Source organism: Temnothorax americanus, unplaced genomic scaffold (assembly GCF_048541705.1).
Source record: "Temnothorax americanus isolate GAGA-0224 unplaced genomic scaffold, ASM4854170v1 Scaffold162, whole genome shotgun sequence".
Classification (NCBI taxonomy): domain Eukaryota; kingdom Metazoa; phylum Arthropoda; class Insecta; order Hymenoptera; family Formicidae; genus Temnothorax; species Temnothorax americanus.
This window is the reverse complement of record NW_027509299.1, coordinates 47716-119804: the sequence shown is the minus strand read 5'-3', so window position 1 is coordinate 119804 and position 72089 is coordinate 47716. Positions and strand designations below refer to the sequence as shown.

Genomic DNA, 72089 nt, shown 5'->3' with positions numbered 1-72089 from the left:
GCGTGCGTGCGTGCGTGCGTGCGTGCGTGCGTGCGTGCGTGCGTGCGTGCGTGCGTGCGTGCGTGCGTGCGTGCGTGCGTGCGTGCGTGCGTGCGTGCGTGCGTGCGTGCGTGCGTGCGTGCGTGCGTGCGTGCGTGCGTGCGTGCGTGCGTGCGTGCGTGCGTGCGTGCGTGCGTGCGTGCGTGCGTGCGTGCGTGCGTGCGTGCGTGCGTGCGTGCGTGCGTGCGTGCGTGCGTGCGTGCGTGCGTGCGTGCGTGCGTGCGTGCGTGCGTGCGTGCGTGCGTGCGTGCGTGCGTGCGTGCGTGCGTGCGTGCGTGCGTGCGTGCGTGCGTGCGTGCGTGCGTGCGTGCGTGCGTGCGTGCGTGCGTGCGTGCGTGCGTGCGTGCGTGCGTGCGTGCGTGCGTGCGTGCGTGCGTGCGTGTGTGTGTACATCTTCCATCGCATAAATTCTGCAAATGCACTTTGCTTGAAAAATACATATGATATAAAGGCACAAAATAAAAATTTATGCAGAATTATTTTTATTGTTAGTACAAAGTAATAGGAGCATGATCCTGGAGAAGTCCCATATCCGTGATATCGTCATCGTGGACGGGGCCTGGGGCCCACAGAAAAAATAATAAAAATAATATATTTATGTGCGTATGCGTATCGTGCTCGTGCGATTGCGTATGCGTGTGCGTGTGTATGAATACGTATGTTCAATTGCATTACGGTTTTGTACGTAATATTATTTACTTTCGACAGTAACAATAAAAAAAATAACATATATTTCATTTATATATGTATTTTCGTTTATATTTCTCAACATTTTATCAACAAAATAATAAACAGAGTTTTTTGTCCTAAATAACATTACTGTTTTTTTTTCTTCAAATATACCCTAGAATTCCAAAAAATCCTGATTTTACCATACTAAGTGTACCTAGTGTACTAAGAGAGAGAGGAACAGCAATGAGAGAGGGAAAGAGGGAGAAAGAGAGAGAAAGAGAGAGAGAGAGAGAGAGAGAGAGAGAGAGAGGAATAAATGGGTGCATGCAAATTATATACATAGAGAAAGGAATAATAATACGAGAGATATCTGTCCTTGTCTAACGAGGCATCTGTACGACATATCTGTCAAAGCTCGTTCTTTGAAACGGCTTCATAGATCGCAAAATCCTTTTACAGGAGTAAAGTTTAGGTACAAATGAAGGGTGGGATTGTAAAATAATTGGTAATAATTGAAAAAAATGTAAAATTGCCTAACGAGATATCTGTACCACATGGGCCCGATTCTCTAACGAGAAATAACATATGCGCAAACACTGCTCTAACAGAAAAGCTGCAAATTGATTTGCTGTCGCACAGTTTTTAGCCAATAAGCTTGCAGCTTTTCTGTTAGAGCAGAGTTTACGCATACGTTTGTAGATAAAAAATCGGGCCTCATCATATCTGTCAAAGCTCGTTCTTTGAGACGGCTTCATAGATCGCAAAATCCTTTTACAGGAGTAAAGTTTAGGTACTAATGAAGGGTGGGATTGTAAAATAATTAATAATAACTGAAAAAAATGTAAAAATGCCTAACGCGATATCTGTACCACATATCTTTCAAAGCTCGTTCTCTGAAACGGCTTCATAAATCGCAAAATCATTTTACAGGAGTAAAGTTTAGATACTGATGAAGGCTGGGATTGTAAAATAATTAGTAATAATTGAAAAAAATGTAAAAATGTCTAACGCGATATCTGTACTACATATCTTTCAAAGCTCGTTCTTTGAAATGGCTTCATAGATCGCAAAATCCTTTTACAGGAGTAAAGTTTAGGTACTAATGAAGGGTGGGATTGTAAAATAATTAGTAATAATTGCAAAAAATGTAAAAATGCCTAACGAGATATCTGTATCATATATCTGTCCTGGTTCGATTGCTATATAGGAACCAGACAATGTAGCCAACCCCGAAACTGCCCACAGCTGCGTGCGCCATCGCGCCATCTCTCGCAAGATCCGTGAACTACTGCTGTGACATAATTGCTGCTCTGCGTGAATATTTTTGTGAAAAATATACACGATCGTTTCAAAGCTCTCATTTTTATTCCAGGCTTTCAATCTCAATTTCAAAGGTACGTTATTGTTTGTGCACGTCTTCTGAAGGGTGGGAAAGTTTAATTTCGTACATATTACGTATACAACTGTTTATATTAGTAAATAAGGTTATGAGGTGACAGAATTTTAAAATTATTTTCAATTATTACTAATTATTTGGGTAAATCTGAAGAATAGTGGCCTCCTCACCGATTTCGTTCAACTTGGGCTTAATCGACGCGTTTTTGCACGAAACGACCGAATCTGGCAGAAAAAAGTGTCGCTCTGCCCCGCGAAGCGAGATATTAACGGTTAAAGTTGACAGGAATCAGGTTATGATTCCTGTCATACCTACGAGATGCAGGTTGAACGAAATCGGTGAGGAGGCCACTATTCTTCAGATTTACCATTATTTGACAATCCCACCCTTCATTAGTACCTCTACTTTACTCCTGTAAAAGGATTTTGCGATCTGTAAAGCCGTTTCAAAATGAGAGCTTTGAAATGAATTGTCGGTAATTTGGACGGCTTTAGCATCCCCTTAACTGAAAAGCACCCATTCTGTAATACTCCTTAAATTCCATATCCTTCATAATTTTTATTTGTAACATGCTCTGCCACTGCACTGCACTGTGACAACATAATATTACGTGCTTATATGTATTTAAAATGAATGTTTTCCAGCAAGGTATATACATATGTATACTATGAGCGTTGCTATATACTTTTATATTTATCGGTTATCTATACCTTATTCTAACTTATCCGCTAATGCGTGAGTAGGAGTTAGCCCATGGATTGTGAATCGCAAAGGGGTAGAAAAGAAGGTGACACATGTTTGCATTTTAAACAATTAACTTATATTTACACTATATACATGTGTTAGTGTGTCAGTGTCTTTAATGCCATTTTGCTTGGAAATGATTCTGCCTCCTCTTCGTTTGGTCTGCGTGGCCGCGTTTATTCCTTCCTTCCTTGGGCTAGGAAGTCGGCGAGCGTCCACGCGCTACTGCCAGAGGCGTCTGTACGCCGAGGAAGTCGGCATGCGGCTGTACGCCACTGCCGAGGGCGACCGAGCGCCTAGGTGTCGGCGAGCGTCTACGCGCTATTGCCGGAGGCGTCTGTGCGCCGAGGAATCGGCGAGCGTCTAAGCGCTACTGCTGAGGGTGGCCGTGTGCCCAGGTTGGCAAGCGATCGTGTGCTACTGCCGAGGGCGTCCGAGCACCTAAGTGTCGGTGAGCATTCATGCGCCTCTGCCGAAGGCGACTGGCGCCGAAAAGTTGGCGGGCGTCTATGCGCCACTGCCGGAGGCGTCCGTGCGCCACTGCCGAAGGCGACCGAGCGCCTAGGAAAGGCGGCAAGCGATCGTGTGCTACTGCCGAGGGCGTCCAAGCGTTTCGAGTCGATGAGCATTCACGCGTCGCCGTAGGCGTCTAGCACCTAAGAAGATCTGTCAGGCAGTTTTTTTTTAGGATTCTTTCTTTCTCTTGCAGTACCCAGGAACAAACCTATTACCTGCATAAAACATACATGTATTAGTATTTTACATATAGAATGCATTATGGAAAAGCAGTTTATTTTCCGAGTGTAAATATTGGGAAAAAATTTCTAAAAAACCTATGACACACGACCTGTAAAGCTGGCTTGAGGAGAGGAAAAGGGGAAAAGGAAAAGGATATATTTACATTAAATCTAAATAATGTTTAGGTAGCTTGCATCTAATAGTCATTGGAATTTTATCTGTGCTATAATTTCCGATATTGCTGATGAAAGGATTTTCGTGATCAAGTTTATAGACTTTAGTGATTATCTCATAAATAACTTTATTAACACACTCTACTTGTGTTTGTGTATGCAAATCGAAGATGCGCGTTATAGGAATATTAATGATGACGCGAAGAAATTTGTTCTGCATGATTTGAATTCTTTTGATATGCGATTTGTGAGCTGCCGCCCAGACTGGAGCTACATATAGTAAAACGGTTCTGGCACAAGTCTTATATAACATAATTTTATATTCTAATTTGAGATCGCTCTTCCCTTTAATAAGAAGGTATAATTTTCTAAGGGCACCCTGTGTTTTACAGATTCTGTCGTCTATGGCCGGTTCCATTTCAGTTGCGCATCAATATTGACTCCAAGATATTTAACTTTATTAGCCCAAGGGACTTTAAAATTTGACATCCTTATAGAAGGAGGTTTAGGAAATTTTTTACGAGTTATGATTATCGCCTCGGTATTCTCATTATTGATTGTCATCCTCCAATCCCGAAAGAATTGGACGAGCATCAACATGCTTTTGCAATCTGCTGACGAGCAAATCCGGGCTCCAAGAGGAAGTAGTATACACGGCAGTGTCGTCCGCATAGATTGCCAATTCTGTTTTAGGGTCTTTAGGAATATCGTTGATGAATATGTTGAAGAGAATTGGCCCCAATATGGAGTCCTGAGGAACACCAGACATAGCTTTGCAAACAAAGGAAAATTCTTCCTCAAAAGTGATTGTAAAATAGCGATCCCTTAGATAAGAGCGTAAGATTTTAATTATGTATTCCGGCATGCAAAGAGTGTTTAATTTATATAACAAAGTCTTGTGCCAGACTGAGTCAAATGCTTTTTGGATGTCAAGTAATAGCATTGCTGGGTTTCTTTTCTTGTTAATTTCCATTGCAAAGAATTCCGTGACTCTAAGCAATTGTTGAATTGTAGAATGACGAAACCTAAAACCGAACTGCTCGTTAATTATGATATTATTTGTTAACAGGAAGGCATCATCTGGGTAAGCAAAACTCTTTCATACACTTTACTCAAAGAGCTTAGGAGACTAATGGGTCTGTAATTTATTGGTGATGTTTGTGCCTTGCCCGGCTTGGGGAAAGCGAGAATTGCGGTTTTCCAACATGATGGAAAGTAATACAAACGAAATGAACTTAAAATAATATAATAGATCTGAAGAACCATTTTAAAGTATGATTTTTTAAGCATAACAATTGTGATCTTGTCTGAGCCTGGGGCTTTGTTGTTAGGAAAAAGGATTTAATAATATTAAAGATCAGGCGAGGAGTTGTGAATTTCAAATCGCATTGCGAAGTCTTTTCGTCTAAATGTTCAACGTATTCATTTACGATGTTTTCATGTGGAGATACCAGGCTATCTGCTTTAGCGCCAGTAATTCAGCTTTTTCCTTTGGATCGAACGCGTATGTGTTGTTACCGAGATCAAACGGTGGCGCGGGTGTTTTATTTCTCTGTAGAGCCTTCTACAGTCCCCAAATGCTATTATCGCTGACTTTCGCCTTTTTTAAGGAGGTTCGATCATTACTTGTGAGTCAAAAATGCGACTGAAATAAATATCATTATAGTGATCCCGAATTATATGCAATATTAGTATAATAAATTGTGGATGTTACTTACGTGATATATTCTTCGTCAATTATTAATGTATAGAATATTAATAAATATATGTCGGGGGTATGAGAGCGTCAACGACTCGGGAATCGCTTATTCTACGCCGGAACCTGAACTTTGTGACAATAAAGCCTTCAAGCCACATAGTAAAGTTCGATTTTTAAAGTCTTTACACAATCCTTGATGTTTCATCTATCAAATGTTAGTTTTTCAAAGTCCTAACGTAGCTAAGTGTGTACTAAACTAATGATAATCTACCTTGGAGCGACTTTCTCCATGAGTGTATAGGCTAAAAGTGGTCAACTTCTGAATAATATTGCAAAAAAACTGTATAGTCAATATTGCTCAAGTTTTGCGATTATTTGTGTAAAGTGTTTATGTAAATCATATAAAAAATTAAGGCTCTACCGTGGCTTTCGAGTATAGAAAGCTTATTGTCACAAAGTAACCGATTCTAACCTATAATGTTGGCCAAATAAGCAATTCCCGAGTCGTTGACGCTCTCATACCCCAGTATATGTTTGTTAATATTCTATACACTAATAATTGACGAAGAATATAGCACGTAAGTAGCATCCACAATTCATTATACTAATATTGCATATAATTCGGGATCGCTGTAATGACATTTATTTTAATCGCATTTTTGACTCACAAGTAATGATCGAACCTTCTTAAGCGCTATGCCCATTTTTTATTTTTTACTTTGCTTAATTTATTTTGTATGATGGTATTAAGTATATTTCGATAATGCTTATGCTTATTGAGACCAGCATGCTGGTATTTCCTTCTGTAATAATTACGAAGTTTGATGAACTTATTAATTTCAGAGGCTGTAAATGAGGGATCAGACGTTATAAGACTGAAATTGAAATTTTGCACTTCGGAGGCCTTTTTGAAGGCTCCACAGAGAAACTGTTGCAAATCACGAATGCAAATATCAATCTCTTCCTGGATCTGCAGACTATGCCTTAATCTCCACTTGTTCGTAGCAGAATTGAAAGCTTCCCAATTAACTTTACGAGATATTGGTTAAATTTTCTCTCTATTAGCGATTTCTCAAGATTTAGAAGTACAGGAAGGTGATTAGAGGAAAGTTCGTCCGCTGTTACACAAGTATAATCGTAATTCAGATTTTTAGCTACAAAAAGATCAATGTTAGAAGGACGCCTGTGGGGCATCTTATGCGAATATGTTGAACTGTGCATAATGCTAATATTGTTTTTATTTGTATAATTCAGCAGTTTGATTATGCCTTTACTGTCATTACTGAAATTGTTCCAGCAGCGGTGCTTAGCATTAAAATCACCACCTGAGGTAAATATGTATAATAGCGGACCCAGCCCCAATGACCTTGACCTTGACATATGTTGTCAAGGTCACTCTCCTGAATGACCTTCGGAAGGTTTTAGCCGTCGCTCGTTACTCGTTAAAAAGTTATAAACAAAAAAAATTTGGAAAATATAGCAGCTATTTTGAGTATTGAAAGGCATAAATAACTAATATATATGTCAAAATAGTTCACGCATACACTTCCACGCGAAACTAGGTCCACCCCCACCTCCCCCCTGCTTTCGGGGGATGTGCGGTAGCCCGTTCCTTGTTTACGTGTATACTGTTTATGCATACACTATATATATGTCGAAATAGTTCACGCATACACTTTCCACGCGAACCTAGGTCCACCCCCACCCTCCCCCTGCTTTCGGGGGATGTGCGGTAGCCTGTTCCTTGTTTACGTGTATACTGTTTATGCATACACAATATATATGTCGAAATAGTTCACGCATACACTTCCACGCGAAACTAGGTCCACCCCCACCTCCCCCCTGCTTTCGGGGGATGTGCGGTAGCCCGTTCCTTGTTTACGTGTATACTGTTTATGCATACACAATATATATGTCAAAATAGTTCACGCATACACTTCCACGCGAACCTAGGTCTACCCCCACCCTCCCCCTGCTTTCGGGGGATGTGCGGTAGCCCGTTCCTTGTTTACGTGTATACTGTTTATGCATACACAATATATATGTCGAAATAGTTCACGCATACACTTCCACGCGAAACTAGGTCCACCCCCACCTCCCCCCTGCTTTCGGGGGATGTGCGGTAGCCCGTTCCTTGTTTACGTGTATACTGTTTATGCATACACTATATATATGTCGAAATAATTCACGCATACACTTTTCACGCGAACCTAGGTCTACCCCCACCCTCCCCCTGCTTTCGGGGGATGTGCGGTAGCCCGTTCCTTGTTTACGTGTATACTGTTTATGCATACACAATATATATGTCGAAATAGTTCACGCATACACTTTCCACGCGAACTTAGGTCCACCCCCACCCTCCCCCTGCTTTCGGGGGATGTGCGGTAGCCCGTTCCTTGTTTACGTGTATACTGTTGGAAAGTGTATGCGTGAACTATTTCGACATATATATTGTGTATGCATAAACAGTACACACGTAAGCAAGAAAGGGGCTACCGCACCTCCCCCGAAAGCAGGGGGAGGGTGGGGGTGAACCTAGGTTCGCGTGGAAAGTGTATGCGTGAACTATTTCGACATATATATTGTGTATGCATAAACAGTATACACGTAAACAAGGAACGGGCTACCGCACATCCCCCGAAAGCAGGGGGAGGGTGGGGGTGGACCTAGGTTCGCGTGGAAAGTGTATACTTTTTTGTTTATAACTTTTTAACGAGTAACGAGCGACGGCTAAAACCTTCCGAAGGTCATTCAGGAGGGTGACCTTGACAACATATGTCAAGGTCAAAGTCATTGGGGCTGGGTCCGCTATTATACATATTTACCGAAATCATTTTTAGTTTATAAAATCGGCTGCCTCAACAAACATCTGTAATTTGCTGAGTCCATCAGTGCATGCTGCTAGTTTTTTATTAAGCTCACGTACAATATTAAATATCGATTTTACGTTTATTAATTGGCTTAGCTTTTTTATTTCAAAGATTAATCCGTTAAAATCGGCTATATCGTCTGTGTGTGTAAAGTTACTTGGTATATTGCTTGGTACGTTTACATCTTTCAAGGCCTCAGTATATGTTTTTGGTGGCGAGTAAACATATTTGCTCGTTGAGGCAGTCGATCCGCCCGACAGAGGAAAATCGTGACCAATTAAGTTTAAAAGCATATATTTACGCCGCGTGCCAGAAGTTTCTTTGTCATGCAAATTTTTATTTATATAGTTCATGCAGCGACAAGCCAGACGGGCGAGTAGTCGTTCGTCTTTCTAAGAACTTTAGATAAGACGGGCATTTTGAATAGCTAGCTGGGTGCTCCCCCGAACAATTACAGCATTTGGCCGGAGTATTTAAATCTTTTTTACAATCCGATGTTAGATGATTTTCCGCACATTTAACATACCTTAGTTTTTTGAAACAGTGTGCTGACGTATAGCTAAACGCTTGGCAACGAAAGCATTAAAGAATTATTTTGCGGTTAATAAACTTGTCCCAGTAGACTCTCGAATAGAATAAATATCGGATTTTTCTAAGTTGAGTGAGTGAGAATTTAGCGCTTAAGGTATTCCTTTCACGGAGGAGCGTATTTTGTAGGCGCTTAAGCAGAGCCTCAGCAAACTCTTGTATATTGCATTAAACTTATATAAAATCAAGTTATAATTGATTATTATGTTTAATTATAAGAAAAAAGTGAAAATATTATGTGTATTTAGAAATTTTTCATTTTTCGGTAAATTTTACTGTCAGAACAATATGGCAACGCTGCGCTTTTTAGGGCGCCGATTGTAAAATGTGAAATTGATAACAAAAGTGTCAATGTAAGTGTCAATTTCATCAATCAAAGAATATTGTGACATTTTTTTTATCAAAGAGATATTTTATAATAATAATGTGTGATAAGAAATATAACAAGTGAAGAGTAATGTGGGCAAAAATAAGGGACAATTTGTGAAAATAAAAGTCGATAATAAACCGTACATTATGAACTGAAGTGTGACATGAGCGCACAGCTTGCAGCGCCAGCGTTGCCAAATAATTCCTTGAAAGTCGCCATAAAAAATATTCATCTATAAACCACATTTCAAGTCAACTTTTAACATAAATATTTTGTTTAAATATTCGGTGACTCTGTATTTTTATCGGCACTAACAAAAGTATAGGGTTTAGCGAATATTGTAGCGCAGTTAATATTTAATATCTTAAATCTTAAGATAAACAAATTATTACATTGAAATGTAGAAAATAGACTTTTTCGATAACGTTACATATAAAATATCAAATTTTCAAAGTCATAATTCTTCTTTATATGTTCGGTAATGTGGTTTAATTTTTTTCTGGCGTAAAGATATGCATTTTAACTTTCTCGTACCAAAAAATCAGTTAATTCTTAAGATTTTGGTGTCATGAAATGAATACCTTAAAATATTGGATATGGACCGCCATTTTTACTAGAAAATAGCGAATCATAAACGACGTCCTCCTCCTTCTTTTTTTCGCTGAGCGCGCCACATAAGTTCCGCATGTGATAAGGTTGCCCTTCTACCTTTTTAGTAGTAGTAGTAGTACGATTACTCATGTAATTAGCCTCTGTATGGCCGAGTCTGCGTCAACCAGGCAATACTCTGTATTTTGAGCTGATTAATAAACTAAAAGACATAACAGTGGTGTCAGAAGTGGGGTTGTCGATAATCCAACAAAGTCGCGCAGTGAAACGGTGAAGGAAAAGACCGCGGACAACATGGAAGTACCGGCGGAACTAATGCAAGCTTTGACGAGTATGCTCGCTAATGCGATTCGGACATCTGCATCAAATGCGGCAGCGGCCACGAGTGATGCAACGAATGCAGCGGGTGTATCCACGAGTCAGCCAAGACCACCGCATTTCGTCATGCCTGAATACCGATCATCGGAATCAACGACGGTTGCCGATTATTTCAAGCGCTTTGACTGGGCGTTGCAGCTAAGTAACATACCGACAGTACAACATGCTAATTGCGCTCGCGTGCATATAGGCATAGAATTAAATAATGCCCTCAAATTCCTGATCAGCCCGCGTTTGCCAGAACAACTCGATTACGACGATATTAAAACGACGTTGATCAGCCATTTTGACCGCGTAAAAAATAAGTACGCCGAGAGTGTAAAATTCCGCCATATCACGCAACATAAAGGCGAACTCGTAGCTAACTTCGCTTTGCGTCTTAAACAAGGAGCCGTATACTGCGATTACGGCAATTTTCTCGATCGAATGCTGATCGAACAAATGCTGCACGGGTTGCAATCCCGCGAAATGTGCGATGAGATAATTGCAAAGAAACCGATCACATTCTCAGAGGCGTACGAGATCGCGCATGCGCTCGAAGCGACACGTAATACTGCCGATGAGGTTAAAACGAGTACACAACCTGCGACCGTAGAATTTACTAACGTACTAAGACATGCGGGACAGCCGCAAATTAAAAAACCTAAAGATCTTTTTCATCGTAGGGCGTCTTCACGTAACCGGGAACATCAACGCACGCAGAGTAAAGGCAGAAAAGAGGAGCAACCCAATCGCAACACACGCTCATCCTGCAGCGGTTGTGGAGGTCACCATGCTCGTAAAGATTGCAAATTTCTTGACTCGGAATGCCACAATTGCGGGAAAAAAGGACACATCGCAAAGGTTTGCAAATCAAAAAAACAGGCCACGGACCAAATCGCCATAGCAGATCAACCAGCGGAACAGATCGCGATAGTACAACGATTGAACAAACTCAACGAATTAAATGCACACAAACCGTGTGAACGACGTATGCTTACTTTAGAGATCGACGGATGCAATCTGGAAATGGAATTGGATAGCGGAACTCCATGCAGTATAATTAGTATAAAAGCGCTACGCAAAATTAAACCACATTTCTCCTTACAACCGACTAATCGACAGTTCGCAAGTTGCACGCATCACCGTCTTAAATGTATTGGACGTTTACCAGTCAATGTGACGCTGGGTAATACAACGAGGAAAGCAAATCTATACGTTGTCAACGGCGACTATGACACTCTGATGGGACGAGAGTGGATCACATAATTTGCCCATGAGATTGATTTTGTTAAACTTTTTGCAGTTGAACGAGTTCACGGTCTGACAATCATGCCGCCGCATTTAACAGTAGAACAGTCCAACCGCCTCAACACAATATTACAACGATACAATGATGTATTTAGTGAGACACCAGGGAAACTGATTGGACCACCGGTATCCGTACATCTCAAACCAGGCGCCACCCCAATCTTTGCACGAGCAAGAGAGATACCGCTAGCCTTACGTGAGACGTACGCCAGAGAAATAGATGCCAAACTCGCCCAAGGATTTTATAAAAGGGTCGAACACTCGGAATTGTCCTCGACTACACATATCGTTATGAAAAAGAACGGAAAAATGAGGATAACAAGAAATTACAAACCGACGCTCAATCCACGTATGGTTATAGATGAGCACCCAATCCCTAAAATCGAACATATGTTTCAGAAGATGAAAGGAGCAAAAGTATATTTTGTCATCTCGACATAACGGACGCTTATACCCACTTAACCGTCGACGAGACGTTTAGCCATGCGCTAACATTAAATACACCAACGCACGGGTTAATCCGCCCAACACGTGCCGTCTATGGCGCAGCTAATATCCCCGCGAAGTGGCAGCGGCGTATAGAAGTTGCTTTAGAAGGCATAGAAAATGCCCTTAATTTTTTCGATGATGTTATCGTGTTCGCAGACGATTTTGATAAACTCCTTTCAATATTGGATACCATTCTAGAACGATTTAGAGCACAAGGACTCAAATTTAACCGCGCGAAGTGCACATTTGCAGCCCTTTCAGTAGAATTTTTGGGACACAGAATAAACGGAGGACTACACAAATCCAACAAACACATTGCGACAATACGCGATGCACCAAAGCCATCAACGCCTGAACAATTACAATTATTCCTGGGCAAAGCAACGTACTACAGATCGTTCATTCCGGATCTTGCTACAAAAGAGCGGCCTTTAAGAGACATGCTACTAACAGAAACGTTCAAATGGACGCCAACCGCTGAAGCAGCATATTCAGAGATCAAGAATCTTCTCATCTCACCACAGGTTCTCATACTGTATGATTTAGCGCTTCCTCTATTGTTAGCAACCGATGCCAGTAAGACAGGCCTGGGTGCCGTGTTTTCCCATCGCCTCAGTAACGGGGAAGACCGACCAATTGCATACGCGAGTCGCACTTTAAGCGCTACTGAACAACGCTATACTCAGATAGACAAGGAGGCGTTAGCCATCGTTTGGGCAGTACGCAAATTTTTCTATTATCTGTACGCACGTCATTTTACTTTGATTACAGATCATAAACCGCTAACGCAAATCTTCCACCCAGAAAAATCACTTCTGATTTTGTGCATAAGTCGTATGGCTAACTATGCTGACTATCTAGCACACTTCGACTACAACATTGTGTTCAAACCAACCAAGGCGAACGCCAACGCAGATTATTGTTCCAGAGTACCACTTCCTACAATGGGAGATCCAGTAAACAAGATCACTTTCGACGAAGAGGAAGAAGTGGAACAATACGATGATTTCGATCAATTTGTGCTACACCAAGTAAGACAACTGCCAGTACGCGCAGACCACATAGCACGCGAGACTCGCAAAGATCCTCACCTCGGCAAGATCGTGCAATCGCTACAAGCCGGCCAGAACTTAGCACATGTTGGCTACAAGGCTCCAGAGGCAAATTATACGCTAACCGCTGACTGTCTATTGTTCGAACATCGGGTCGTCGTGCCACCTACCCTTAGGCAGCCGATCCTCGAGGACTTGCATGCCGCACATCTTGGCATCGTAAAGATGAAGGGCATGGCGCGTTCATTTGTTTATTGGCCAATAATTGACTCCGACATCGAACGAATTGCAAAATCGTGTATCGAATGCGCCAAACATGCACATGCCCCGCCTCAGTTTCACAGCCATCATTGGGAATACCCGAGAGGACCCTGGGAACGCATCCATATAGATTATGCTGGTCCAGTCATGGGCGTAATGTTACTGATAATCGTCGATGCGTATAGTAAATGGATAGAGGTCAAACCTACTAGTTCTACAACAAGCGCAGCAACAATTGCGATTCTGGACGAGCTGTTTGCAACCTATGGAATTCCGACAACTGTGGTATCGGACAACGGCACTCAGTTCACATCAGCTGAATTTAAAGCATATTTACAAGCAAGTTAAATATCATAAACGAACTGCTCCATACCATCCGGCCACCAACGGACAAGTCGAACGCTATGTTCAGACAACGAAGGATAAACTGAATAAAATGGCAACTACTCGGAACACATTACAGCGAGACTTAAATGAATTCCTGCGACAGTATCGAAGAGCTCTACATTCCACTACAGGACAGCCTCCAGCATTACTCTTCTTGGGACGAAATTTACGCACCCGTCTTGACCTCGTCCGACCTGAAGACACACGCACAAGAGTCATGGAAAAACAACAAGCCGAGAATGAAACGCCATTCCGTACCTTTAAACCTGCTCAAAAGGTTTATTTTCTTTCCGGAAATCCGCGGATGGACAAATGGGTGCCAGGCACAATCGTAACCCGCCTCGGTGACCTGCATTATGAGATTGACTACAAAAGAAGACGTTTCAAACGACACGTTAACCAGATCCGGGCTTTTCTGGAAACGAAGCCCCCGGATCTATTCTCTGTTACAGATTCATCAGTTCCAGAAGCGGAGCCCTCGGCTCCATTCTCTGTTACAGATTCATCAGTTCCAGAAGCGAAGGGACCTGAACGATCCCGACGAGTCCGGTTTTATGGGACAGACCCAAAACCTGATGCTGCACCCGCAGCACCTCCTATAGCTGCAGCACCTCCTATAGTTGCAGCACCTAGGGATTCCCCGCGACGAGAACAGGCAGTGATTGCACGTACGGATCCTCCACGAGACCGAGCACCTGTCGGGGACTTACGGCGATCTTCACGTCCTCGCCGCCCAACGCAACGTTACTCACCATAGAGGGTACTGACCCAGCGGAAGGCGAATCTCTTAAAGAGGGGAGGAAATATTGGATATGGACCGCCATTTTTACTAGAAGATAGCAAATCACAAACGACGTCCTCCTCCTTCCTTTTTCCGTTGAGTGCGTCACATAAGTTCCGCATGTGATAAGGTTGCCCTTCTACCTTTTTAGTAGTAGTAGTACGATTACTCATGTAAGCCTCTGTATGGCCGAGTCTGCGTCAACCAGGCAATACTCTGTATTTTGAGCTGATTAATAAACTAAAAAACATAACAGTTAATTTTATATGTAGCGTATGTGCTACTTTCGTCATTAAGTTGTGTACACGAGTTGATTTCAATTCCATATTTTTTTAGTTTATTGGAGACCGTTAAATTAGGAATATTTGGAAGGCTTTTTAAGGTTACGGTAATTGTCTTGTCCTGTGGGAGTGAATAAGTATGGAACGCATACTTTTTGCAAATTTTTTAAACCCGACAAAATAATTTAATTTAAAAAACTGTATTTTAATTTGATTGCCAAGCCAAGGTATTTTAAATAAAATTTTTTACCGACGTTTTGTTTCAATTGATTCGCGAATTCTGCGTAGTCATGAATTCTTGTTGCAAGATAGATCGGGGGGAGGGGGTTCTAGTTGCCTTGTGTTTGTTTGAATTTTTTACCGATTTTTCGTCGCGATTAGTTAATCTACTCACATGCTCATTTTTTGTCTGAACTACGCAATCCTCCTTATATTATCTCTCTAAAGTAAATCTATCTCTGCCAGGCATTGGAAGCAATTGGATGTATTAAATTTACCTTGTAAAAGAGAGTCGGTTTCGACGCGGGGTAATTTTTCCAAGCCGGAATGGCTGGAAAAGTCCTCTTCAGCCTGTCGCTTAAGCGGCAGGCTTGTTGTCTTCTTGGCCCTCCAATTTGGAGGGGTGTCCAGGCACCTGCTTTTCCGGAGACACCGCGCCGGTTTCACCGTCCAGCCGTTCGCTCCTCCAGGAGGACCAAGGTAACCCTCGTCGGCACAGCAGCACTCACAAGACTCAGAATTCGCAGAGTCGAATACAAGTCTGAATAATGCGATAACCGAATATGCTCCACGTCAGCATTCCGATCTGTCAGGCCCCGTAGGGGGTCCTCTTATATACAGGTCGAGGCTGAATTTGAAATGGCGCAATGTGGCGCCTAGCGGCATTGATGCGAAGTAGCCGCCGGTAATACAGGGCCGCAGAGTTATCGCGCGGGCGTGTATTATGAGTGGCGTAGACCGCTACATATACAGATGATTGAATATAACTAGAGGATGAAGTTCAATATGTAGAAGAAGTTGGGGTAAGAAGTTAGGGTAATTTCAACCATGTGGGCAAGTTGAACCATATCTAGATTATTAAGTGTTACAACCTAGCGGACAGCAGTGGAATTACTAGCTGCTGACCCCATAATCTAACGTACAAAGCGACAGCGTGTGAAAATTTGATGTGTATCACTTCCCAGATAGCCAAATGCTGTGAGTTTGCTACCATATGTTGCCAACAAGCAGCTTGTCGTTAATGCAACTAATTTTGACAAACTTGGGACAAGGTGAAACAGCATTATGCTTGTCGGGTTCAACTTTATAAAATATATGAAAACACATGCAATGCATTAGTTTGCTCAATTATATGCTCTATCACGCTTGGCTATCTGGGTTACAGCGTAAGGTTAATATATACATTTTTATTTTGCAGTTAATCTTTTACACAGATTCTCTTAATCGCTTTTTGTAGCATTTAAAACTAAGATGGAACTTTAATGTAGTCTATTTAACAAATATCAACTGTCATCGTCATATAATGTACATTTCTATTGTGTACAATGTACGATAAAAAGGTAAAAATAGCGATATTGAATAATTTTGAGATAGTTTGTGTTAGGAGTATGTCGAAAATCTCGCGTGCAATTATACAATTAAAGTAGCGATTTATTATAACACAACGTGTAAGCATTCATTAATGAGAAGTAGGCGCTGCATTGAACGACGTTACTATGATAAACATGTTACGTCTTTGTCTTCTATGTACAAATAAATGTATGGAGTGCTTTCTCGTTCAATTCCGCTAAATTCTTTCAAACTGCTTTAATTATCGCCTGCCGAATCAACAAAATCTTAAAAAATTAAAACATTTACTTACTTGTAGAATACTACAATTATTTATAAATGACTATAGAAATCTACCATAATTTACATATCGTAAAACTATGCAAATTAGAATCTAATCCAATTTTTAGTTTCTCATCTATATATATAAAATAGAATGTCTGTATGTATGTATGTATGTTCTTTATACACTCTTAAACTATTCGACCGAATTTTTACCAAAAGTATATAAAATAGGGGTAGAATTTTCCGGGGAGTGTTATAGAGCGTATAGTTTTTCGTTACTGATCTTTTTGGGAACCGGTATCCGAAATTTTTCCAGTTTTTCAGGAAATAATTGACCAAATCTTAAAGAATTGTATATAAAACAAGTGTAGAATTTCCCGGGGAGTGCCATAAAATGTATAATTTTTCGTTACCGATCTTTTTGGAAATTGGTGTAAAAAATTTTTCCAATTTTTTGGGAAATAATTGACCGAATCTTAAAGAATTGTATATAAAACAGGTGTAGAATTTCCCGGGGAGTGCCATAAAATGTATAATTTTTCGTTACCGATCTATTGGGAAATCAATGTCAAAAATTTTTCCAATTTTTTGGGAAATAATTGACCGACTCTTAAAGAATTGTATATAAAACAGGGGTAGAATTTCCCGGGGAGTGCTATAAACTGTATAGTTTTTCGTTACCGATCTTTTTGGGAACCGGTATCCAAAATTTTTCTAATATTTCGGGAAATAATTGACCGAATCTTAAAGTATTGTATATAAAACAGGAGTAGAATTTCCCGGGGAATGCCATAAAGTATATAATTTTTTGTTATCAATCTTTTTAGAAACCGGTATCAAAAATTTTTTCAATTTTTCTGGAAATAATTGACCAAGTAGAAAAAGATTGGTTACGACATGTTTAACCCATAGTCCAGTCAATATAAGAAAACACTTGGATTTTTCCTCGAAGAGTAAACTTTTTTGGAAAATGTTCTTTCGGGTTTCAGAAAACATGTCCCAAAAGTTTACCAACGTAAACCCTGTGCTAAATGTTTTATTTAACAAAAAAGACCGAAAAAATCGGTTTTTTGAGTATAACTAAAAAAACATTAATTTTATGAAAAAATAAACCATGCCAATCGAAAGAAGAGAAAATTTTACTAAAGAAACATATCTAAAGTTTTCTTAATATTAATATGTGTAGGAGTAATAATTTTTTAATTAGCGCTTCAAAGTACGTCGATGCCGTCCCGTGTGAAGCCGCCTGCAGAGTACACGGGCGCGCGCGCACTTTTTAAAAAGAGTTGTAACTTTTGATTGGATCAATAGAATCAAATTTTACAAAAAGCATTCGAAAGTAGACGTAATTTACTAATTTTCAAGTGGTTTAGAAAAATTGAGAAAGCATTTTGAGTATATTTAAATTGAATTTGAAGAGAGGCGATGTGAAATTTTTGACTTATTTTACTAATATCATTGCCATTTATTTAAATTTGCAGATTTTCACTTCTAAATTGAAGCATTATATTCTTAAAATATGTGCTGATAACATGCAATAAGTAAAAAAAATTACAAAAATTTATTTTTTTAAAGTTGAGACCCCAAAGTTGATAGTTTTCTTGAAATTTTGTTATTTCAAAATTGATCAACAAGTTTGACTGCAGATATTATTGCTTAGAAAATAGATATTAAAATTTAATAATAAGGTTTTTTAAAGCTGAAAATATGTACTTTAAGATGATACATGTTTTACTTGAAAAACAAAATATTAAGCAAGTGTATTTTTCAAAAAAGTATATAAAAATAAATGTCAAACTAGAAAATATGAAAATTTCTCTATTTTTAAAGTCGAAAAAGTAATAAAAAAAAATTTTTTTTGAGAAAATAATTTATGGAATGATGTAGCTTGGGTCTTAAACTTTAAGACTGTATATCGGAAATATTTTTTTAAACTTTTATTTTAGTGGCTACACGCAATTTAGTAAAAAAACTCGTATTTACTGTCGTTTGTACTGTTATTCGGAGTAATCTTAGAAACTATTCGCTCCGTGCGTTTCAGCGCCATCTACCGCTATCGCCATGCAATTAAAGTGGAAACAACGATGAGATATGATATTGTTACGCGCCGACGAACGTTCGCCACACAATCACTCACTTTCACACTCGCGGCGCGTGTCACGACACTCTCGCACAAATAAGATGACTCGTTTAGAAAATCAGTAGCTCTTTATTACGACTCTCGGTATAATAGAGGAGCTCGGGACGACACGTCCGAACGAGACGCGTCCCAGAGTAAATCTGAACATCAGGTATAACAGGAAAATCAATAGTTAATTGAGCATCACGCAATCAATATTAGTAAACAAGCATCCGTCACTAAGGACGGTTCGCGACGCGACATCAAATGACGGGCGACTCGCATATACGCGCGACACGAGGACAGCACGGGCGTAACAATATGTTTATTATTATATGTTGATTATTACCAAAGCTTCTTGTGCAATAAATGCAGTGCATTTTTGTTTTCTCATAGAGGAAGCTTTGTTTTCGTAAAAAAAAATTTTCTTAAATGTTTGTTTATGCTTTAATTTCCGCAAATTTGGAGATATCGATCTATTTCTAATTTTATTATATTTTTCAGTCTTTTCTACCCCTATTTCATATATAATTCGTTAAGATTTGGTTGATTAGTTCTGGTGTTATAGAAATTTCGGTAAATTTGCTTTAACTTCCGCAAATATTGAGATATCGGGCTTTGTTTGGATCCGTCCTCCGAACGGCGCGCCTGCGAGTGCGGCAACCCGGCCCGCGCGCTCAAGCCCGCCTGGCCAGGCGCAAGTAGCACCACCCCACTCGCGCGCCACTAGCGCGAGTAACACCTGTCGCCGCGGGGCGGCTGTCGTTACTCGCAATCAAAATTCGGCAAGAAAGATACATAAGGGCGAGCCGGCCCAGAACGAGCAAGTTCTCTTCTCTCACGTTGAGGCCATATACCGGGCGTTAAATATACCGGCCGTAGCCACCGTGATTGAGACGAACTTTGCATATTCCGTTCCAACCTGGAGCGAGCGGAATCCTCGCACCGTTCCTCGGAATAACGTGCCACCGACTTGCGCCTGCTATTAAGCAAGGGAGAGTCTGCCCCTCCCACCCTCCGAACCGGACAAGTTCGGTCCGTGGTGGTAGTAGCACAGGGCCACTCTGCCCGCTCTAGCAGAGGCCGCCGACGACCTCGACCAAGAAGAAGAGCCAGGAGGCCCTCGCCACCACAACGACCAACCGCTGCCAGACCAGCCCCATCCACAAGTCACGCACTGACGCGCTAAGTCATCATGTATATGTATTAAGGAAATAAAGCTCACTTTTACCAGAGCTTCAACTCGTTTGATTCACTCGCCTCAGACTTCCTCACTCCCGACCGTTTTGAAACAGGCTTCTTTATAGTTTTTAGTGTGTTTTAAGTGTGCAAGTAGAACCCTTTGCTCACAAAGCTTCCTCTATGAGGAAGCCAAAAAAATAAATACTAATAATTATACATTAAATAAAATAAAAGCTTCCTCATATACATTAAATTTATACATTAAATAAAATAAGCTTCCTGTAATAATGAGGAAACAATGTGCAAGTTTGTAATTTGCACCCTTTTTTACATTTTACTGTTAATAATTTCGGTAAGTAAAAATTGCTATACGCGCATAATCTATGATTGTTACTATTGTTACGTCCTGCAGACTCCACGATATCCCTTTTTCGCGGGAATCCTTATGCGCCTAAGATAGCCCTAAGATTAGAATAAACAAGCCGAGTACGGACGGTTATCGATCGGGGTGAGGTTAGATCTCCTCGCATTTTTTTTTTATGATCAAACTACCTATTTGCTTGGGCAACTAAAAGCAACCTCTCAGATGATAAATTACTAACAGACGGGGGATATGGTGACCAGATTCTCGTCAACCTCGTCTGGGCCATAACTATAAATCCGGCGACACAACGCGCAAAAAGGAGCCTTAACTTCAGACGAGGGATGATGAGGATCTGTATTATATCGCGCGACTCACTCAAAACTGGCCGTGCGATGTTCCGACAAACAGAAACGAAACCTAATACGTGCTTTTAGAAATCTTAAGAGCACGTGGCGGAAGTTTCTGTTTGGAACAAAACTGCACTTAAAATTGAGAAGTATGGATCGTCTGTCAACATAGAAACAAGGTCGCGAGATAAGTAAGGAACCGTCACTGGAATGAACCGATGGGTTACACCCCCAATAAGACAGTGGGGCCTTAAGAGGGGGCTCACCAATGGAAAACCGGAAAAATCGATAACCGTCTCTAGCTTTTTAGGATAGGCGTAAACTCAAATCTACCTCTTGGGCAAGAAACATCTCGCCCAATAAGAATTCCCTTAAATAATAATTAGAAACATCCCGCCAACCAAAAATCCTTTAAACGAAAACCAGACACATCCCACACGAAATCCACCTCTTCCATCCTTCGAACCTTCCTATTTAAATCGCGACGTCGCAGGACTAGGGGCAGAAAAATTTTCTCAGTTCGAGTCTGCATTGCTCGGTATTTCTGAACCTCATTCGTTTCGAGTCTCGACTCCGCGTTTAAAGTCAGTGCAGCAGATCCGACGGACCATCAGTCGCCCCGACTCACCCACCGACGAGTCCAACGTTTATTTCTGAGAGAAGGCCACTCGTTTGAACTCAAGTCATCAAGTAGTAAGTCCCGTAATTTTCTTGATCCTTCTTTTTCCGCGTTATCGCCCCCCTTCTTAAACGGTCTATCGATTGTCGGACCCCCGGAAGTTTATTATATATTTGGGGTCGGTCAGTGTAGACATCAGGTTCCCAGCGGTCGTTGGCGTTGTCGTGGGCCTGACTTGCCTCCCGGCGTCTCGTCGCTGTCGTGGACTCAGCTGGTCCACTGACCTCCCTGAGCTTATGCTCGTGGGTCGGTTAGTGTAGGCATCGAGTTCCCAGCGGTCGTTGGCGTTGTGGCAGACCTGACTTGGCTCCCGGCGTCTCGTCGTTGTCGTGGGCCCAGACTGTCCACTGACCTCCCCCCCCTTAAGCTCGACGATTTAAATAAGTACATATTTTTAGTGGACCCGAAAGTCCTAGCCCCTCAAGGACCGACGATCCGCACGATCAGGCGACATAGAAATCGCCAGAACAAGCGGGCGCGACGGGAGGTCAAACTCCCCCGGGAGCAGCTCAACGCCGGTCCTCCGCGACTCGCCACCCCACCGCCCCTACTAGCTTCTACGGAAGAACCCGGTTGTTCGAACCAGAATCGTCCCGCTACCATCCTGCCCTATCGCCCAGTCGTCCTGCCCTCTTGCCCAATTGTCGGACATCGCCCTATTTGCCGCGTGGCTCCGTTTCGCGTGGTCCCGCCTCGCGTGGTCCCCGTTACCCCGATCCAGTCCGCTTCTTAGAACCTCCCGATTCCACCTCCTCTTCCCGAAGTCCGTCCCCAACCTCCTCGACTGCCTCGACCCTCGATCTCGAGGACATAGCCGATCCCGAGACCATGACATTAGATTAATAACTATAGAAATTAACCTTTATTTTTTCATATGTTTTAACTTCATAATTTAAATACACTTTAATTTTAAGGCGGACTTAAATTAATTTACACACATACACAACACTTCACTAAATTCATGTAATCTTACTACTGATTCCGATTGTAATAATAGCGGGCAGGATGTTCATTATCAAGTAGGTTTTTTCCTTAAAGATCTTGCCCGATCACCCCGCACCTATGTATTACCCGCGAGAAATACACACACATGTTACATCTACATTTAATACATTTACCCTTTATCTGGATTTATTTATTATTTGTACTATCGCCTGATTTTTTCTTTACTCAATGTCATTAGTAAATTTTATGTTAATTCGTAATAAATGTTCTATTTATTTCTAAGATAAACTCAAATGTTTCTTTCATTAAATTGAGACCTCATCCTACCATCCACCTCTCGAAATTGCACGAGGTCCAATCCTGAGTTAAAGGGATTAAATTCTCTGACTTGAAAAGGGACCGACGATCGCACCGCTCACGAAAGGCGTCCTAAAGTCTTTACAGACGTTGACCCTTTCTGAGTCATAAAAGTGCGTTCAGCTCGCGCCACGCGTCTCCGAGCGCGTACCTGCGAGCGACATTTGTAAGTATCTAGCTACGCCCTCCTTTCCCCTGACCCCTCTGGCTAGCCTTTTCCTTGCTTCCCAAATTTTCATATCCTAATCCCGGGGTTGGACGTAACACTATATAATTGGAGGTTGACTGCACAGCGGTATTTATGTCACTTTAATTACTGGAACTCCTATTTTTTATATCAGAAAACAATAAATAATACCTACTGCTAATTAAATATTGCTTTTAAAAATGTCAGTAATAAAAAATAAAAAATGACGCAACAACTACGATGACCCATTTTTAATAATAATACGTCTAGTTGAATAGGAAAATATTCCACCCTGAGTTCACTATTCTCTCACCCGAGCGCTTTCGTAGCTCGTGCTATCCCCTCCAACCAAACGCACAGAGCGAATTGGACCGATTTTGAAAGTATTGTATATGAAGTAGAGGTAGAATTTCCCGGGGAGTGCTATGGGGTGTATAGTTTTTCGTTACCAATCTTCTGGAAACCGGTTTTTCTAATTTCTTCAATTTTTTGGGAAATAATTGACGGAATCTCAAAGAATTATATATGAAACAGGGGTAGAATTTTCCGGGGAGTGATATAAAGTGTATAATTTTTTGTTACCGATCTTTTTTGGAACCGGTATCCGAATTTTTCCAACTTTTCGGGAAATAATTGACCGAATCTTAAAGAATTATATATGAAACAGGGGTAGAATTTCTCGGGGAGTGCTATGAACTGTATAGGATTTCTCGGCTTGCGCGCGGAGAAACGCAGCGTGCGAGTAAGCGGATGTTCGCTGCAAACAAATGTTACGTTGTCTCCATCCTTTTTCTAACATTCTTTTGTTTTAAGAATCGTTCACATATATTTTTGAGGTTTAACAAAAGGAAATCAGTTTGCGAAGCGCCTCCGCCACAGAACAGTCTCCGTAATTGTTGGAAGTGCTTTTTACCCGCCCTTTTGAGTCGCCATTTTATAATGTTGAAAATTTTACTTCAGATTCGTATTCAGCAACCTTGAAAACACATTACCTATGAATTTCATGATTATACATTTAACATTTTTTTAATTATAATCACTTTTTTACATTTTTCTTAAAAAAATCGGTTATTTCGTTTTTTTTCCAAAAATAGATAAGAGCACATAAAATAAATAAGTAAACTTTTCCATTTAAGGGTAGAAAAACACTTTCTAAAAGGTTTCAAGTGAATTTATTCTTCGAGAACAAATTTTCAAATAACGCATGTTTTTCGTCTACATTGCCTGGACTAATACCATGAACACTCCTTATGTTTGTTCACAATAAGGATATTGAAACATAAATGAAATCGTTTTAAGAAAAACGACTCCCGGGCGAAGCCCGGGTAACCAACTAGTATATAATAAAAATTATGATTTATTTTCACTGTTAATATTTATTTTTAATAAAATATTATATATATAGCATATCATACACAACTTCTATCAACTAATATCGAGAATTTAAATAATTTATGTATTTTATGAAGGTTCGTACGTCATCAATAGTAACTTAACTTTTTTTAATTAGAATCGTAAATCAGATATTAAATAAAATTGTAAAATAAAATAAAAATAAAATAATAAAATAAAATATCAAATAAAATTGTAAAATAAAAATATCAAAAAATTAACATTGTTTAAAATAATTCATCTATTAGAGTTTGTACTTCTAAGACTTTTTTGTTTTATTAGCAGTTTGTAATTTTTTAGCAATTATTTCATTCTACTTTCTTTCTTTTTTTTGTTGTTTTTTTCTTTTTTTCTATTGCTTTTTTCTATTTTCTTTCTGCTTTTATTCTTAAATTTTCTTCTCGTTTTATTGCTAATTCTGTTTTCTTTTTCTGTCTTTAACTGTCTAACAATAATCGCGGATCCTCTTCTTGTTTTTTAACTGTAACCAGCAATCTTTTGTAATCACTGAAGGTAATTGTATTTTATTTATATTTTTCTTTTTTGATGCCTTTTTTACTTCAGGATAAACTAAAATATTTTTCAAAGTTTTTTCTCTGCTGTTTGAGATTACTGATATTTGCGTTGTACACTTGAACATTATTAGTTAAATCATTGTTTAAACAATTCTCATGCAGTTCATGGACATTTTAGTTATAAATTATAAACGATAAAAATATAATATGTGGCATATTTAACTTTTACCTAATTTGTCCTCCAGACATGATACACAACAACCTCGGTCAATAACATCGGTGTATAAGTATTTCATATACTTATATATGTACATCGTATATAGGCATTAGGTATATCTACACGAATAATAACGATACTGGATGATTATTTGGCCACAACTGGAACACTGCAATAACCAGTTCTGGCCATCCCATGGCCAAAAATGGAGAATTATATTAATACATGATCTAGTTTTCTACAACACCCATTATTATTTTTTAAATAGAAATCAAATACGTGGTTATGCATTTTGAGGTCAATTTTTAGACTTTTTGCAAGCCAATTACACAAACATTACTCACAATTATATCTTTTACACAATTATTATAACGTTTAACTTACCTTGTATCCTTAACATTTTTCACAAAAAATGCAACAGTTCACACACTTCGGTTATAAACTGTAGTTTTGTTATAAAACAAGTTCTGTACTCAAAGCAGAGTTACTTTGGGTAGCTTGACCAACAGATATACCGTAAAAACAAAATCCTCCAATTTACGTAGCGCGAACATGAATCATTAACTAAATAATTCGAAAGATTCGTCGAAGTGGCCACAGTGGAGCAGTGGCCACAAATGGTGCACTGACCCTACTAGCTCATCGATTTTATCACCACTTAAATATGCTGTAGATGAGGTCTTTCTGAGTAATTCTACGCAAGAAATAAACGGCATTGATTTAGAAGAAATAGCAAATTAAAGTTTCACAATTTTATTACTTTTTTCAAGTATAATAAAGTAACATTAGTTCTAAGAGAAATAATTTGCTGATATGTGTGTATAGACAGTGCACGTGTAGGCAGGGAGGGGCTATCGCCCCTCCCCCGCAAGCAGGGGTGGGTGGAAGTGCACCTTGGTTCGCGTGGAAAGTTAAAAACTCGTTCTTTCTTCTTTCGTCGCTTCGTGTGAAAGTGCTTAATATCTGTAACAGAAATAATTTGCTAAAGCAGAGAACAGTTAGTATATTAAAAAATATATACACAATTTTATATTTTAAAAAGTATAAATCCAAAGTATTTTCTGCTTTAACAATGGCAAAAGCATAAATTGTTGTTTTTCATTATTGTACGATTCCACATTTGCAACTTTCCACACGAAGCGAGGTTTATCCCACCCCACTCCACCCCTGCTTATAGGGCGAAACGAAGTCTACCATTGTACAGTTCGGATTTTTAACTGTCCACGCGAACCGAGATCCACCCCCACCCACCTCCGCCTACATGTGTACTGTCTATACATATACGTATATCAGCAAATTACTTCTTTTAGCATTAAAATTGTGAAACTTTAATTTGCTACATTTTCTAAACCAATGTCGTCCCCCACTTTTTTTCTTGCGTAGAATTACTCAGAAAGACCTCCCTTACAACAGTTTAAGTGGCGATAAAATCGATGAATATGACCTTTTATGCATATTTACCCATAATTTTGCCAGATGTGACGCTGTGTTTACTGTCAACGTGGATTTGGCATTCAAGCCAGCAAGACACCTTTAATGTAAGATATGCAACTTCAAAGAAACAAAACAAAAGTTATTAACAAAATTTATTACAGTATGCTGTATCGCCATTTATCCGGATTACTGTCTCCCCAGCCTAATATTATTGTGAGTAAAAGTTTTAAATATATGTTACATATATTTGTATGACATTGTTACAAGAGCACAAAAATTAAAGTTTGTAATAAATTAGAATATAATAAATATATGTATATAATTATTATAGACTATTTCATTATTAATATGCCTTAAAATTCGAGAGAAATTATTTTTTTGCAAGATTAATGGATAGGGTAACTCCGGTATTTATGGCGCGCGGGGATTTACGGCGCAGAAGTCAGAAAAAATAAAAGGAATATAAAGATATTTGCTCGCAATTATTCTGTTATGTGTATTATCTTTGTTGAATGTTTAGCAGTATCGTGTGGTTTCGGGAACCTCGTAAATGAGAACTGAGCAAGTAAATGATACCTTTTTTAAAAAAAGGTAAAAAAAGGCGCCAAGTACACGTATAGTAGTGTATATGTTGTTACCTAAAAAAAAAAAGAAAGTGGTAGTATTATACCTCGAAAAAACCTAAGTAACAAGTGGTAGATCTTTATATCTCGAAAAATCTCGAAAAAATCTAAGCAGTAGTATCTTTATTTCCGAAAAATTATAACCCAAGTGATACACGTCACAAAATTATGTTACCTTATCAAAAAGAAGAGTCGCGCTTCAAGTGATCTATTACAATTACAAAAAAGAAATGATATCTCTTTAAGTTAGAGCGCCAATTACAGAGAGAACATGTATATTGCCTCAAAAAATAATTGTTGCACTGCATTGAAAAATCTTTACATTGTGTCAATTAGAAAAGAATGTATAATAACAATTTTATAAGATTAAAAAATTTTATTTAAATTTAACAAGGGAATACAAGATATTTAAATACAAAGTTATTTACATGTGTATTTTTTAATGGCCACAAAGAATTACAGAAGTAACAGTACAAAATAAAAATATTTTATTAAAATACATAAATTTTTCTTGTAAAAAAACTTGGCGCTGCTAGACCTTTTAAATAAATAAAAACAACAATAAATAAAAATAATTCAGAGAAGAATACAATGGGAGTAATATTAAATGATTATCAGCGTGGATGTGGGAGTGAGTGATATGGGTGTGCGTGACTACGCGGACGGCGGATAATGCGGCTTATAATTAAGTATAGAATAAGTTTATTTATTTATTTAAAATTTCGAGGTCTAGCAGCGCCAAGTTTTTTTACAAGAAAAATTTATGTATTTTAATAAAATATTTTTATTTTGTACTGTTACTTCTGTAATTCTTTGTGGCCATTAAAAAATACACATGTAAATAACTTTGTATTTAAATATCTTGTATTCCCTTGTTAAATTTAAATAAAATTTTTTAATCTTATAAAATTGTTATTATACATTCTTTTCTAATTGACACAATGTAAAGATTTTTCAATGCAGTGCAACAATTATTTTTTGAGGCAATATACATGTTCTCTCTGTAATTGGCGCTCTAACTTAAAGAGATATCATTTCTTTTTTGTAATTGTAATAGATCACTTGAAGCGCGACTCTTCTTTTTGATAAGGTAACATAATTTTGTGACGTGTATCACTTGGGTTATAATTTTTCGGAAATAAAGATACTACTGCTTAGATTTTTTCGAGATTTTTCGAGATATAAAGATCTACCACTTGTTACTTAGGTTTTTTCGAGGTATAATACTACCACTTTCTTTTTTTTTTAGGTAACAACATATACACTACTATACGTGTACTTGGCGCCTTTTTTTACCTTTTTTTAAAAAAGGTAATTTTGTGCGGATATCACGCCTTTTTGTAGTATATTACGCATTGTATAAACAGTATGTACAGGATAAAGCTATTTGGAGGTATAATACTACCACTTTGTTTTTTCGAGGTAACAACATAACAGGGTAACAACATAATACATATACACTATTATGCGTGTACTTGGCGCTCATTTTACCTTTTTTTTAAAAAGGTAATTTTGTACGGATATCACGCCTTTTTGTAGTGTTACGCAACTTAATCTTATAAACAATATATCTTATAATTTCATAAACCGTATATAATACAAGGTATGAAGCTAAAAGTGTTACGGACTATTATTTCTAAAGAAAACAACAATTTAATATTTTGCTCAGTTTTTTAAAAATAATAATCTGTAACCCTTTTAGTTGTACACCTTGTATATATTTTTCAATTTCAACATAAAACATAATCGCAATAAAGCATGATTAATGTTAATAAGTCGTTAACTGTAAAATTCTTTATTTATTTTTATTTGCGTGTCTTACTGAATGTTGTTCGCAACTGTATATGTACCGATATCTTCCAGGTATCGATATTTTTGATAATTATTTTTACATCAGACATAATTTTAATTCATCCAATTTTTATTATGTCTAAACATAATTTTTGTCCAATTTTTATTATGTCTAGACATAATTTTAATTCAGCGATTTTTATTATGTCATGACATAATTTTAATTCTGCCGCTAGGGAAATTTTAAGTCGATTTTTATGAATCAAGCTTGAATTCAATGTTTAGGTGTCCCAGGTTGCCGATGACGAGGTCCACATAGCGCGCTCTATAGTTTTCGGTGTCCAGGTGTATTAATACCTTGAATTTGATGGCCACGTGTTCCAAGTTGCCGATGACGAGGTCCACATAGTGCGCTTCGTAGTTTTCGGTGTCTACATGTATTAATACCTCGAATTCGATATCTACGTGTCCTACATTGGGTGCGTTCAGCCGATACTTTGCTAGCCTAGCAATCGTGAGCAGTCGCTCGTTTTCGCTCGTTTCCTCTTTTTTGACTTACTGGATTAAAAAGAGAAGAAACGAGCAAAAACGAGCAACTGCTCACGATTGCTAGGCTAGCGGAGTATCGGCTGAACGCACCCATTCAGATTTAAAGTTATTAATACACCTAGACACCAAAAACTATGAAGCACATTATGTGGACCTCGTCATCAGCAACCTGGGACACCTAGACATCAATTTCAAGGTATTAATACACGTAGACACCGAAAACTACGGAGCGCAATATGTGGACCTTGTCATCGGCAACCTGGGACACCTAAACATTGAATTCAACATATTATTACACCTGGACACCGAAAACTACGAAGCGCACTATGTGAACCTCGTCATCGGCAACCTGGGACACGTAGACATCGAATTCAACGTACGATTACACCTGGACACCGAAAACTATGAAGCGCACTATCTGGATCTTGTCATCGGCAACCTGGGACACGTGAACATTGAATTCAAGGTATTAATACACGTAGACACCAAAAACTACGGAGCGCACTATGTGGACCTTGTCATCGGCAACCTGGGACACCTAGACATCGCATTCAACGTACGATTACACCTGGACACCGAAAACTATGAAGCGCATTATCTGGATCCCGTCATCGGCAACCTGGGACACGTGGACATCGAATTCAAGATATTAATACACGTAGACACCAAAAACTACGGAGCGCACTATGTGGACCTCGTCATCGGCAACCTGGGACACGTAGACATCGCATTCAACGTATTATTACACCTGGACACCGAAAACTACAAAGCGCACTGTGTGGACCTCGTCATCGGCAACCTGGGACACGTGGACATCGAATTCAACGTATTATTACACCTGGACACCGAAAACTATGAAGCGCACTATCTGGATCTTGTCATCGGCAACCTGGGACACGTGAACATTGAATTCAAGGTATTAATACACGTAGACACCGAAAACTACGGAGCGCACTATGTGGACCTTGTCATCGGCAACCTGGGACACCTAGACATCGCATTCAACGTACGATTACACCTGGACACCGAAAACTATGAAGCGCACTATGTGGACCTCGTCATCAGCAACCTGGGACACCTAGACATCAATTTCAAGGTATTAATACACGTAGACACCGAAAACTACGGAGCGCAATATGTGGACCTCGTCATCGGCAACCTGGGACACCTAAACATTGAATTCAACATATTATTACACCTCGACACCGAAAACTACGAAGCACACTATGTGGACCTCGTCATCGGCAACCTGGGACACCTAGACATCAAATTCAACGTACGATTACACCTGGACACCGGAAACTATGAAGCGCACTATCTGGATCCCGTCATCGGCAACCTGGGATACGTGGACATCGAATTCAAAATATTAATACACGTAGACACCGAAAACTACGGAGCGCACTATGTGGACCTTGTCATCGGCAACCTGGGACACCTAGACATCAAATTCAACGTACAATTACACCTGGACGCCGAAAACTATGAAGCGCACTATCTGGATTTCGTCATCGGCAACCTGGGTCACGTGAACATCGAATTCGAGATATTATTACACTTAGACACCGAAAACTACAGAGCGCGATATCTGGACCTCGTCATCGGCAACCTGGGACACGTGGACATTGAATCCAAGGCATTAATACACGTGGACACCGAAAACTACGGAGCGCACTATGTGGACCTTGTCATCGGCAACCTGGGACACCTAGACATCGAATTCAACGTACGATTACACCTGGACACCGAAAACTATGAAGCGTATTATCTGGATCTCGTCATCGGCAACCTGCGATACGTGAACATCGAATTGAAGGTATTAATACACGTAGACACCGAAAACAACGGAGCGCACTGTGTGGACCTCGTCATCGGCAACCTGGGACACGTAGACATCGAATTCAACGTATTGTTACACCTGGACACCGAAAACTATGAAGCGCGATATCTGGACCTCGTCATCGGCAACCTGGGACACGTGAACATCGAATTCAACGTATTAATACACGTAGACACCGAAAACTACCGAGCGCACTGTGTGGACCTCGTCATCGGCAACTTGGGACACGTAGACATCGCATTCAACGTATTATTACACCTGGACACCGAAAACTACAAAGCGCACTATGTGGACCTCGTCATCGGCAACCTGGGACACGTGGACATCGAATTCAAGGTATTAATACACGTAGACACCGAAAACTACGGAGCGCACTATGTGGACCTCGTCATCGGCAACCTAAGACACCTAGACATCGAATTCAACGTACGATTACACCTGGACACCGGAAACTATAAAGCGCACTATCTGGATTTCGTCATCGGCAACCTGGGACACGTGAAAATCGAATTCAAGGTATTAGTACACGTAGACACCGAAAACTACGGAGCGCACTATGTGGACCTTGTCATCGGCAACCTGGGACATCTAGACATCAAATTCAACGTACAATTACACCTGGACACCGAAAACTATGAAGCGCACTATCTGGATTTCGTCATCGGCAACCTGGGACACGTGAACATCGAATTCGAGATATTATTACACTTAGACACCGAAAACTATGAAGTGTACTATCTGGACCTCGTCATCGGCAACCTGGGATACGTGAACATCGAATTCAACGTATTAATACACGTAGACACCAAAAACTACGGAGCGCACTGTGTGGACCTCGTCATCGGCAACCTGGGACACATAGACATCGCATTCAACGTATTATTACACCTGGACACCGAAAACTACGAAGCGCACTATGTGGACCTCGTCATCGGCAACCTGGGACACGTGGACATCGAATTCAAGGTATTAATACACGTAGACACCGAAAACTACGGAGCGCACTATGTGGACCTCGTCATCGGCAACCTGGGACACGTGGACATCGAATTCAAGATATTAATACACGTAGACACCAAAAACTACGGAGCGCACTATGTGGACCTCGTCATCGGCAACCTGGGACACGTAGACATCGAATTCAACGTATTATTACACCTGGACACCGAAAACTATAAAGCGCACTATCTGGACCTTGTCATCGGCAACCTGGGATACATAGACATCAAATTCAAGCTTGATTCATAAGAATCGACTTAAAAATTCCCTAGCGGCACTTTCTGCCAAGCATAGAGAACCTACTTTTCCGTTGACTCAATATTTATTATATATATACCTAATTTTTACTTAAATAGAAATCTTCCTCCTGACCGATAAGTTTATCGACCTAATTTTGAAATACGCGCGCGATATCGAAACTGGCGATACCTGCGCCGCCAGCGTCGAAAAAGTGAAAAGGACGTTTCTCTGATAATCATAATAATATTGAATGAGAGCGTTAGGAGGAGTATCTTAAAAATAAATTTTCACATTTGGACTTTGCGTCGCAATATCTCCGCTCGTAAGGCACGTAGCGGAATATTATGAGAGAAACCCCCCCCTAATTGGACCCCAAGCTATCGATCAAGCCTACTTAGAACTTGATCCGTTCACTCGTTATCGAGATCTCAACATCTCGGGTACTCGCAACCCGTCGCGTCGCGTAAAAGAGTCACGGTCGGTCTCGCTCCGCGTGTACTTGGCGCGAGACACTACCGTGTCTCTTGATAATTGAGATATATTTCGGACCGTACAAAAATAAACTGCTTGTATGTACAATGACGACGTGCTGCTTACTGCAGCGTGTACGACCGGACGAACGAAAAAACTGAAACGAACAGGGAGAGCGCGCTAACGCATGCGCCGTCGCTGTTCCCTCTATAATAATGACTGCGTGAAGCGCCCCAAGCTTTCAAAGATCATTACACGGTTTTAATCCAACAATCTTTATGATATATTAATATTGTGTTGTAATTTCAGTTCTTTACTATTAATACTAACGAAAAACCGTCGTGAGTTGAATCGATTTTTCAATGTAGTAAGTAGCGCGATCATATATTACGACCTATGAAAAATGATTACTGTAGAGCAGTGATCGGCAAAAAAAAATTTTTCATTATTTATTTTTTAATGTCAAAGCAATCATTAATAAGCCAAAATACAATATTAAGTGCCAAAAAAATTAAAAATATTTTTCAACTTATTTTTATTTACCTAACAATTTGTAAATAATTTCAAAAAAAGATTATTTCTACAAAAATTATTAATGTGTAACATTATTTTTTAATTCTTAGAAAATTTAATAATAAATCGAGAATTATAACTAATTTTTCAAAAATAAATAATTGAATAAAAATAATTTTTAATTTTCTAAAAAATAATGGAAAAAAAAATATTTTTTAATTTTCCAAAAAATTAGTAATTAAATAAAAATATTTTCTAATTTTTCAGAAAATTAACAATTAAATAAAAATAATTTTTTATCCTTGACTCTGAAACAAGGTGTCTTGGCAAAAACAAGCATGAACATGAGGTAACTGACAATATTACAATCAGAGATACTAGGCAAGACAAAGGGAACATCATAAAGTTTCTTGTTCTTGATTATATACACTTATTTTACACATTAATGATAAAGCGAAAAATTGTTTTAAGAATGCCAACAATCTTTGAACAACTAAAAAAATAATTGTGAAGATTTGTGAGAAAATATATCTATTAATTAACTATTTATTAGATTATATTAATAAGTATAAGCTGTTGTTCTTAAATTTTCCTTCCCTTTGAGTGTGCATATAACATACATACACTTTTTGTAAATATATGAATGTATTCGAAGTTTCAATTTTATATTCAGAAGTACTAAATAAAGCGAAGTCAATGATTAAAAAATTATATTTGTTATCACACAGTTATTATTAAATCAGTCAACACGGTAATAAATGTGTACATATTTGACTTACAAGAATAATTTATTAATTATTACTTACATATTAATATTGTATAAACGTATCAGCAGATACAGCGTATTTATTCTTCAAGTTTTTAATCAAGATTATTTATCATCTCTCATTGATGTAATGCTCTTTAAGGCTCCTGGTCCCTGAGCCAAGAACTCCGCGTTGACGGTGACGACGTACCGTCGCGGTAGAAATAAGAACTCTCTCCAATAGAGAATAAGCGAGAAATGTTGAGAATTGACACGTTGAGAATTCTTACGTAGTATTTCCAAATAAAAAGATATTTGCTTAAAATAACACTACAGATCACTTCAGCACACTTTAAAAATACGCCGAGTTGAAGTTAAGTCTACCCCTTTCCCTTGATTAATAAACAGCCGTAAAATGAATATAATACAAAATCTAGTCATGCGCCTGCGCACAAACCTGCATCGTATCACATTCGTTTTACGGCTGTTTATTACTATCAAGGAAAAGGGGTAGACTTAACCTCAACTCGGCGTATTTTTAAAGTGTGCTGAAGTGATCTGTAGTGTTATTTTAAGCAAATATATTTTTATTTGGAAATACTACGCAAGAATTTTCAACGTGTCATTTCTTACTTCTTCTCACATTCCAACATGGCCGCGACGAGTACCCAGGAGCCTTAAATAATTTAAGCCCAAATTATTTAAGAGAATCACGTGTTTTCTAAGTAAATAATACTATTTTTTTTTAGCGACACTCGAATTACACTTTATAATTACTCTTAATTCAAAATTCTCATCAGTTAATTTATTAAATTTAGGTAAATTAAACATTGTAGCGTAACTAAAAAATCTTTCTACTGGTGCAGAAGATGGTAAAGGTGTATTAAATTTGAGAAAAACTTTCTTAACAATAAGATATAAATTAAGTAATTTGAGATCATTCCTACTTTCAGTACTAAATTTCTGAATAATTGCTTCTACATCAGAGGCCCCAAAAGTTTCGACTACATCAGGTGTATCATGATCACATGTAAAGTCAAAAAAATCATCCTCAGCTACACTATCATCTTTTTTCTTATCTTCAACTCTACTCGACACAGAAGCAAGTGCTTCTTTTATTGCTACTATAACATTTGCTTGCACTGAGCGACTTAAACAATTGAGCCAGTTCAATTTAAATTTAGGATGTGAAGCTGCTGCTACAGCGCTAATCCGTCCTTCATTTTCAACATCAAAAATTGGCTTAAAGCGCAACTGCAAACTTTTCAATAATCCAAACACTAACTTTTTACAAAATTGTAACTTTATTTTTTGACAAGCCAGTAATTTATTTTTGACGGATATGAGTGTAGGAAGCAGGTATAGCGTAGCATAAGACCGCTAAACCAATGAGCATCCAGTATAAAGTCGCCATATTAATTTACATAAGATTGGTCCAGCCGGTCCAGCGGTCTTATGCTATGCTTATGCAGCCTATGCAATTTTGTGCGCGATGGCCTTAAGAGAGAGCAAGAGACCATCGTCAAATTATAGTTCATCCAGTAATTGCAAATTTTCCTAAAAGACACGAATTTTCAGTAGGAAAAAATTATTTAGTATAGTTAACGTCATCGTTTCATTTCTACTGCAACTAATGTACTTTTAAAAACGAATACTTTACAAATTAATAAATGCTAATTTTCTAAAAAATTAGTAATATATTTTTTAATAATTATCTATTAATTGTTCAAATAATTTACTTTCTAAAAATTACTAATTTTTTTAAAAATTAAAAATATTTTTTTCTAAATGTAATTTTTTTAAAAACTGACAATTTATTTTATATAATTGCCAATTTTTAAATTATGAGCAATATATTTCTGATTATTTATTAATTTTTTAAACAGAGTATTACATTTTCAATTAATTAATAATTATTTTAAATTTAAAACTTAGTATTTTATTAATTACTAATTTTTTGTTAATTAAAATTAAAAACATTTAAATTTTTTATTTTTGATTAATTAAAAATAATCGCCGATATCATTACTAAAAACAGAATTTTTGCCGATCACTGCTGTAGAGAATGTAAAAGGTTTAATGGTTATTTCATTATACATGCATAAGTGTAGAGGAATAGTAAAAGCTGGAATACAGCAAAATACAAGTGCACAGCTCTTGTATACTTTGTTTAGCTTGATATCTTGTATATCCCACCTGTTTGGGATATACGGCATTCTTGGCATGCGGGAGTTAAGGCTCAGTCACAATGAGAAAAATAAGGAATAAGATAAAGGAATAAGGAATAAAGGGTAAAACTGAAGGAGAGCTCTCTCCTCACCGATTTCGATGAAATTAGGCTTAATCGATTCGTTTTTGCACAAAACGAATGAATCTGGCAGAAAAAATCCCCGCTCGGCCCCGCGACGCGAGATATTAACTGTTAAAGTTGACGACTATCAGGTTATGAGACCTGTCATACCGACGCGATGCAGCAACTACGGACATGCTCCGCGACCACATGCGCATGCTCCGTGCTGCAATGGTCACATGTGTAGTCGATGTACTTGAGCGCCCAACCTCAATTACATCATATATTGTTGTGTGCAATTCAAAAATATTTACAATGTCCTATTCAGTAGAGCAATTAAATAGCAATCCGTGGCTAGCGGTTGAAGATGTTGTTGGCGATGCAAAAACATGGCCCAAATTTATCCGAAAAATGTTTTGGGATAAAAATCTCAAAAATCACAATCGAATGATCCTTGTCAATTTTTCCTACTTGAATGCAGTATCCCGAGTATCCGAAGATTTTTTGCACGATATATTAGCTTTTATGTTGAAAAATGCGTATACAGCGGAAAGGAAGCGCAATATTAAAGATAGATTTAGCTATTTAAATCACGAGGTAATTTCAATTGATAAGTATATATCAAATAAGTATTAATTATTCTGTTTTTTATACTTTTTAGGAATTAGGACATATTCGACGCAGCCGTGCATACAGTTATCACGTTTATTTTAAAGAAATGTTAAATCAAAATTTTAATCCAATTAATAAATAATAAAATTGAACATATTGTTTTCAAGTTTGTAGTTTTGATTACAACAGAGAATATTTTTGAACACAAATTATTTCTGTTACAGATATTAAGCGTGTTGAAGTTAACAAAACAGAAATAAAAATTTTAAAGCAGAGAATAGTTGGTATATAAAAAGTACATATAAATCTGTGCTCTTCTATACCAACTATTCTCTGCTTTAACAAATTACACAGAAATAATTTGTTAAAGTAGATAATAGTTGGTATATGAAAAGTACATATAAATATGTGTTAATCTGACTGTTAATCATTCCATGAATTTCATCGACCCAGATATACTGGTAAGTATAAACATTTTAAATAATTTACAAATTTTTTACTTTAACTATGATATATTAAAGAGAAATTAAGAAATGTATAAATGCATTGACAGTTTTTTAAATTTTAGGAGCCCACACCCAGCACATAGAACGCGTTTGAGGAGAGGTAAAAGCTAATATCCCGCGGTACGGAACACGTACTTCACACTTGGTGGGATATTTAGCGGAATATCTCTTCAAACGCGTTCATGATTACGAAGATCGGTTGAGCGGTTTGTTTGTACGATTGCGGAAATATATCCACCGAAGATCCCTGGTGAAGCTGAAGCAGATGTCTCGGAGGCTTCTACAAGTGCAACTTAAAAGGAATATTTGCTAAACCACGTATCACATTTTGCACTTGTTTGGAACTGACATTGTTTTTTTACATATTTTTTACTGGAATTCTTTTCATAATATGTTTTCCGGCATCGAAATCTGACATTACTTGTATCAATTATTAATTTATTATTATATTTTGGACACTGTATTTCTTTATCAATTAAATGATGCTCGATTAAATAATTAATTAACTTTTCTCTATCATACCGACGAGAAACTCGTGCAGTCTCATTGTCGGATCGTCGTACGTCGAACATCGGACGCAGTGTAAATCCTTTATTGGACTCGTAAAATTAACAAAAGAGAATCAACATTTGAAATTGTTTTACTTACCGCTTGGACAGTTGTCACGTGACCTTCTTTTGCATACGCGTGCGGCTACGGAGCATGCGCATGTGGCCGCAGGGCATGTTCGTGGTCGCTACCAGTCGCTACATCGCGTCGGTATGACAGGTCTCATAACCTGCTGATAGTCGTCAACTTTAACAGTTAATATCTCGCGTCGCAGGGCCGAGCGGGGCTTTTTTCTGCCAGATTCATTCGTTTTGTGCAAAAACGAATCGATTAAGCCTAATTTCGTCGAAATCGGTGAGGAGGGAGCTCTCCTTCAGTTTTACCCTTTATCTTATTCTATATTTTTCTTATTGTGACTGAGCCCTTATGCTATAGTACAAACACCTAGTAAAAATCGAAATCTCCTATGTGTTCTTTTTCCTTCTTTTCGCTTCCTCATAGAAGAAGCTTTGTTTTCATAAACTTCGATAGTGGACCTTTGATCGCATATAGGGCTAGGTCTAATCAACTAAATTTTAAAGAATTATATATAAAATAAGGGTGGAAAAGACCAAAGAAAAAATTGTTTTTTTAGTTTTTTATATCAATGTGTTCAAAATGTTCTGAAACGTCGGAAAATCGTAATTTAAAAAAATGTCCGTATGTGTGTATGTAGTGTGTGTGTGTGCCAAATTTACCAAAATTTCTACAACTCAAGAACTGCTTAACCAAATCTTAAAAAATTTTATATGAAATAGGGGTAGAAAAAACTGAAAAATATAATAGAACTAATAAAAATTGCTAATAATAAAAAGATTACCAATTTCTATCTAAAAAAATCTACATAATTACTCTAATTTCAGCGAATTTTGAGATATCGAACTTAATTTTTTTTTATGGATAAAGTATTTTTAAAGGTAGATTGGTGTTGAATTTGGCAATGATCGGTGAAGGTTACCGATTTTTGCCTAAAAAGTGTACATGTTATACATGTAATCTTATATACATATTGTTGCGCCTGTGCGAGTTTGTCCGAGACGTCCGGTATGAGAAGATGCGAAACGTCCTTAGCAACAAGTTGTATTGATAAAACAACAACTGACAACAGATTGTTCTCGAGCCCCGGGATTATTCAAAAATGTGTGTTCACGCTCCTTGTATCGAGCTTTCTTTAATAAACGCTAACCGAGTTCCTCTTTTTATAAACGGTGTTCGTTTTATAAACGGTCCTTTATTTCCGCGGGTTTCGGGAGTGAGTGCGCGTGAGTGTGCAAACGAGAGAGGGTGCTTCGCGACGAGCGCAACATTTTGGGGGCTCGTCTGGGATGGACGACAGCAAGGACACGATGGCTACGGCAGCGCCTTCGAGGAAAAAGACATGGGCGGACACACCGAAGCCTATGATGGAGGCAGCGACTCTTCAAACCGTCCACTATATCAGGAAATGCGCCGACTGCGGAGAGAGTAGGCGCAAAGGGAGTTCGCTTCAGCGCTCCAACAGCAAGACAGCGAGCTCCAGCAAGAGATAAGCTTCACCAACACGAACAGGTAAGTCCTCCCACGTATAGAGCTTCCAGAGATATGGGTCCGGGGAATGCGTTCGCAAGGGAAAGTGACGTGCGCGCGAAGTTAGGCCTTAAAATAGAACCCGATACTTATGACGGGACGGTTCCGTTACGGGGATATTTGGTAAATCTGAAGAATAGTGGCCTCCTCACCGATTTCGTTCAATTTGGGCTTAATCGACGCGTTTTTGCACGAAACGACCGAATCTGGCAGAAAAAAGTGTCGCTCTGCCCCGCGAAGCGAGATATTAACGGTTAAATTTGACGACTATCAGGTTATGATTCCTGTCATACCGACGCGATGTAGCGACTGGTAGCGACCACGAACATGCCCTGTGGCCACACGCACATGCTCAGTGGCCGCACGCGCATGCAAAAGAAGGTCACGTGACAACTGTCTGCTTGGTAAGTACATACATATTTATGTGTACTTTTCACATACCAACTATTCTCTGCTTTAACAAATTATTTATGTTTTGTTAACTTAAACGCTTAATAACTGTAACAGAAATAATTTGTTAAAGCAGAGAATAGTTGGTATATGAAAAGTACATGTAAATATGCGGCCACTGAGCATGCGCGTGTGGCCGCAGGGCATGGTCGTAGTCGCTGCATCTCGTCGGTATGACAGGAATCATAACCTGATTCCTGTCAAATTTAACCGTTAATATCTCGCTTCGCGGGGCAGAGCGACACTTCTTTCTGCCAGATTCGGTCGTTTCGTGCAAAAACGCGTCGATTAAGCCCAAGTTGAACGAAATCGGTGAGGAGGCCACTATTCTTCAGATTTACCGGATATTTTTCACAGATTTAAGTATTTGATCGCGCGTACAAATTGTAGAAGCGACGCGTCGAAAACCATCGTTCTCGCTGCAAGTTTGAGAAAGGAGGCATGTTCCGTTTGGGAGTCCGTGCAGGATAGCGAAAATTTTGATTACGCAAAGTTTATACTGTGGTTAAAATCGATTCGGCACCTAGAGATACGTGTTAAGGAACATTTCTGTGATATTAGGAAGAATAGTGATAATCATTCTGTGGTTAGTAAGGCACCGTCTCACGCATAACCATGATTTCAATTGGCAACAACCAAAAATTTTATATAAGGAGCGACACTTTAAAAAACGAGAAATCTCTGAGACGTTTTTTATTGAAAAATGCGATTGCGCAATCAATCTTCAAAAAGACACAGAAAGTCTGCCCGTGAATTACAACCGTGTGATTGGCGTCACCTAACTTACACTTTTGTTCTGCTCGTTTCCACCTGTGAATACATCTATTTATTTGTTATGTATCGGTCATTTTTAGTATGACTTCGTCTGTCACGCTGTACTGATGTGTTCGCAGTTATAGCTTGCGACGTTTCTTCGTTCTGCGCTACCGTTCTCATTTTCCGTTTTGACGCACAGAATATGTAAGCCTTTCATTTTACTTTGTACATTATTTATAACTTAACAATTTAATTTTATTCTTACGTTTTATTTTATGACTTCTGAGTGTTTTTATCTTTTTGACTATCGTCAGTTTATTTCATTTTTTCAGCTTTACGTGTGCATGATGTGGTTAGGGCACGATGTCAGCGACGTAATCGATATTTTGTACGCGGTTTTTGAGGATGCATAGCTTGATGAATCACTTGAAAAGGACCGAAATTGCGGTTGAAACGTTGTAAATTTTAAATATATTAATTATTTGGCCAGTTGGGTCGAACAAAAACGACTTTTGTTTTTTAAATAAAACTGTTTATTTATATCTCTCAGAGCTTGTGTTCAGCTTAATGCAGTGCTTGTAATTACAATCGTAACAAATAACTTCGGATAAGACTCGATATAAAACAAAAGACAAAAAGGGACTGTACTTATTAAGATGGTGGCGCCGGTTGTGTATTAAGGCGCTAACGTCATGTATTAAGGCGGTAATGTATTAATGCGATAGCGAATGGAGCGACATCAGACTACTTTTAACAGTTTTGTGCATTATTTTCTTTCTGCGTGTATTTATTTTTGTCTAGTGAGACGCTTATAATCCAGGATGAGATTTTTGGAAAGAGGCAGGAGAACGCTCAGTTTTTTTAAGAAGTCTGCCTCTACCCTCGGTTTTCGACTGAGGTTTTCCGAGGGATTTGGGCAAATGCTGAGGCAGAGACTCGGGGAATCTGATTGGCGTTGGGTCCTCAGGAAGTTCTTCCCCCTTTGTCCGAAGAACTTCAAGTGGGGCGATATGCCGAAGAGAACCAAGAAGACGTCTTCGCGCTGAGTAGCTGAGGACGAAAAGCCGGCGCTGAGTTTAGAAAAAAGGGCGAGGTTCCCTGTAACGGAGTAAGGTAGGGGTAGCCCTAAAGGCAGAAGAGGAGGATTGGCCATCTTTCTCTGGATGCCGTGGGGATCCGCTGTTGAAAAAGAGGACGTCCGAGGAACGGTTGAGACAGCGGCGCCCGGTAACCTGAGGCAACAGCCCAGGGTAGGACAGGAAGTTAAGTTCCCTGGAAGCCGCAATGAGGGAACGCCCTGATAGGACAAACTGCTTTTCCGGATTGTCGGGACGACAATCTTGAAAAGAAAGGGTAGTGTTGCGCCCGTGCGAGTCTGTCCGAGACGCCCGGTATGAGAAGATGCGAAACGTCCTTAGCAACGAGCTGTATTGATAAAACAACAACTGACAGATTGTTCTCGAGCCGCGGAATTATTCAAACGTGTGTTCACGCTCTCTATATCGAGCTTTCTTTAATAAACGCTGATCAAGTTTTTCTTTTTATAAACGGTGTTTCCTTTATTTCCGCGGGTTTCGGGAGTGAGTGCGCGTGAGTGTGCAAGCGAGAGAGAGTGCTTCGCGACAAGCGCAACAATATAAAGTATCATTAAAGGAAGATTGTTTTAAATTTGGCGAAGATTGGTGAAAAAGTTTCAAATATAAAATTAAAACCAAAATTCGATTTGCTTATTAGTACATGATAAAGACTTTTTATAAAATTTGTAAAAAATACATTTTAAGACTATTATCAAGAAATTTTCTGTGTACATGTATGCATGTACACACGTATGTACATACGTACGCACAAAAAAATTTTCTATGCTGTTAGAAAATTTTATTTTTATTTAAAAAAGGCAAAAACTATCATCGCTTAGGACGGGGGTCTAGCGTTACACGTAGCTCGTGCGTAGCCATCGCCGCTTGTAATAAAAAATTGCTCGCGCGCCGCGCGATCGCGGGGCGACCGCATCTCGTCGCGCGCTTGCATTTGGCGGTGGGCCGGGCTAATACGGTGATTTTCAATCATTAATAACTCATCAATAATTCCGAAAATTGCAAAATGGTATATGACTTTTCGACTCAGTTTGGTCCGCTCTATCTGGATACGAGTAAAGTACCAAACATTCAGGCACCCTGTATATAGTAAATAATTTTATATAAAAAGTACTCTTTTTTGGTTCGCTTTACACCTAACCTAACCTAACCCCTACAACTCTTATACTAATATGAATAAAATTGTTCGGTAAATTTATTCCTTAAATTTATTTTCGGTCCAATCGGTACAGCGGAATCCACTCTGACCGATCTTCTTGCGACGACTGCGTTCGTCGGCGCGAACTTCGCGTCGAGCTGACCGTTCGGCTCCGTCCGGCGCGCCTCGGTTATGTTCGCTATGTCGCCGGGCCCGGCTCGTGCGACTTCAGACTTTAGACTAGTTCAGACTCGTCTCGCTACCGCACCGGTTCGCACGTGTTCGGACCGGCTGCTATTATTTTAAGTTATTCGTAACGACTTTGGTTTTGTTCGGGACTCGATCTTGTGTGTGTATACTGCTATATTAAAACAGACAATTCAAAGAAATAATGTGAGTCATTTCTCGACTCGCCCGATCGCGAGAAAACGCCGTAGATCATTCGCGGGAGCGCAACCAGGCGCTGCATATTTTACACTTTGGTCCTTCGAGCCGGATACCGGATACACTCCCGGTCATCCACCACACGCACGTGTCAGTCGAGCAAGTCTCCGAGCATCCAGAAAGTGAACCAGTGAAGCTGCGATTGCCAGCCAAAATCCTAGACAAGGGGATTTTCGGGCGTGGCAATCATGTGCGCGTACATCGGCACCATCAGGCACAAGGTCAAGCTCGAACAAGCGCCATTTCGGAAGGTGTACTATCTACCTTCTCGTAACAACGTACGACGTCTGGAAAAAACCAGAGACGGATGAACATCATCGTCTGGTCTTTCCTGCCGCAGTCAAAGGCGTAGTGAGCGACGAGGCTCAAGAAAACAGCCTTTCGCTTTCCACGAGAGCAGTAGTTATCGAGAGATAACGTCAATCATCGAGCTACGGCGAAAATCATCGAGAAGCGACGAAGGAAGTTTCCAGAAACTGCGGCGGAAACGACGAGATTCGGCGGGAAACATCGAGATTCGGCGGGAAATTTCCAGAGGCAACCGAGCGCCACCGTCACCCCCAGTCGCCATATTGAAACGTCACAAGAGAGAGAGAGGGACACCACGCAGCGAACAAAATCTAGCTACGTTAAAGAGGCAGCGCGCGACTATAAAGTCTTCGTGCACGCGTACCGGGACGTATGTCGCTTCAGTATTACGGCCGTTACGCCATCCGTAAGCACTCAGCTCAAGGAGCGCAAGATCAAGCTAGACCAATATTGGTCAGAATATAACGCAGTGCAAACTCAAATCGAAATCGTCGACGAAATAAGTGAAACCTCAGATCGTTCCGCGTTCGAAGATGCATATTATACATTTGCCGCCAGAATTACAGAAATTCTTCATCGCGACGATCCCCCCTCGCGGGACGCAGCAACGCCGTCACCGGCAACTTCCGGCCTCTCCAACAAGTCGGAGTTTATAATAAACGTATACGGTTACCGAAACTAGATCTGCCAAAGTTTTCCAGCCAGTACGACAAATGGTTTCCCTTTTTCGACGTTTTCAACTCAATAATTCATTCAAGCGCCATCTCAAACGTTCAGAAAATGCAGTATTTGCGCGGATGCCTCTCGGACGAGGCAAGCGATGTCATTAATTATCTCGAAATCTCAGATCTAAATTACGATGTGGCGTGGCGCCTCTTAAAGGAACGCTATGATAATAAGCGACTCATCGTGCATACTCACGTCAAATCTATCATGGAGCTTCCGTCCATGACGAAGGAAAATGCTGTAGAATTGCGTCAAATTGCGGATGGCGCAACGAAACATATTCACGCGCTTCAGGCATTGCGGCGTCCGACCGCTTATTGGGACAATCTTTTAATATACGTATTGGTTTTTAATCTTGAATAATAAATTTCTTTCGCCAGTATATAGAATAACAATTAAAGTAATTAAAATCGACCTGACTGGCAATATATATAACGTCTTTCCGATATGAACATTGAAAAACTGTGAGCCAACTTGGTTTGTCGGATTCACACAGCACTTTTTTCAGATCAATATCGAGACATTATTAATTTTGACCATGGTTTTGGTCAGTTGATGTAATTTCTCAATTAAATAATTTTTAATTTTATTGCGAAAAATATTACCCCAGCCAGGGTTTGAACCTGGAACCTCCCGTATACCGTGCGGGTGTCGTGCCAATTCGACCACTGGGGCTGTGGTAATATTTATCGCAATAACAACTGTAAGATGGAGCACCGATTACTAGGTCGACGGTGTATAATAAACAGAATAATAAATTTATTTCGCCAGTATATAGAATAACAATTAAAGTAATTTAAATCGACCTGACTGGCAATATATATAACGTCTTTCCGATATAAACATTGAAAAATTAATAATGTCTCGATATTGATCTGAAAAAAGTGTTGTGTGAATCCGACAAACCAAGTTGGCTCACAGTTTTTCAATGTTCATATCGGAAAGACGCTATATATATTGCCAGTCAGGTCGATTTAAATTACTTTAATTGTTATTCTATATACTGGCGAAAGAAATTTATTATTCTGTTTATTATACACCGTCGACCTAGTAATCGGTGCTCCATCTTACAGTTGTTATTGCGATAAATATTACCACAGCCCCAGTGGTCGAATTGGCACGACACCCGCACGGTATACGGGAGGTTCCAGGTTCAAACCCTGGCTGGGGTAATATTTTTCGCAATAAAATTAAAAACTATTTAATTTAGAAATTACATCAACTCACCAAAACCATGGTCAAAATTAATAATGTCTCGATATTGATCTGAAAAAAGTGCTGTGTGAATCCGACAAACCAAGTTGGCTCACAGTTTTTCAATGTTCATATCGGAAAGACGTTATATATATTGCCAGTCAGGTCGATTTTAATTACTTTAATTTTAATCTTGATCCATTCACAGCGCGAGAGTGGCAGATCTTCTTGACCGGCTCCGAGCTTCCAACCTTGAAGCATCTCTTAGATTTTATCGCTCATAGATGCCAAGTGTTAGAGGCCATAGGCAAATCGAGTGTCAGCACACGTTCTAAGTCAAACGCGAAGCATCAGGCCGCCTGTCACGCGGTTCTGAAATACAAATGTAGTTACTGCAGCGGTGATCATTCCGTATGTCGATGCAACGATTTCTTGGCGCTTTCCATCGCTTGTAGAATTTCAGGCACTCGAAAACTTTGTGTCAACTGTTTACGCTCCACCACGCACGTGGCTAACAAGTACACTTCGGGCTCCTGTAAGACCTGCAAGGCCAAGCACAATACGTTACTCCACGCAAAAACCGAAACCGATTCTCGCGATGGCATTAATGACGGGGAAAATAAAGCGACAGGCGCGACAACGTCCCCTTCCGCGGTGGTTACGCACTCATGGTCCTCGGGTGATAAACAGGCCATGCTCTCCACAGCAGTCGTGTACGTAGACGATCACGAGGGCTCGCCCAGGGAATGCTGCGTTTTACTAGATTGCGGATCGCAAGCGAACTTTATTTCAAGGCAATTCTTGAATCTTGTCGGGATAAAGCTGCGGTCATTGGACATATCCATTTCGGGAATAAATGGAACGGTCACTCAGTTCTCGCAAGTTGTTCATTTAAAATTACACTCTAGATTTAATTCATACTCTGCTAATATTATTTGCATCGTCGCGGATCAAGTAACAAATAAACTGCCGGCGTCTAGTCTCAAGCGTGAGACATTCGACCTTCCACGTAACTTAAACTTAGCGGATCCTCAATTCCACAAATCTTTAGAAGTCAATGCCTTAATAGGTGCGGAACTATTCTGGGACATTTTATACGTGGGACAAATCAAGGCCTCAGCCAAGCACCCTATCCTGCAAAAAACTCGTTTAGGATGGATTCTAGCGGGTCGCTTAGGTGGCTCTTCCAGTTCGATTCAACGCGTTCAAGCCTTTCACGCGAATGTATCCAACGTGCAATTGCACGAACAATTAGCACTTATCTGGAAACAGGAAAATGTCATGAATGAATCAAGTAATCACACGTTTGATGAAGCTCGCTGCGAGCAGCACTTTCTTGACAAGGTTTCGCGAACGCCTCAAGGTAGATTCGTGGTAGGGCTTCCTTTCAAGGAGCATGTGATCAATAAACTAGGTGACTTTAAAGAAATTGCATTAAAGCGATTCTTAAATCTTGAAAGGCGTTTCAAACGGGATCCCGTCCTAAAGGATCACTATTCGCGATTCATGAGTGAATACCAATCGCTAGGGCACATGCGAAGGGTGGACGTTCCACCAAATGAGGAATCACCCTCCTTCTACCTTCCCCATCACAGCGTTTACAAAAACTCCGATCAAGCTTCGAAAATCCGCGTTGTCTTCGATACGTCGTGTAAAAGTAGCTCAGGACTGTCCCTCAACGATGCGCTTATGATAGGGCCAGTGGTCCAGCAGGACATAACCTCCTTTTTGATTGCGATTTCGCACATTCGCATACGTTTTCGTGGCGGACATAATTAAGATGTACCGTCAGATTCTCGTTGACCCCGCGCAGACGAAATTCCAACGAATTTTGTAGAGAACAGACATAGAATCAAACGTGGACACGTACGAACTGAATACGGTAACGTACGGGACGGCCCCTGCTTCTTATTTGGCCACACGGTGCCTTAAACGTTTGGCCGAAATTTATGCGGCGCGCTTTCCGGTGGGGTCAAAGCACGTTCAGCGCGATTTTTATGTAGACGACCTTCTAACGGGGGCGGACAAAATTGAGGACGTCAAACTAATTCGCGACGAGGTAATACAACTCCTGCGTTTAGGATCTTTCGAACTTAGCAAGTGGGCGTCGAACCTTCCCGTCTTGCTGGAGGAAATAGACGATCAATGCGGAGGACCAATCGACATAAACGATAACACAAATTCGCGTATTCTAGGAATCCAATGGGATCAAGCGCGCGATGTATTTTGTTATTCCTATCAAGCTCAGGAAAATTTGAATAACGTGTCCAAGCAGGCAATAGACAAAGTGTGTCGCATTCTATCCTACGTCTTTAGGCTCTGTAAAAGGCACCAGCCGCCTGGGCCGACAGTCTTTGTCTCGCCCAGAGAGATCGGTACTGCGTTAAACTTCGTGTGCAGGGCAGTTCAAAGAAACGCATTTCCCGAGGAATATAGGGCTTTGATCAAAGGCGTTACCATTAGCCCCACAAGCAGATTGCTTTCTTTAGCTCCTTTTATCGATGAGGATGGATTATTGCGAGTGGGCGGCAGATTAAAAAATTCCGGGCTACCTGCAGACGCACGCCATCTTATACTTCTGCCGAGTCAACACAAATTAACGAGACGTATTGTAAGCTAACTCATGTGGTGACAAACCGATCTATATTCTGTTATTTCTATGTTTGTATCAGTCAAGCGAGAGTTAATACAGAAGTAGTATGTACATATACATCGTTGGTACTCATGTAAGGCGTCCGACGTCGACACATCAGAAAGAAAAGACTCGTCGTTGATACCGCACGTGTTAAGAGCTTTTGTTCGCATATCTCACCTATACATCGTCTTTTACGTTTATCATTAAATATAATTAAAAGTTAACTGCAGTTTATTTCGACCTCCAACAATTGGTAGCAGAGCGTGGTTGCAGACGAGACAACGTTCGAGGAACGTGAGTGAAGGAACGATGGCGGACTTGACCTTGCCCACGATCCCGTTGCTGAAGGGAGATAACTACTTCCACTGGCGAGTTAAAATGGAATCCGTCTTACAGTTAAAAAGACTGCTGAGTGCCATAACTAGTGATAGACCAGTGGGAGATGACAAGAAGAAAGAGCAAACGGAATGGGACGAGAAAAATGCTGACGCCGTAGCGTGTATACGCCTATCGTTGAGTGACGAACAAGTTTTGCAATTCGCCACCGTATATAGTGCGAAGCAATTGTGGAATGCAATACTCGACGCGTACACGGGACCAGCGGAAGACCGAGCGATTGACGCTGGAGAGGAACTACGGAACATCAGGATGACGGATGACGAAACAGTCAACGAATATATAAGCCGTGCTCGAGGATTAGCGGTAAAATGCAATGCAGCCGGCTTACCCATATCCGATCGCCAGCTAGTATACAACGTCGTCAGGGGACTCCATCACAGATTTAGCCAAACCCGTGAGATATTAAAAACTCAGAAGGAAAAGAGGCTAGACGAAGTTCAAGAAATCCTTAAAGAAAAGGAAAGGGAACTACAAACGAAGAATGCGGGTACCAGCAACACCGACAGTCAAGAAAAGGCGTACATGGCACGTGATCGTAAGAAGAAATACAACAACAAGAAGAAATGTTTTGTTTGCGGTAAGCTGGGTCACGTGGCGAAAGACTGTTACCATCGGAAAGATAGACAAGGACAAACCTTCGAAAATCGTGGAAAACATACTAACGACAGTAAAGGTAACAACAATAAGAGAGCAGACTGCGCATCAGATCAAAAGGTAGATGCTGTTAGTTTCCAGACTTTTAATGCGAATGTATGCCCTAAACTTAGACATAATGATTGGATTGTAGACAGCGGTTGTACGTCACATATGACAAATGATAAGAAGAACTTTGTAACGTTTAAATCGATTAATGGTAAGGTTTATTTAGCCGGTCGGCATAATGTCGTAAAGTCAAAAGGAATAGGTACTATAAAACTTAAAGTGCGAAATGATGAAGATATGTCAAACTATATTGTAATGCACGATGTCGTATATGTGCCTAATTTGCGTAATAACTTGCTATCTGTAATGAAGCTAATGGACCATAAATTAGAGGTTAATTTTATAGATCACGAAGTAAAAATTTGTAAGAAGGATAGTAGTGAAATCATAACCATAGGAGATCGAGTGAACGGTCATTTCGTAATTAACATGATTCCATGGTTAGATGACAATAATGATTATAAATGTTGCAGTGCTGGAGCAGATAGTATTACTAATACAATGGCTCGAGAAAAATTTTCAGGAAATATCGATGATTTGTGGCATCGTAGACTGGGCCACATAAACAACGAATACATGCAGAGACTGATAAAGAATGAGATTGCGATAGAAGTAAGTAGCAACATAAAAAATGTCACATGCGATGCGTGTAAAATTTGTAAGCTATCGAGGAAGTCTCATGAGCCAGTACCATATGATCAAAGTATGCAACCGTTAGAGCTATTACACATGGATATTTGTGGGCCTATGCCAGTAAATTCATTAGGGGGTGCGCGGTATATATTATTAATAATCGATGACTATAGTAGTATGTACTTTACTTATTTTTTGAAACACAAAAATGAAGCGTTTATTAAGTTTAAGGATTTTAAAGAGAGATACGAAAACACGCTAAATAAGAAAATAAAACGGATTCGTACTGATAATGGTACTGAGTTTATCAATAACGAGTTTAAAGAGTACACCAATGGAACAGGTATAGAGCATCAAAAAACCGTTCCATATAACCCAGAAAGTAATGGGAAAGTAGAAAGAGGGAATTGAGTACTACTTGAGCGAGCGCGTACGTTATTATATGAAGCTAATCTTCCGTTATATTTTTGGGCCGAAGCGGTCGCATATATTACACAAACGGCTAACTTAACTTCCAGAAAGAATAGGGACGTAACCCCATATGAGTTATGGAAAGGCAAAATGCCTAACCTTAAATATTTAAGAACCTTTGGGTGCGTCGCGTATTACCATACCCCGAAGAATACGCGTAACAAACTACAACCTAGTGGTAGAAAGGCAATAATGGTAGGATACTCGCGAGAACGTATTGCCTATCGGTTGTATGATATCGAGCGTAGACAGGTCGTCGAGGAACGTAATGTAACTTTTAATGAGAGCCTAAAAGGTAGTTATTATTTAAATCGCGAAATAAAAGACAACTACGAAGGCTGGAATATCGAAGACCTTGTAAATGATATTAGCGAGGCTGATAATAATGACATAGAGAAAGACACAGACCCCGACGAACATAACGTAGACGATGACGAAAACGACACAGATGAGCCGGATATAACGAACCAAGACAATTTGCATCTGTTAGCGGATAGAGATCGTGGTATAAATGAGCGTAAAGTAGGTAGACCGAAAGGTAGTACGCGAGAAGAAACCCTAAGACGAAAACAAGAGTATATAAAGACAAATGAAGAACGCCTGGTAAAAGAAGGCGCGAGGCGCTCTCCAAGATTACGGGATAATCAAGCTCAATTAGCAGAAAGCATACACATACATATACCACGTAATCATCACGAAGCATGCAAAGATACAAATTCGAAATATTGGTTAGAGGCAATGGAAGATGAGATTAAGTCGTTAGAGGATAACGATGTGTGGGAGATAGTCAAGCGTCCTAGTAACGTAAAGATAGTTAAAAGCAAATGGGTATTTAGTGTTAAGAAAAATAATGAAAACGACGGTGTGAAATTTAAAGCGAGATTAGTTGCGGCGGGATACAATCAGGTAAAAAATGTCGATTATAAAGAATCATACTCGCCGGTGATAAGTATAGAAGCATGGAGAACATTAATAGCACTTGCAGCTAAGAAAGATTTGAATGTGAGATTTTTCGACGTAAAGACGGCTTATTTAAATAGCGAATTAGAGGAAACCGTGTACTTAGAAATACCTCCTGCATTTGAAAGTAGATTTGGGGCAGGAAACATTTGCAGACTTAAAAGAAGTTTGTATGGACTGCCACAATCGGGAAGAAACTGGTATTATACATTAAGAGATGAATTATCAAAAAATGGGTTTACACCATTAGCATCAGAGAGTTGCATTTTTTATAAACCAGATGAGGAGTGTTTCTTTGTACTCGGTGCGTATGTCGATGATTTTACTACCGTCGACAATAACAGTAAGATCTGCGATAGAATATTAAGTTCACTTCGGAAAAGTTTTCATGTTAATGAGACAACTACATCAAAAATATTTCTCGGTATACAAGTAGAAAGTGATGACGTAGGGATACATTTAAACCAAAGGGAATATATCAAGAATTTGTTAAGTAAAGATGGAATGTCAGAATGTAAGCCTGTAAATACGCCAGTTGTACCAGGAGAGGATAGGATTTCTGATGAATCAAAAGAAGAGTGTGATATTAACAAATATCAAGAACTAATTGGAGAATTATTATATTTAGCTAACCGAACAAGGCCAGATATAGCTTATGTAACGTCTTACCTATCACAATACAACCATTGTCCTGAAAAACGACATTATTCTATAGGAAAAAGAGTTTTGCGTTATTTGAGTGGAACTGTAGATAAGCGACTATCATATGATAAAGAGTTCGGAACATTAAAAGCGTATTCGGATGCAAGCTGGGGTAACGGTGAAAAAGGGAAGTCTTTTTCAGGAGGAGCTATTTTTTTGGGTAATTCGGCTATATCATGGCGATGTAACAAACAGCGAACCGTAGGGAACTCTACATGCGAAGTAGAGCTTTGCGCGATAGCTGAAGTAGTTAAGGATATGATGTGGATACGAAATATACTAAAAGAATTGAAATGTGAGGAATATCTCAGTACGCCGATCAATGTATATAGCGATAACCAAGCTGCAATTCAATGGTTAAACAATGCTAGTTCATCTAAGAGAACTCGACACGTTAACTTAAAATACCACTTTGTACGCGATGAAATAGAGAAGGGCGAGTTTAAAGTATCATATATAAGCACAGATAAAATGATTGCCGATTGTTTTACGAAAGCAGTGTCTAAGGAGAAACTTGATTGGAGCTGTAAACAATTGTCTATTATCTAATATTAATTAGTGCGTTATTCATGTAAGATCGATTTGTAGGAGGAGAATGTAAGCTAACTCATGTGGTGACAAACCGATCTATATTCTGTTATTTCTATGTTTGTATCAGTCAAGCGAGAGTTAATACAGAAGTAGTATGTACATATACATCGTTGGTACTCATGTAAGGCGTCCGACGTCGACACATCAGAAAGAAAAGACTCGTCGTTGATACCGCACGTGTTAAGAGCTTTTGTTCGCATATCTCACTTATACATCGTCTTTTACGTTTATCATTAAATATAATTAAAAGTTAACTGCAGTTTATTTCGACCTCCAACACGTATAATATTCCGCGAGCACGTGCGCAATATGCACGCTGGAACGCAAGCCACTATGTCCTTCGTGAGGCAGCAATTTTGGCCCTTTTTATTGCGGTCTGCCACGCGAGCAGACCGCAAGATTGTAAGATTGTAAGATTGTAAGAAACTGTATAACATGCTTCAGGGTCAAGCCAATTCAATCGGAGGCGGTCATGGGTGCGTTGCCTAGCGAGCGCGTTACGGTCTCTAAATCTTTTGCTCATTGTGGTGTGGATTATGCCGGTCCTGTGATTCTGAGGGAGGGAAAGCGTCGCAATGCCCGTAACCACAAAGCGTATATTTCAATTTTTGTATGCTTCGCCAAGAAGGCGACTCATATCGAATTGGTGAGCGATCTCACCTCAGAAGCTTTCTTTTCCGCGTTTTGGCGGTTCATATCGCGAAGGGGAAAACCCATATGCATGTACTCCAATAACGGAACCACCTTCGTCGGAGCGCATAAACAATTAAAGGAAATGTATGACTTCGTCAGCGGCGAACAAGCACAAGCGGATGTTAACCATTTCCTTCGTGAACAAGGAACCTCATGGTCCTTTATACCTCCCAACGCTCCTCACTTCGGGGGATTGTGGGAAGCAGCAGTCAAGTCTGCCAAATATTATATGTCGCGTATCGTTGGACAAGCTCATTTGACATTCGAAGAGATGTCAACGGTTCTCTGCGAGATAGAGGCAATTTTAAATTCGCGGCCCCTCACTCCGCTTAGTAACGACCCGAATGATTTGACATGTCTCACTCCGGGTCATTTTCTGGTCGGTACGGCACTAAACACTATCCCTTCACAGGATTTGTATGACACCAACGAAAACCGTTTAACGCGTTGGCAACGAATCGAGCAGATTAGACAGCACTTCTGGCAGAGATGGAGCATCGAGTACCTGCATTCCTTGCAGGAGCGTTCCAAGTGGAAAAAGGACAAGGGAACGCAACTAAAGCCAGGGCAGTTAGTTGTAATCAAACAAACAGGGCCTCGCCCTCTTGCAATGGACGTTAGCCAGAATCCAGGAAGTGCATCCCGGTTCCGACGGCGTGAGAAGAGCAGCTACCGTCAAGACGTCAAAGGGCACGTTCTTGCGACCCTTATCGAAGTTGGCAATACTGCCAGTAGATACTTAAGTTTAATTCTAAGTTTGTTTGTTATGTCGCGTTGTTCAATATATGTCAATATCGCGCCCTTTTTTTTTTTATGTCACACAGATTATTTGCGTTACTAATTCTAGGAGAATGTACTAGTCAAGCTTCATCGCTTATTTGGGCTGTTACAATCCTATATTTTTTTGTTTTGCGCCTTTGTTCTAAGTTCAGTCCGCGTTGAATTTAAAAAATAATAATACTCGTTAATTTTGAAAGCCGATCTTTTCAAGGCGGGCGGCATTATGTTCGGTAAATTTATTTCTTAAATTTATTTTTGGTCTAGTCGGTACAGCGGAATCCACTCTGACCGATCATCTTGCGACGACCGCGTTCGTCGGCGCGAGCTTCGCGTCGAGCTGGCCGTTCGGCTCCGTCCGGCGCGCCTCGGGTATGTTCGCTATGTCGCCGGGCCCGGCTCGCGCGAATTCAGACTCGTCTCGCTACCGGCGCACCGGTTTGCACGTGTTCGGACCGGTTGCTATTATTTTAAGTTATTCGCAACGACTTTGGTTCTGTTCGGGACTCGATCTTGTGTGCGTGTACTGCTATATTAAAACAGACAATTCAGAGAAATAATGTGAGTCATTCTCGACCCGCCCGATCGCGAGAAAACGCCGTCCCGCGAAAAACGATTGTATTAAAACCGTATTAAAAGCTAATTTGAATTTAATAAGAATCTTATTAGAATAGAATATGTGCAAATCAATTATAATTTAAATATGTCATATTTAAATCAAATTAAAGTACCCCAATCTTATTTAATCTATATATGGATTAAACTGGACCTTGCTTTGTTAAAATATGCAAAATCAGCCGTACAGACCTAAGAAAATGCAGAGTTAATATGGTTTTAATTTGTCAAATGTGGATTAAATATGGTAATAAATTCAAAATTAATTTGTCAAATATAATCATATAAGTCAAATTTGTCATATAAGTCAAACATAATCATATAAGTCAAATTTGTTATATATAAATGTTATTTGGTCTTATTAGAATTTTATATAATTTTGTTTTAAATTTAAAATTATACTAATTTGAATTTAAACAAGATTATATAAAATTTTATTTTTTAAGCGTGTTACTTTATTATAAGAGTGGACTTCACGATATAACTGATACAAAATTGTGTCGTTCCGAGACAGTGTCGTGTCTTCTTGATACCGTTATCTTATAACTCTTTGTCAAATTTTAATTACGAGAAACAGATCACATCGAATGTGTCATCTATTGGATACTTTGAGATGCAATATTCTGATCTGATCATATATGTATAATCTTATATGACTATATTATTTTTTTTTAATTTGAATCAAATATTTTACATGTTAAGTTCGACAAATAAAGAAACAAATTTTACCGCAAATATTATTTAAACATTATTTAAACAAAATTACGTTTTAATAAGAATCAAATTAAAACCAAAGGGCCTAGCGGAGTAAGCATGTGAAATCGGCCCTTGATCATACAGAGCTGACATTAATGTCACAATTAGTACCAATATGATAAAACTTTCCACCAAACATTATTTTAAAAAATCCACTTTTTTTAGAAGTTATGCAGGGAGAAAGTAAAATAAAGAAATGTATTTTTCTCGAAAACCACTTGACCGATCTTAATGAAAAAAATATATGTTATGTAGACTAATAAAACTAATTAACAAAAAAATGTCCAAAATGTTTGCCAAAAAAAAGACCAAAAAAAATATTTTAATATTTTAATATTTTTTTAGGGTGATATTTTTGAGGTACCCCTTTGAAATTTTTACGAAAATTTCTTTTAAAGTGGCTACTATAACATATATTTTTTTCAATTTTTTTTAAATGGTGGAACATAGTTAAAAATACGAAAATCGTAAGCGTCGCGTCACTCCGGCGCATAGTGCAGTGCCATTCTGCGTTGCGGGTGTTCGATGTAACTTTACTAGCACATATGTACGTCTGCAATTAGCCTATAATATGTATATATTTTTTTAATTTTTATAGTTTCCAGAGTTTACCACGTGGAGGTTGCAGTACGGTTTTAAACTCCTTATTGGGGTGCTTTTTTAACGTGAGTGTCCTCGCCTCTCACTATATTTCCGTAAAATCGGGGTGCTTTTTTAACGTGAGTCCCCTCGCCTTTCACTACGTTTCCGTAAAATCAGGGTGCTTTTTTAACGTGAGTCCCCTCACCTCTCACTACGTTTCCGTAAAATCGGAGTGCTTTTTGAATGTAAGACCCCTCGCTTCTCAGTACACCTTACACCTACGATTTATTTAATCTTCTTCACTATTACTGTCTATTACTGGAATGTTATTTGTTTTCTTAAACAGATCGCTCAGTATTTCTGCTGGTTTCAAAATTTTCGCTAAATATCTTGCATGAGATAGATATATAATTGCAGCAATATGACAGCAGCATCCAATTGTTCGTAGCCCATTAGCGATCTGTTTAAGAAAACAAATAACATTCCAGTAATAGACAGTGATAGTGAAGAAGATTAAATAAATCGTAGGTGTAGAGTGTAATGAGAGACGAGGGGTCTTACATTCAAAAAGCCCCCCGATTTTACGGAAACATAGTAAAAGGCAAAGAGACTCACGTTAAAAAAGCACCCTGATTTTACGGAAACGTAGTGAAAGGCGAGGGGACTCACGTTAAAAAAACACCCCGATTTTACGAAAACGTAGTAAGAGGCGAAGGGACTCACGTTAAAAAAGCACCCTGATTTTACGGAAACGTAGTGAAAGGCGAGGGGATTCACGTTAAAAAAGCACCCCAATAAGGAGTTTAAAACCGTACTGCAACCTCCACGTGGTAAACTCTGGAAACTATAAAAATTAAAAAGTATACATATTATAGGTTAATTGCAGACGTACATATGTGCTAGTAAAGTTACATCGAACACCCGCAACGCGGAATGGCACTGCACTGGGCGCCGGAGTGACGCGACGCTTACGATTTTCGTATTTTTAACTATGTTCCACCATTTAAAAAAAATTGAAAAAAATATATGTTATAGTGGACACTTTAAGGGAAATTTTCGTAAAAATTTCAAAGAGGTACCTCAAAAATATCACTCTAAAAAAAAATATTTAAAACTTCAAATATTTTTTTTTGATTTTTTTTTTGGCAGACATTTTGGATATTTTTTTTTGTTAATTAGTTTTATTAGTCTACATAACATATATTTTTTTCATCAAGATCGGTCAAGTGGTTTTCAAAAAAAATATATTTCTTTATTTTACTTTCTCCCTGCATAACTTCTAAAAAAATGAATTTTTTTAAATAATATTTGGTGGAAAGTTTTATCATATTGGTACTAACTTGTGACATTAATGTCAGCTCTGTATGATCAAGGGCCGATTTCACATGCTTACTCCGCTAGGCCCTTTGGGTTAAAGCCGCAATTGAATCGAGTAAAAGTCGCATACAGAACACATTAACTTTTTATTAAAGTCTTATATATAAATATTCTGCATCATGTATGGTTCTGGATCATATATAATCCACATAAGTTATTTTATTAAATACAAATTAAAACCATATTTTTGATTCGAAGTGTTATATGATCCACATAAGTGATTTGATTAAATTTTAATTAAAGCCTTATTTTATTGTGGATCATATTTAATCTACATAACTGATTTTAATAAGTGCAAATTAAAACTGTATTTAAACAAATATAATTTTAACATAAAATCTGGATTTAATTTGAATTTTACCCAAATTAAATATGATTTAATATGATTTTAGTTAGATTCATATTAGATCGTTTTTCGCGGGGTAGATCATTCGCGGAAGCGCAACCAGGCGCTGCATATTTTACAAAAATAAAAATAAAAAAGAAGCAACAAATTATAAATAATAAAAAAGCTATTTACATGTAAAATAATTATAATTATTAAATACATAAAAAATAAAATATTTTTAATATTTCAGCTAAGGACATAAATATCATGTAAAAATAGCTGCTACAATAAAGCTGCTACAACAAAATAAAGTCAATAAGTTAGGTTAATTTTAAGGTTAGTTTAAATTTACTATAAAATTATATACAATATAATGTGTGTAAAAACAATAGTAAAAACTTAACATAATTCTACATAAAGAATGCAACATGAAAATGAGAGAGATTGCCAAAATGTTCTTCATAAAAAAACACAATAATAACACTATGAACCTTAAGAAAGATACAGAGAATTTAAGCTCGGTATATGATGGTGTCATTACGTCTGTTTAATGTTTATAATCCCCCCCCCCTATACCTCCCTGATGCCTCGGCTCCTTCTTTGTCCACAGTTTCCTTACATACGCACAACATGTCGCAACGGAGATCTTTAACACGCAAATTGAATTTTTACACATTGGACACGTGAGTCTCGCTTGATTTTTGCACACTTCTTCCACATATTGTTGCTTTCACATATTGTTGCTTTCACATATTGTTGCTTATTATTGCTCTCGAACACAACGATTTTAGTCCATTTAGAATCATTTTAGAATCATTTTAGAATCATTAATTTTAGTCCACTTATTATATTTTATATTTTGTATTGCATATTGTTGTTTTATAAATTTTAAAGCGCACTTGAAAAAGGCCTTAACCGTGGCCGAAACGTTGTGCAGTCTTTGTACTCTTATTGCCAGTTAGTCGAGTAATAAACTAACATTTATATAGTAAAAACTTTATTTAATAAATGTCAATCCAACTGATGAGACACCTTATGCCAAGCAGAAAGAACTGACTGAACGAAAGAACTGACAATGAGCAAAATCAGTCCAGCTGATTGTGAGAACTGGAATCGGTCTTCTCACAGGACACATGACTCTTAGGGTTCACCTTTACAAACTCGGACTTGCCGAGCAAAAGGACTACTGGTGCGGGTAATAGAATAAAGGACAGCTTATCTATCCTGTGTCGTTGTCTTGTACTCGCTTGCAAAAGATATAAATCCTGAAACCGTATGTTTTTCAAATCTAAAAATCTAGAAAAAAGAGGGTAAACAGTCTTATAAGCCTGATGCAAAAGACTGGGACTGACAATTTAGGGCCACTTCGACCAAACTCCAATTAACTTAATTGTTGCATGATTATAAATCCATTGGAAATGACCAATCGCATTTGTTAATCTGCTTAATGAGCAAATGCGATTGGTCATTTAATTCCAATGGACTAATCAACGATTAAGTTAATTGAATGAGTTTGATCGAAGTAGCCTCGGAAACCAGAGGAGAATCACAGAGAAGGGGAGAATCACACACTTCTTAGATCTAGATGAGGTTAGAGACTAACTTATAGCCTCGCCTCCTAACATTACTATTCTAGTACTACTCATTTAATGAATTATTTAAGCTTCAAGAGAGAAAGGAGAAGAAGAAACTGAAAATTGTAGAAAAGAAGAAACGAAGGAAGAGTGGCGCGATGTGAGAGCGCTTTAAGGAGGAATACGAGGAATCAATTTTTTTCTCCCGTGATGACCCGCTAGCCAGCGTGTCGGGAATATGTTTGGCCTCGGAAGAGAAACGCATTCTAGTATCACATAGTATCCAGTCGCAACACGCCTGCATCCGTATACATGTTCGGCGCTTTCGCGTATAAATCGAATCTCATGTCGACATATCTACGCAAAGATTATCTATTGACCTTTAACATTTTTGATACACTGAACGTAATACCGTTTTAATGTACGAACGTTTCCAACGTTAATTTTTCTTCGCGATTAATTCCAAATTCTCACTTCAATATCGTTAATTCAATTGTCATATATTTAAATTTATTAAAAATATTTGTAAGATAATATTGAATTAATTATACAAGAGCGTTCTACTTCTGCAAAACAAACAATTTCGATTTAAGTAAATACGACGTTTCAACTGACAAAATATGTACAGAATGCTTAGATTAAATTTCGATAAATAAATCAACGCACATAATATTTGATACATAAATATACATAATAAATTTTATAGAAATATAAAAACATTAAGTTTATATTGAGTTTTTTATTATCAAGATATTCGATTTTAATAATTCTTCTGACGACTGTAACTTCTGGTCCGATTGCAATAAACACTGACTTGTAATAATAAAAATGATAAATCCACTATAGTTTATTACATTAATAAAAGTTAGTATTTCTTAATAGTGCAGAGACGCGGAATATTTTGAAACACAATAATTGTTTTTTTCTTAACGCAACAATATCAGACATAAATTACTACTTTTGAGTTGATATTAAAACATTATTATTCGTAATGTTGTTTTCTTTTAATTATTTTTTTACATCGATTTTATATATATCGCGCTACTAATATCGTTCAGTCGCGTTTTGCAGCCAAGCTGTGCAGCGATATAGCCTTACGTCCAGCTCAACCATAGCCAACTACTTTGGCTAGAAATAATTAATATATGGGGATTAATATAGTTAAAAAAGATAATAGAAATAGAGTTTATGCTTTTTTTAAAGCAGAAAATAATTGGTATATTGTAAAGTCTATATAAATACAAAGTATAATAAATACAAAGTCAAATAATAGCACATAATTAAAGTAAGGGGCACGAACACGATAACTACGGCCCCTTAATTTGACTGTGGTTTCTGGTAGTATTTCTTACGCTGAACAAAAAATTATATGAGTCTTATAGGGCGAACTGCTTTAGTTTTTGAGATGTGCATTATTAAATTTTGAGTATTGAAAGGTAGGTAAATGCGTCTAGATTAAGGGCGACCTCACCGATTTCAATGACCTTCAGAAGGTTTTAGCCGTCGCTTGTTATTTGTTGAAAAAAAAAAAGTTTGGAAAATATAGCAACTATTTTGAGTATTGAAAGGCATAAATAACGGTAATTATGCAGTAATAGGGACCACCCTCCGTTAACCTTGACCTTGACATATGTTGTCAAGGTCATGACCGAGTGACCTTCAGAAGTTAAAGTAAAAGTATAATAAAAGTATTTAAGTATTAAGTAATTTACACTTTAGAAGTATTTAAAAGTATTTAAGTATTAAGTAATTTACACTTTAGTAAAAGTATTTAAGTACTTATGATGCCTTCCAATACTCAAAATAGCTGCTATATTTTTCAAACTTTCTTTGTTAATAACTTTTTAACGAATAACGAATGCGGGCTAAAACATTCTGAAGGTCATTTAAGAGGGTGACCTTGACAACATACTATAATATCAAGGTCATCCAAGGTGATCCCCCCCATCTATACAATTACCAAGTAAAGATTTATATTGTATTTATTTTGAGCTTTAATACTGCATATTTCGAAAACTAAAGCAGTTAGCCCTACAAGACCTATATAATTTTTTGTTCAACGTAAAAAATACTACCAGAAACTACAGTCATATCAAGAGGCCCTAATTATCGTGTTCTCCAAGTCACTACGCATTATCATGTGCGTCTACATAATTTCGGTATGACAGACATTCTAACCACGCAACTATTAATTTTAGTACTTAGTAACTTTTTTCCTAATTGAGAGCGACAATTTTAACTTATAGATTCATGTTTTACGCACCAAAATACACAGAATTGAAATTTTAGCCAGATTAGTGAGAAAGCCCCTCTCCTTCATAATTACTTTTTTTAAACCACATTTAACTGCAATAATTAAATTATTTATATTCACCTAATTTTTTTTATATAATAATAATAATTTCCTTCTCAAGATACATATGGTTCTGCTTGTTTAACTCTTTTCCTTATTTCCATACAGTATTTATATTTATAAAGGATATCTCTGCATTTCTTCGTGTTTTCTTCATTCTTCTTTCTACGTATCTTTCTTTCGTTCTCTCTGTAATTCTCTCTCACTCCTCATTCTGATGATTTTCAGCGTCCATTCCACTCCTTTCTCCTCCTTCTGACATTATATTGTTGTTTCCGGTATGCCCATTACCTTGGTTTCTGTACATTACGTCAGAATATGGTTCCAGGTTTCCTCTTTCTCTCCACATAATCTATATTCTCTTTTACTGTCCTCCTCACAGTATTTATTTCCTCTCCATTCGTTGCAATATCTGAATCTAGCTAGAGTCTTCAGTGGTTTTCCTTTTCCTTTTTGTCCCAAGTATTTTGCTCTTCCTACTCCCTTCCACCTTTTGTATTTTTTTGCCAAAACTGACCTTTCTATTTTATTTTTCCTTTCCTCCAGCTGCTTTTCTTTATACTTTTCCATCCACTCTTCCACTGTATTTATTCCTTTGTCTTCCTCAGCTTCTCTTTCCCAACGGCTCCTGCTTCATACAGTTCTTTCATTGTTTTGCCCTAGTTTGTACTTTCCCATTCTATCTTATCCATTCCTCTTCTGCACTCTTTTAGTATCGCGTTTTCTGACTCTTTCTTTATTCTGTCTTGATATTTTATCGCTCTCCCTCCTACTTCTATAAGGCTTATCTTCTCTATGGTTGCCTCCTCTCTAACTATGTATCTTAGAGTATATGTACACCTGTCTAATCCTAGGATCCATCTTATGTACCTTTCCTGTAGCGCTTCGACTTCTTTCTATTCTCTTTATCCCCATACTTCTACTCCATACAACATGATGCTTTTCACCATAATATTGAACATCGATTCTTCTGTCAAAGTCTCCTTCAAATTTCCTTTCTCCTATTCCCCATATCTGTGCCATGGCTGCTGCCGCTCATTTTACTACGTCCTTTATATGTGCATCGTCCTTGTTATTCTTCTTAAACGTGAAACCTAAGTATTTAAATTCTCTTACTTCTTCTAATTCTTCATTCTTCCATTTCCACTTTCTTTCTTGACTTCTTTATCCTTTTTGCAGAAAATTAGTATCTTGAACTTACTCGCATTTAAGGTTAATATCTTTCCTTCGAGATATTCTTTCAGGCTTTTCAACATTTTCTTCATGTCCTTCTCAGACTCCGCCAACATTGCCAGGTCGTCTGCATATGCAAGTGTAAATATTTTTATTCTGCCAATTACAACTCCTCCGACTTGTCTTTTCTTCAAAAATTCCTCCACGTCTGCCAAATATAATGTAAAGAGTAGTGGGCTTAGGGGACAGCCTTGTCTTAGTCCCCTCTCTGTCCAGAATCTTTCTGTTACTTTGTTTCCTGATATCACTCTAGTCATAGTCTCCTTATATATATCTTTTTGTCTTTTTATTAGTCTTTCACTAATTCCTTGTTCTTTCATATTTTTCATAGCAACTCTCTATCTACCTTGTCAAAAGCCGCCTTTACATCTGCAAAAAATACGTTTAGCTTTCCCTTCTTTTTTGCTAGCACCTTCTCTGCTGCTGTTTTCAATGCATATATGTTATCTATGCAGCTTCTTCTTTTTCTGAATCCTGCTTGTGTTTCCGGTAATATTTTAAACCGTTTTGCTTCCTCTCTTAACCTTCCTTCCAAGATTATCGCGTATATTGCTTCCTCATAGAGGAAGCTTTGTTTTCGTGAATTTTGTATATGAACCTTCGATTGCGTATAAAGTTGGGTTTAGTCAACCAAATTTAAAAAAATTATATATGAAATAGGGGTAGAAGAAACCAACAAAGAGATTGGTTTTTGAGTTTTTTCTGCCAATATGTTCAAATTGTTGTAAAACGTTGAAATATTGCCTAAAAAAAAAGTCCGTATGTATGTATGTATGTATATGTGCACATTTGATGTTGTGGTTGCTCTAACTTCCGCAAATATTGAGATATCGGGCTGCTTTTTTTTTTAATCAATAGAGTATTATTCAAAGAAAGTTGGTATTGAATTTGGCGATGATCGGTAAAAAAGTTCTTTTTTTTTTTTAATTTTTTAATTTTTTTAGAAATGCCCGTGGTTGCAAATTTGGAGATATCAATCTATTTCTAATTTTATTATATTTTTTAGTCTTTTTTCTACCCTTATATATATTTCATATATAATTTTTTAAGATTTGGTTGATTAGACCCAGCACACTTTTTAGGCAAAAATTGGTAACCCTTTCACCGATCATTGCTAAATATTCAACACCAATCTATCTTTAATGATACTCTACCCATAGAAAAAAGTGTGCAAGTAGAAACTTGCACATTAATTCCTCATAGTTTTTAAGTGTGCAAGTAGAAACTTGCACATTGCTTCCTTATAGTTTTTAAGTGAGCAAATAGAAACTTGCACATTGCTTCCTTATAGTTTTTAAGTGTGCAGTAGAAACCTGCATTGCTTTCTCTATGAGGAAGCCAAATTAATAAATATCTACTAATAATTATGCATACAAAAACTGGCTTTCTCATAGAGGAAGCAATGTGCAGGTTTCTACTTGCACACTTAAAAACTATAAGGAAGCAATGTGCAAATTTCTACTTGCTCACTTAAAAACTGTGAGGAAACAATGTACAAGTTTCTACTTGCACATTTAAGAACTATGGGGAAGCAATGTGCAAGTTTCTACTTGTTTGTATGCTGTGTCCAGAAGTGAGATCTGAGATCCCTCAATAATTTCCTGTTTCCTTTTTATGAATTGGATATATTCTTCTCTCTTTCTATCCACTTGGTATCTTTTCTCCTTGCCATATTTTTTGTAAAATTTCTCTTAAGTTTCCCTTCGCTTCCTTGTTCGCATGTAGCCAAGCTTCATTTTTTATACCGTCTTCTCCCGCTGTTTTCTTCTTCTTGAATTTTGCTATTGCTCCGTCTACCTTCTCCTCTGTTATACCATCAGTACTTTCCTCTATACTTATTTCTAATACTTCTTCTTGCTGCTCTTTTGATTCTTTGTTTTCCTTTCTTGTATCTCTTTCTTCTAATAATTCCATAAAGTGTCTCCATTGCTCTTCTCCGATGCTATTATCCGACTTCTCTCTTCCTCCTCTCTCCTTCTTTATGTACTTCCAAATTTCCGTTTTATTAGTTATTTCCATTACCTTTTTCTACTCTCTTTCCTTTTCTTTTCTCTGTTTCTTTCCGCATAGCTTGTTGTGTTTTTGTCTCTCTTCTGTATATCTCCTTCTTTCAATTTTTCCTTTCTTCATTTGCCTTAACCCTCGGTTCAGTCTTTTTTTGCTTTCTTTGCATTCTTTGTCCCACCACTTTTTCTCTCCTATCTTTGGCTCTTTTAATCTGGATGACTCTTTTACACACTGCTTTTCTAATTTCTTCGACTAACTCATTCTATTCCTCTTGAATTCCTCTTTTTCTGCTTTCCTTTACTCTAAGTCTTCTTTGTAAAAATAATCTACTCCCTTTTCTGACCAGTCTTCTATCTCTTTCTCTTCCTTTTTCTCTGTTTCTTGTTCTATTTCCACTTCTGCGGTTGTCTGTAGTATTAATTCCAACGGCATGTGGTCTGATTCGGTTCTTTCTCCTACTTTGAATTCTTCTATTACATCCCATGCTTCTGCGTTGCAAATTGCATAATCTATTACCGAGCTTCCAAGTGTTCCTGCAAATGTCCATTCTCCTTGCTCGTCACCTTCTTTATTTTCATTCAGTAATCCAAGTCCCATTTTTTCTACTGTCTCTATAAGTTCAACTCCCTGTCTGTTTTCAATTTTATCCTTCGATTTCCTTCGATTTCTATCCTCTTCTTCTCCATTCCAGAAAGTCCCGCCTTTTTCGGCTGTTCAGGCGTTGAAATCACCTCGTATTATTGTTTTCCTGTAACCTACATTTTCTATTAATTCCTCCATCTTTTCTAAGAGTGTTTCCTTTCCCTCTCTGTTGTATATTGATATGATCTCCCATTTTTCCTTCCTGATTTGCAAATCACAGCTAATTATCCCTTGGCCGTCCTTTTGTACGCTTTCTTTTTTGATTGCTTTCCTTATTCCGGTTATCATGTCTCCAGATCCTTTGCTTTTCTTTGTATCTCTCTTTGCATATTGTATTTCCCAGTTAAAGTCCGTTGACAGTAGATGCTCTATCTTCTTCCAGCCTTTCTCTTCTATCTAGGTTTCTATGAAGTTGACTATGTCAAACTTTTTCACGTAATCCCAAAAATCTCTATCTTTCCTTGATATTCCAGCCACATTCTAGAACATTATACTTATTTTCCTCTTACCTTCCTTTCATTTTTCTGAGTATCGCGGATACTCGCGTTCAGCTTATTTTGCGGGCCATATAAGAGTTTCGCGTGTTCACAACCTGTAGATATTTGACGGTTAATATTCAGAGAATATTCATATTTTTCGGTTACCCTTAGAAGCTTCACGTGCTCCTAACGTGGATTATGTGTGTTCACGTGTTCCAACCGTAGACGGTACGTGGCGGGTCATATTGAGGATTCCCGTCCTTACAAAAAAGTATTACTAGCTGGTTAGTAATAAATACTTATTTTGTGTATTAATAATACTAAAATTAAGTATTTATTAGTACTTGAATCACTGTGATCCAAGTATTGCACAGTATTTTATTACTGGTCAGTAATTTATAAAAGTGGTATTTAATACAGAACGAGTATTGAATACTTAGTATTAAATTTCTGATAAGAAAGCATTTTTAATACTAGGTGATAAATACTTGTGTAATAAATACTTGTGTTGAATTACTGATGAGTATTTCAATGTTAGTACTGAAGTACTGGACCGAGGATTCCATGTGTAATAAATCACTGGCCAGTATTTTAATGTTAATACTCAAGTACTGAACGGAATATTCCATATGAAATTAATCATTGACCAGTACTACAATTTGTATAGAAACATTATAATGAGTAATTCCTGATAATATTAAGGAAGAGAGATAAAAGTAATGCACAAATACATTTTATATGAAGATTTGTACTAATTTGTCGTGATAAAAATGTACAAGTTTTGAAATAATATTGCGGATATATAGGATTATATTTTTTCATAAGTTTTACAATTGGGATATACATAAAGATCCATGAGACATACGCTCGCACTTACTATGCTTTTTTCACGCTCTCACAAAAACTTCTGCCAACCGCTTCCGACTCTCTCGCGCTCTCCCTCTGTCCGAACTTGCCCGAATGCCCTCGTACTCTCTCGTGTCTCAACCGTCGCTCAACGCCACACACACACACACACACACACACACTCCCTCTCTCGGACTACGCTTTTACTCTTTACTGTTCTCGGCTCTTACTCTTCCGCGGTCAATTCAAAAAAATCAAAAAAAAATAGAGAATAACTAAACAATCTTGTATCTTATCCCAATTCTACAGATATCATTCTTATATCCAATTCAAAATTTTATTACTCTTTTTAAACTGAATTCTTAAGATGCTTTTTGAAAAATTATATATTAGCGCTGGTTATGACACATGTAGACTATATATAACACTTACATCAAATTAAGAAGTAGTCTTCCACGTAAGGCAGTTGGCTCACGATCCAGAGGTCCTGAGTTCGATCCCACCAAGGTAAGTGTGTTTTTCAAATACGAGAAAATATTTATAATTATAGACTGCATCTTAAGAAACAAATTTAGTTATAAAATAGTAATAAAATTTAAAAAAAATATAATTTTTTTTATGCCGGGTAAATATCGAAAATCAAAATATTGGTGAGTAATTCAATACTAAGCACCAGTAGTTCTGTGTAGTATTAATCACTACCTATAATATTTATCACTACCAGTATTTTCCCAGTATTTCCCAAATAAATATTGACAGTATTAAATTACTGAGATTTTAAGTATTTAGTCAGTAATACTTTTCTGTGTTCCTACCGCGTCTTATCTTTTGTAATGTACGATGGAATAAAAACTGGTGAACCTTTGTGAATATAATATCTGATATCTACTTTCCCGCAGGTTTTTATTTCTGTTTCGCCTAACCACTGTCAATGTCTTCCGAATTCGATCTGTCGCTGAACTACGACCCTTCAACCGGAAAACTGAGCAGCCGTCGCGATCGGCAAGAGCGTGTTTGAGAGTTGTTTCGATATTTGAGTTAGAGTTATTTGGAGTAACTTAGAGTATTTAGAGTTATTTAGGCGGTGTGGCCTCCTCCACACCTGGCGCCCAAACTGTTGTGTCCCGTTTCAATTTTGTAGAGCGCTCTGCTATCCGATCTCGATATATTCCGGCGACGCCTCGCAGTCGTGCCTTATACCAGACCAACGGAAGTGACGAGCGTCGCGCGTCGTCGTGATAATATATATAATCATATATGACCATTTATAGTCAATATATAATAAAAAAGAACTGTTGACTTCGATAATAAAGCATTAATAAATTAAGATGTATATTTTTTCAAAAGCTGTAGAATGAAAACTGAAATAATTTATTCCATATATTATAACTTGGCACTGCTTGACGTGAGACAGTGCCGTGTCTTTTGATACCGTTTTTATACCACTGTTCGTCAAATTTTAAATACAAGAAACGAATTCTATTGAATGCCATCTATTGGATAATCCAAATTTAAAGTTTATATATGATTATATAATCATATATAATCTACATGGATATAAATGCTTCTTATATATAATTTATATATAAATTATATGAACTCATATATAATCATGTCAAATTGTATATTATATATATTTAAATATATTTTAATCGCCTGCATAATTATATATAATCATGTATAATCATATAGGGTTATATATACTTCCATATGGAGACAGTAATAGAAAATCAAGAGCTATGGGAAAGATCAGAAGAGGTAAGAGTTGGAGAGGAGATAGAATCAGATCATCAATATGTAGTATTAAAAGTAGCAGAGAAAATAAAAGAAGAGAAAAGAGAAGAAAAGAAAGTGAAAAAAGTAATGGACTAGTCTCAAGGAGCAACAGAAAGATATAGAGAAAAGATTGAAGAAAAAACTATAAATGGAACGAGCCCGGAGGAGCTCATGGAAGAAATAAAGAACGCAATGACACGAGCGGCAAGCTAAAAAGAAATTAGAATAGATAATAAAGCAAAGAGAAAAAATAGATGGTGGGACGGACAATGCGTAGAGCTAAGAAGGGAAGCAAAAAAGAAGCTATATAAGGAAATGGAAAAAGAGGGAAGGAGAAAAAACAGAATATATAAAGAAGAGAAAAGAATATAGGAAATAGATTTAAAAAAAAAAGAAAGAAAAAGAACGAATTATAAAAGAAGCGAAGAATGCAAAAAATGAAAAGGAGGTCTGGAGATTCATAAATAGAAAAAAAAACACAGAAAAAAGGTGAATGAGGAAATAAACAAAGAACAATGGACCGAGCATTTTAAGAAGCCACTAGGAGGTGTAGGAACAAAGCAGAAGACAGAAAAGGAAAAACAAAAAACAGGAGATGGTAACGAAGATCAGGAGGGAATAAGGAGGGAAGAGATAGAAGAAGAAATAGCGGAGATGAAAAATAAAAAAGCAGCAGGAACGGATGGAATACCAAACAAGGTATGGACAAACGGAGGAGACAGATTAAAGGAAGCAATATGGAAGATATGTGACATAGCCTGGAGGAAAGGAGAAATGATAGAAGACTGGAATGAAGAAATAATTGTACCAATAATAAAGAAAGGGGAAGGAAAAGAAGCAGGAGACTACAGAGGTGTGACGCTGATGAACACAAGCTACAAAATATACGCAGCTATATTAGCAAAACGACTATAAAAAGAAGTAGAAGAGAAGAAGCTAATACCGGAGACGCAAACAGGATTCAGGAAGGGAAAAGGAACGATATAAAAAATATATACACATTGAATTGAAGAGCGATTAACAAAGAAAAAGGGAAGCTAGTGGCAACATTTATAGATTTGAAAGCAGCATTTGACTCAGTTGATAGGGAAATATTATGGAAGGTAATGGAGAAGAAAGGAATAAACGAAAGCCTGAGAGTTAGAATCAAAGAGCTGTTTAAGGAAACAAGAAACGTGATTAGATGTAATGGAAAAAAATGACCGTGCTTTTGGACGGTCAAAGGAGTAAGGCAGGGATGCCCGCTGAGTGCGCTGCTGTTTATATTGTTGTTGGCGGACATGGAGGAAGTAATGAGAATAGGGCAGGAGGGAGGGGTAGTTATAAGAGATACAAAATTCTGGACGCTTGCATATGCGGATAATGTGGTAGCCATTGCAGAAGAAGAAGGGGAAATGAAACAAATGATAAGGAGGTTGGAAAAATACTTTGACAAAAAGAAGCTAATAGTGAATGTGGGAAAAACAAAAGTCATGAGATTTAGGAAAGGAGGAGGTAGAATGAAGGAGGTGGAATATACGAAGAAGCAATCGGAGGAATCCAAGAGCAAGGAGAAAACATTCGCACCCTATCTCACATCTCAAGGAATTTCAAAAAACGCGTGGTACGTAGATTCGTATGCTTCGACGCACATCACATCTGAACGCAACAATCTTGAAACAATCTCCACGTACAATGGAGGGAGCATCTCAGCGGCTAACCGAAGCAACATGGAAGCTGAAGCAATCGGCGACGCCAAAATACAATTGCTAACGGATGCAGGAGTTGAGAGGATCACAGCGAAAGATGTAATCCATGTACCGGACAGTGCAGTTAACTTGCTATCGGTGAGTGAAATGGTAGCAAAAGGGTTATCTATTCATTTTACGCCGCAGGGCAGCTGTATTGAGGATGAGAAGGGAAAACAGATGGCGACCATGGTTGATGAAGGAGGTATATTTAAACTCAAAACGCCTACGGAGAGAGTTTACTTCACTGCAAGGAAACACACAGCCGAATTGTGGCACCGAAGGCTCGGACACATCAACGACCGGAGCGCCAAGGTACTTAGCGAAGGAATGGCTCGAGGAATACCGATCAAACATTTTGATGAAACGCAGTGCATAGCTTGCATCAAAGGCAAACACCATCGTACTCCATTTTCAAAGGAAGGAAAAAGAACAACTGAGAAGCTGGAGCTGATACACTCCGACTTATGTGGACCCATGGAGACACCATCGCTAGCCGGGTCGAGGTACATTATTGGAACCTTAATCGACGATTTTACTCGAAAGGTCTTTGTGTTGTTTTTCTTAAAGCAGAAAAGCGAGGAGCCGGAAATCTTTGCAGAATTCAGGGCGAAAGTCCAAAGACAGACATCGAAAAAAATCCGCATCCTGAGGACCGACAACGGAAGAGAATACGTGAACAAGTCGATGGAACAGAGTCTCAAACGTTTAGGCATCCATCAATTAACGATTCCTCATACACCTGAACAAAATAGAGTCGCAGAGCGATTAAACCGCACAATTGTCGAGAAGGCGAAATCCATGTTGTTTGGAGCGGAGCTACCCAAGATTTACTGGGCGGAAGCTGTCTCAACGGCTGTATACTTAATTAATAGGTCACTCACAAAGGCAGTCAGCGGAAAGACACCCGAGGAAGCGTGGACTGGATGCAAACCGGACTTAAGTCACCTGCGATCATTTGGTTGTAAGGCATACGTGCACGTGCCAAAAGCGAATCGGAAGAAGTGGGACGCCAAAGCCGAAGAGAAGATTTTTTTTGGGTACTGCCAAGAATCGAAGAGCTATAGGCTGCTTGATCCAAAAACTCATGAAGTGGTGCGTAGCAGAGACGTCATCTTCCTTGAAGAATCAAAACTGCGAGAGAAAGAAGAAACGGTGGAAGCCCCTCTACAAGTATTCGAAGAGATTGAACAATTCGAAGAAGAAGCCGAAGGAGAAGCTGAAGACGACGTGATTAGTCTACAAAACTCACAAGCTAACAAAGCCGAGAACACTACCATGGAAGAAGAGAGTGACTCAGAATACGGATCAGACTTTGCTGAAGAAAGCAAGGAGAATTTGGATCCTAAGGCCAGCACAGCAACTCCAAGGAGATCGGCAAGAATACCAAAACCAGTCG

General features: G+C 38.5%; 2 protein-coding genes and 1 long non-coding RNA gene across 3 annotated transcripts; all 3 read left to right on the top strand.

Moving 5' to 3' along the window:
• The first annotated feature begins 40392 nt into the window (after positions 1 to 40392).
• On the top strand, positions 40393 to 41390 carry LOC143895668 (uncharacterized). The gene is made up of 2 exons (XR_013256393.1): positions 40393 to 41131; positions 41260 to 41390. It is a non-coding gene; the product is annotated as an uncharacterized LOC143895668 (long non-coding RNA).
• A 2401-nt stretch (positions 41391 to 43791) lies between these two features.
• On the top strand, positions 43792 to 47611 carry LOC143895670 (uncharacterized). The gene is made up of 2 exons (XM_077402961.1): positions 43792 to 43873; positions 46041 to 47611. The coding sequence occupies exons 1-2, from the start codon at positions 43792 to 43794 to the stop codon at positions 47609 to 47611; spliced, it is 1653 nt and encodes a 550-aa protein (XP_077259087.1).
• A 1165-nt stretch (positions 47612 to 48776) lies between these two features.
• Positions 48777 to 50133, top strand: LOC143895669 (uncharacterized). Its single transcript, XM_077402960.1, has 3 exons — positions 48777 to 49539; positions 49654 to 49719; positions 50042 to 50133. The coding sequence occupies exons 1-3, from the start codon at positions 48777 to 48779 to the stop codon at positions 50131 to 50133; spliced, it is 921 nt and encodes a 306-aa protein (XP_077259086.1).
• Positions 50134 to 72089: the final 21956 nt, after the last annotated feature.

Bases quoted from the DNA above. Each gene is read 5' to 3' on its own strand.
- LOC143895670 (XM_077402961.1), top strand. From the start codon at position 43,792: ATGTGCGCGTACATCGGCACCATCAGGCACAAGGTCAAGCTCGAACAA. The intron at 43,874-46,040 runs GTAACAACGTAC...ATCCATTCACAG, and splicing joins GGTGTACTATCTACCTTCTC to CGCGAGAGTGGCAGATCTTC.
- LOC143895669 (XM_077402960.1), top strand. From the start codon at position 48,777: ATGGCGGACTTGACCTTGCCCACGATCCCGTTGCTGAAGGGAGATAAC. The intron at 49,540-49,653 runs GTAACAACAATA...ATTGGATTGTAG, and splicing joins ACATACTAACGACAGTAAAG to ACAGCGGTTGTACGTCACAT. The intron at 49,720-50,041 runs GTAAGGTTTATT...TAAATGTTGCAG, and splicing joins AACGTTTAAATCGATTAATG to TGCTGGAGCAGATAGTATTA.